We start from the raw sequence: 71,400 nt of genomic DNA on the forward strand, positions 1-71,400 counted from the left end.
GTTTTTGGGAACTCACGAGCAACTTTCCAGTGGGTCACCCATCATGGGATTGCTCTAGCCCCCTTCTCGCTTAACTTCGGAGTTCCAACGGAACCCGAAGCCAATGAGCTCCCAAAAGGCCTCATGTTAGGTAGGGATGGTAATATACATTTAAGGATCACTCCCCTGGACGATGTGGGATGTCACAGTAAGTCTCATTTCACAATGGGCTAGCAATAATGTGGTTTAAATTTGCCTTTGGTGAAAATTGAAGCTAAGACCTCTCATTCACAAATGAAGAAGAATACCACTATACTGTAATACTAAATGGCTACACAAATAGAAATTGACGTTACATCATCCAAGTTCTTGAGGTAATCGTTCCTTTTGTCTCCATCATCTGTCAGCCATTCTAATAATCCTAAGTTAAAATCATAAAATATACCCATACGTATTGTGATTGAAGCATCATTTTCCTGCTCCATACCAAAAATTGGTACATTGTTCTTGCTGGTAACGTTTTTTGTATATGATGATTTTGTAGCTCCGTCGTGCGTTTATTTACTATCTATATGGATATATCTTATATATGTTTTATAACTCTTTTGTATGCAAATCAGTACATCATATAATGTAGGACAGATTGTGATTGTGTGAGAGGCCGGCCGGTGTTGCATACGTGGAGTGTTTGGTAAAGTAATTTCTAATTAATCGGTAATATAATTGGATGTTTAATTGTTTCGAATTAACTTTGAAGAAACCAATGGAGCTTTTAGGAATTTGGTTTCTTCCCCCATTTTTACAATAAAAAGACGCTCAACATACCAAACAAAGAGCATCACAGATTGTGAGAGGCTGTGAAAAATAGGGAGGTAAAACAATGAGGCAAAGAGAGATGCTGGAATTTAGGACACCCCAACACCCATCGTCAATGGGTTCAGGGACAAACACTTGGGGTGGTGCTTCTCCTTTGTTGGCAAGAAACATACCCAAAGAGTCACTTGAACAGAAGTATCTCAGGCTCAACACGATTCGAACGCGCGATGAGATCTTCCCGGCTAAGGATGATGAGTTTGACAACCTGCCTAAGACTCCTCCGCGTAAACAAGAGTGTCCTCCCACGCCGAGCAGAAGCAGAAAACAATATATAATGAAGCTTTTGTTCGCACCAAAGAGGAATAAGAGAACTACTACGAGGACGATGGATACTGCTACACTGGGTTGGAATTCGAAGAAGTCGTGGTTTCCTCGAATGGATCCGAAAAAGAGGTGGCCTCAAGGTTGGTGTTGATTCCATCTTTGTCGTGCATGGCAAAGTTTGGAAGAGAAAATTGGAGAGCGGAGGCAAAGCATGCTTTCGATTGGTCGGATTTACTTAAATTCTTGGTTGAGAGATTCTTGTGCTTACTAGACAGGTTATTGAATTTGATTTGCATTAAACCTATATATTTTGGTCCATATGATAGGTGCATAGATGTATCAAATAAATCAATGACATAAGTACCAAGTAACATATAAATGATGAACTGTATATCTTTTATTTGGCACATTTGGATGACTAAACGATTTCTATTTCGAATAATTTTTTGTAAAGATGATCTTTAAATGAAGTTTAAGCATTTGAATGGTTCCGATTATCAAATTTCTATAATGAATAAACGTTATCTATAAGTAGGGCAATGAGCTCATCCCCAAGACGGAATGCAAATATTATTCGTTTTGAAAAACAATCTAGAAGATGTTTTTAAAAGCTGCTAAAGTTATTGCAAAGTTCATATCTTCGATAATGTGACTATTTTTTGTTACATTAGAAGCAATCGAATGCGTAATAGATGTTAATCTTAACCAATGTGATTCCAAATCCATTATCGAAGATGAACTGTACTTGCCGCCCGTACAGCGCTCAACAATGTGATTTTTTTAAATTAATTACCTAACTATATAACATGCAGATAGCGAGGATTCCAAATCTATGTTCCAACAATGAATTAGTATTATACTAGATCTGAACGTATTTAAGTTGGCTAAAATATGTTACTTCTAAGTATCGAGTAACTTCTAAATATTGATTTTTTTGATTGTTACTCCCGTAATTTATTATTGAGAAATAACCAGAAATATGATATTTTCTTAGTCTTGAGATAGAAATAGGATAAACCGACTATGCACAAACCATGCACACTATGCACGAAATCGAAATTACTAAAATACCCATATATAAATACTAAAAATCATTAGCCCATTGCATCACTTTTCTCATTTGGAAGATATGGATGTGGAGAGAGCTTTGTGAGCTTTGGGTTTTTGGGTTGAACTTAGATTTGAAGAGAGGGAAGTCCACAGAAAGGTGAGAAGAGTGAGTTGGATTTTTGGTTGACCTCATACCTCTGATTTCGAACAAAGGGATGCGAGAGCGAGGTGAGAGGAATGAGCTGGGTTTTGTACCATATTTTTTGTTTTGGTTGGAAAGTTTCATTTTTTCCGACGACTAAAACTTCAACAGTCATAGTAAGGTAGGGTGTTTAGTTCCAAGTTTCTACATCAATGATTTATGGAATAAATGGGTTGTTTGCAAGATGAGTTAATACTTAGAAGTTAAATTAAGGTTTGTGTTTCATGTTGGGGCCTATGGGTTGTGGAATAAACTTTACTTTTTGACGTGCTACAATACAGGGATGGAACAATTACTGATTCAAGTGTTTAATTGCATAAATTTGTGAAATTTTTCAATAATGTGCATGTTGTGTGTATATGGAGTACATGACTATAACTTCATATGAGAAGCGGGGAATGTTCACTAGTTATAAGCACGTATGTTGGGCCCTAGAATTTAGCGAGTATGACCATAACCTAGTTGGCCTTGGCGAAAAATAAAATTAAGAAAAAACTTAGAAGACGTTAAATGTCATGTGTGTCCATGAAATAATGACAACGAGTATCATGTTTTCCATGTGCATGGTTAAGGGGTGGTTTATATACGTAACAAGGCTTTTCAAATTGCCAAGGTAACCTTATACACGTAACAATTATGTTTTAATTATATCCACTATACCAATAAATGCCGTTAAAGTTTCTTATTAATGCAAAAGTAGCTCGTTGCTCGATCTTCAATTCTATGCATATCATGCGCATGTACTGTACATACGATGTGTATGTGGTGTGCATATAGTGTATATGGTGGTGACGCACAAGTGATGACGTTATTTTTCTAATTTCGAAAAGAGATCTATAAGCTCTGGGTTTTTGGGTTGGCTTAGATGTATGAGCATATCATGTGCATGTCATGTTCATGTCACTGGAAATAGATGATTTTTAATGGAATTTCCAAAATCTAGGTTCAGGTCAAAGGTTTGTAAACTACAGATCTCTAAAGGATTTCCGGATAGGCCCCCACATATCCCCAAATGTCGTTAATTGCACGATGGATGTCTACAACTAAACTGACGTCGTTGCACATATTGATACATATAACAAATACAAGATTTTCTTCAAACTTAGAGGGAGAAGGCGTTTATTGATGGAAGAGAGAGAGATTGTAGCAGAAAAATGGTGTCTTTAGTTTTTCATAATGGATTTTCTTCGACATCTAAAAAATTTTTCGACTACAGATTGGTTTTGACCTAGAAAGGTTTTGAATGGGATTTCGAATTTGGGGAAGAAGATGATGATTTGAGGAAGAAATCCCCAATCTATAACTGCAAGCACATAATGTGTTCATTTCCCAAAAGGGCCAATCAGCAAATACAAACAATCTCCAACTAAATCAAATCTTCCAACTGGGTCCTCGAGTTAGGGGAAGAAGATGATGATTTGAGGAAGAAATCCCCAATCTGTAACTGCAAGCACATAAATGTGTTCATTTTCCAAAAGGGCCAATCAACAAACACAAGCAATCCCCAAATAAATAAAATCTTCCAACTAGATTTTCCATTATCTTTTACTGATCTAAGAACATCCAATAAATATCAATTTTAGAGAGAGGAAGGAAGATAGGGTAGAAAGAGTAGAGAGAGAAATAAAAAAAATAAGAGGAAATAACCCATTTATATACGAGGACAATTTGGTCATTTCAAGGTGTAGAAAAAATTATATTTCTGTCTGATTGTTGTGCGTGTGCATGCCGTGTGCATATTCAAAAAATCCTATTTATGTCCCAAGATTAAGAAAATGTTGTTTTTTTTTTGTATCTCTCTTTATTTAGGGTAGTATAATCAAAATGTCACTCAAATAAAAAGTAATAATAACTTTGCTTAAATAATCAAAACTCTTCAACAAAATGTTTTAAGATGGTTCCCCTTAAGATTAGATTTGTTCTTATCTGAGCATCGTTGTTCTTGTTTTTTATGCATCTACAACCCCAATTAGTAAAATAAAAAACTTCATTTTAATACTTGGTAAAGATGATTTTTTGATTAAAATCATGAGTAAGATCAAAATCTAATTTTAGTCCCTTGATACATTAATAACCTCATTTATTAATTATATTTTGATTTTTTAATTATTTCTCTTTTTCTTCCTAATTTTTAATGTATTAATTTTATTTCATTATAATTTTCATTTTCATTTCATTTATTGTAATATATTTTGTTGTAAACATTTAGATAAATTAGTTTTTGTTATACAATATATTTCGATGTACTTTGTCTTCTTCATTTAGGTACATTAAATTCATTATAATACATTTTGGTACATACATTTACGTACACATATTTCCGTACATACATTTTGATACAAACATTTAGGTACATTAATTCAATATAGTACATTTCAGTACTAACATTTCGGTGCATATATTTCGGTACACACATTTAGGTACATTAATTTAATATAATACATTTTGGTACTAACATTTAAATACATTAGTTCAATATAATACATTTCAATACACACATTTCGGTACTAATATTTAGGTACATTAATTGAGTCTTTCAAGTTTGAAGAATGTTAAATAAAATTAATAAATTAAAAAAATCTTTTTGGATAAAAAAATAAAGTAAAATTTGTATATTAATAAATTTAATAATGGAAGACATTGAATAAAATGCACATTAATTATTTTGAATTAAGGACACATCAAGGGATTATAATCAATGTGTAATCTAACACCAAATTTATTTTAAATTTCAATATTCTTAAAGGATTAAAGTTAAAAAAACCCCTTAATAAAAAGCCAAAGGAAGAACAGATTAATTAACATATTAGTAAACATGATCTAACCTTATATATAGCATTTTCTGTTCACCCAAATTTCATTGCAATGACTTTGCTTATGCATGCTCCCACAACACAACATGAAAAAAAGAATATGCTTTTGGGAAAAGCACTTTTAATTTTGTCTTCCTTCCCATGCTCTTGAAAAGCCACGAACCTTTTTTATGTTTATTTCAATTTTGAATAAATTCGCTTATTTGGATGAATAAATTCATTTATTTTGAAGAATAAAATGGAGAAGCTCATCTCAAACATAAGTGACTTGCAATATGCACCTGAATCTTACATATTAGGTCATCATCGAGGGCTGGCCAGAGGGCTCATTTTAACCCTCTGGCCCTTCAAGAAATTAATATTTTAATGAACAGTACAAGGTCATATTTACCTCCGTCTCCAACCGAGGGCCACAGAGCCATAGGGCTTGTTTTAGCCCTGTCACAAAAAACCGTCTCCAGCCGAGGGCCAAACATAATTTATTTTTTAAAAACTACAATTTAAATTCAAATCCAACGGCTAAGTGACGTCAGCTAGCCGTTGGTAGCTGACATCATGCTGACGTCAGTTAGCCGTTGGATTTGAAATTTTCTTTTACTATAAATAAGGTAGATATTGGCCTATAATTGGCCTATAATTCACACAACTTTGAATTCAATATATTTCAATTCAATCTCTTTCAATTCAATCTTTTTCAATTCAAGTTTGCAATGAATTCCAACTTTGGATCTTCTTCGAATTCCAACTGGGGGTCCTCATCCAATTCCAAATTGGAAGCAAAATAGGCACAAATGAGACAAGAAGATGAGGAGTCTGATGAAGAAGTTCAAGTAAGGTGCAACAAATAAAACAGAGTAGCAGCCATGGCTGCGGCTATGGTGTGTCAACCAACCGAGGAACAACCTCAATGGGGTGGCTCTATTGCTGGTTGCTCTTACAAACCACGAAACTAAGCGATGTCACATGCCAATCTGATGAACAACTACTTCAACCCTAACTCAGTGTACACAGAAGAGGATTTCAGACTTCACTTCCGAATGAGGCGTCATGTCTTCCAGCGTTTACTTCGTGATGTCCAGCAGGTTAATCCATACTTTCAACAGAAGCAGGACAGAACAGGCCGCCCTGCTTTCTCACTTCATCAGAAGGTTACTGTTACACTCTGAATGATGGCCTATGGCTCCCTAGCTGATTCGATGGATGAAACCCATGGTATGTCTAAGTCTACATGTCTTGATACTCTTGAACAATTCTGTGCACAATTGTTCAGGTTTACAAAGACGAGTACCTCTGCGAGCCAAATCAAGAAGATCTGAATTGGCTCATTCGCAAAGTTAAAGACCGTGGGTTTCCGAGCATGATAGTGTCATTAGACTGCATGCATTGGGATTGGAAAAACTGTCCCACCGGATGGCAAAGAGGCTTTAACGGAAGGTCGAGAAAGCCAACTGTTGTGTTAGAGGCGGTTGCCTCATATAACACATGGATCTAGCATGCTTTTTTTGGAGTCTCTGGATCCCAAAATGACATTACAGTTCTAGGGTATTCACCCCTCTTCAATAACTTGACGGAAGGTAAAGCACCTCAACTTGACTATTGCATCAACAACCGTCAATACAATATGGGGTATTACTTGGCAGATGACATCTACCCAAAGTGGGCGACATTTATCCAAGCAATTCCAAACCCAAGGAATGACGCATAAAAATTGTTTACCTTACACCAAGAGGCATACCGGAAAGATGTTGAGAGAGCTTTTGGTATTCTACAAGTACAGTGGAAGATCATTAGCGAACCGGCAAGAAGGTGGAGTCGAGAAAATTTAGACTCCATCATGATGTCTTGCATCATATTACACAATATGATAGTGGAGGATGAGCGAGATGGGTATATTGATGGAGAGTCCGATGACGACCGAGAAAATCCAAATAGGTCAATAAGGGCTTGTGCAAAACTATATGATGGGCCTAATTTTCCTTTCAATCCAAGAACTGGTAGTATCTCTATAAATGAGTACACGAGGCGCTATAGAATGATTCGTTCTCGTGCCACAAACAAGTACCTACAACAGGATCTTGTTGCACATCTTTGGGCCAAAAGAAGCATGGAATAGGCATTTAAGTTTTATGTTGTTAAATGTTTTTAAAAATATTGTTTAAGTTTCATGTTGTTAAATGTTTTTTTTATGTTGTATAATTTGTATGTTGGTTAATGTTATTTAATGTTAATGTTTTTTTTATCCGCACCGGGAATCTGAGCAGTGTTGACCACAGAGTTGTGACGGACAACAAGGTTTCAAGGACAACGATTGGAAGCTCCATACATCCTTCTAGCACCTGCCATTTTGAACATGAAAAAGCACTTGTTAAGTACACAAGTAATGTTAGGTAAATTAAATTTGAAATTAAATAATGTGTTTTTAATAAATAAAAAAAAATAAGCACGTTCGTCAACACTTAATAATCTACTATCAATTTTCATGTCATTTAGTTTACAAAATTTAGTCTAGACATTTAGGTAGCCTCCCTAGCATTACCCGACATGACAGTTCTCGGCTCCACATAGGTTTTATATATATAATGATTTTGGTCGCACCTACCGTTGCTTGACCATTATAAGCTCCAACCTTAAAGCAACCAACGTCCATTTAGACCTGATTTGGTATTGAGGTGATTCTGAAAAAAGCTGCTATAAAAAAAAGCTGGGAGCTGTTTTTGTGTTTGGTAAACACTCAGCTTTAGTTTTTTTTCACAGTTTTGGATGAAAAAAAGCCAAAAACAAGAAGCTGCAAAACCCAGCTTTGAAAAATCGGCTTTTTTTTCACATCTGTTTTACATAAAAGTTTACCAAACACTCTAATACTGCTTTTTCTTTTCTTTTCAAAAGCACTTTTACAAGAAAGTTTACCAAACACTCTGCTGCTTTATTTCATAGCTGCTTATTCTCACACCACAGCAGAATCAGCTTTTTTTTCAAAGCATAGCAATACCAAACTAGCCCTTAGTCTAGTGTCATCTAGTTTTTAGTTTGTTGACAAAGGTCTTTGGGTTGAAATCTTATGGACGAGAGTTTGTTATGTTGACTAAGGTTGAAGTGTGATATGGTTACAATGTATTGTAGGTGGTTAAGCACTTTTTTCTGATCTTGCCTCAATACTAATGTCATTATTTTATGCTTAATGCATCACAACAGTAGAATCTCAATGTAAAAATAAATACTCTATAAAATCTTGTTGCAAAGAAACGTTCTTAACCACCTACAATACAAGTCCCTTGCAAACTTTAAGCCTTAATGAATGACAAATGGCACTAAATCCACCTTATCTTTCAAGTTTCTAAGTGCACAAGTTGGAAAGTTGGATATATCTTTCAAGTCCTAATCTTACCAAAATTTGCTTGTGGTTTGAAGCATTTTGTACCTTCCTTTGGTGGGTGGGAGTTACTTTTTGAGCACGTAACTAATTTTATTTTATTTTATACAAATCGTGTTTGACTTTCCCATGTCCTAGTATGCTTTAGAATTGCATGATGCTGAGATATGCAACTGGTCAATACCTCTATGCTCTTATAATTGCATTTTGAAATATATCATTGTCATTATATTCTTTGAAAGTAACTTTTCCAAATACTATATCTTTGGGTTTGGAGTCTACCAATTATGCTAATTATTTCATTTAATTGTTTACTTTTTTATGTTTATGAATGAGGATCCTCATTGGATCCTTTTTGTAAGGATCTTGGGGATTCTCAAATTTTGTCAATTCATCGTACATCGTGTGACTATAAATCATTTTAAATACTTTTATTTAAAATTAAATATAAATAATACCTGACGAAAACTGGCCGCACAATGTATAATGATGAACAGACACGATTTGAGGATCTTCAAAATCCTCACAAAGAAAATTCGAAGAGGATATTCATGCTATGTTTATAATCATTCAAATATATACATAACAAAACTTCATAATTTTTCAGTAGCCAAAACAATATATATATATATATATATGCTTTTCAAAGTATGGGCTGTTATGTTCAGTAATAAAAAAGAAATATATGACATATAAAAGAAATTAAAAGTGAATAGAAAAATAAATATTGATATTTTTTTTCATAGGTGTTTAGATTTATTTAGCATGCATGGTGCTGTTTTTTTTTTCCTTAATTGTTTGGCTTTTAAAAAGTTCAATTGATCTATGTAATTATGAATATCCCATTAAAACTATAAAAATTTGATTAATAATAAAAAAAAAAAAAATCGTAATCATCATTGGATTCTCAATCACTTGATTTGTTTGGTCCACAATGGGTCCTTTGGGAGTTTGGCAAGTTGACAAGCCTCCAATAAAATAGAAAAAGGTAAACACACATTTTTTTTTCATCTTGTTGCTCTTGCTTTTATATTTTTGGCAAATTAAACATATAAATTATATAAAAAAAATCATCCAAGGGCTCTCCTTTCTTTGAACTTGGGATTAATTATATTCATGTAATGGCCACTAGTGTCACATATCCATAATGTAAACATTGGATTCAAATGGATGTACCACATTCGCCGTCGATATTGACTGGAAGGGGAGAGGGAAAAGATCTCAAACTAGTACTCATGACAAGGGAGAGGCTCCTTGTTAAGATTACATTTTATTAAAAAGTTAAGCTACAAGATCTACTTGGGATGACCTTGGCTCCCAACTATGTCAAGTGAGATAAAGAAAGCAATGAAAAGGTCGCTTTTGGAATCTACAATATGTATGCAATTTGAAACTTCTAAATCAATCTATTTTTTATAATGTCGTGTTTACTTATTAGAAATAAGAAAAGTAGAAAATTAAAGAATTTAAAAATATGGAAGCTAATGAATGATAATCGAATCAACTGCTCCTCCTAATTAATCCCATTCCTGATTTTGCACGTATTTAATTACTGATTTTAAGGTGGAATTTGCTTCTTCTTTTTATTATTTTTTATTATTTATTATTATTATTTTTTTTTATTCCTTAGGTGCTAGTAAAAGGAGGGGAAAGTTAGGGTTAATTTGGAATCGTTTCCTTTCTCATACTCTTTCCATTCTGGGTAAGAAAACATAGTGCCAATTTCATTGTAACTTGTTCGGTTTATAATCCAATTGAGCAAGTTTTAAGTTCGATTAACAAGATTGTACACGAGCTCTTGGGCACCCTTCCTTATTAGTTGGTCTCTAAGGCAATGTACACATGAATTCATGGTATCATAATGATTTGCACCGGAACACTTACGATAGACCCACCGGTAACACATTCACCACTGGGCATTGACATCTTAATGCGTTGTATACTGAAAATTGATCGATCTTTATGCTTCCCAGCAGCTATACAATCTGAATCGTTTACTAGTACCTATAAAAATATCAGGAAAAGTATTGATGATAAAAATATCAGGGAAATAAAATTTGACTAGGAATATCCAATTGGTGAAAGCGGAAAGACAACATCTTATATAGCTTGGTTTCACCACGCAACTATGTCTGAGTTTTGATGAAGCTCCGACCTATGTGATGAATTAGGATGATGAAGAAAAAAAGATAGAAGTCGAACTTTGACTTAAACGTGAATGTAAATACATTTGACTATAAGAACTACCGAGATCCCCTCAAATTACAATGGGTGGATAAGAGTGTGTAACATCAAATATTCTATGGGATGAGAAAGCAAATAATCATTCTCCTTTGTCTCTTTGTACTCATGATTCCACTCATTCCTTTCACTATTCTTTATACATGGGAAAATGATATATCATTTGCATCACTAACTGCGCTCATTCATGCATAAGCTAGCTTAATTAGCTGGTTGACTTGATAATTCATTGAGTAGCAATTAGGGGTTGACACTTGGAACTCAAAATCAAAATTGAGATACGAACCAAACCGGATCGCACTGAACGGTATAATTTTTGTGATTTTGAAATGATTTCGGTTTGAAAGTGAACCGAAAACTAAAATAATTGTTTGGTTCGGTTCTTAATATTTAGAATTGAATCGAACCGAACTGCATAACATAAAAATAAAAAAAAATTTAATTTAATTAGCAAACTATTTGGTGAAGCCCATACATGGATTTGGATACCTGAATTTTAGCATAGTGGCTATTGATCGAGCAACATTTTTAATTTTTAATTTTTTGGGAGAACGGAATATAACATAGACCGGGCAAAGATGCCAAAATATTACAGAAGGCCTACCCTGAGGCAAGCAGTCAACACAAACTACTGGGAAAAAGTACTGTAAGGAGGTACATGGAATCATGACGCCGCATCTAATGCTAAAAGAGTCCCTCCTTACACTACCTACTCATCTAGGTGGGACAGGGAAGGCTGTCATTACACAAAATATCTACTAGGGAAGATGGTGGTCTGTCGACCCAAATGAGGTCCGCAGCCAAGTTGGCCAATCTTGGAACTCAAGACTTTGAAACAAACCCAAAAGAGATTTCCTTGAATTTTAGTATGGTGGTTATCAATTTTAGTATTACTTATTGTAAACTGTTCTCTCACGTTTGGGGCCAAAACAAATTGAACAAACTATAAAAATAAAATTAAAAAAAAAAAAAAGTTGAGAACCCCAATTTGAAATAGGCTTGTAAGGTTAGACAAATTTTTTAATGAGCCTATAAGTTAGGCCCAAACCGAAATCAAAACAGTTTAAAACTAAACCGAACCAAAACCGAATGGTTTGGTTTCACTTCGATTTATGTTTCACCCTAAAACCGAGTCGCATCAAACCGTGACGATCTCTAGCTAGTAGCAACAAGCCTTCACACGCATCAATTCCTTGAAGAAATTAATTAATTCATAATACTTTAACTAAAAACAAAATTTAAATAAGTTAAAAAACCATGATCAATGGCCATTATATTGCTAGTGAATTAGGTCGGTAAAAACCCCTTTGGATAACCACCGATAACATAAACCCATTGGATTAAAGCGATAAAAGGATAATCTGATTTGATTAGGGGATGGAAAAAAAAAAAATTCAATTGTTAATGATTGATTAAGCAAAAAAAGGAAAAGACCAAGGGAATCATTTTGCCCCTCTGTTTTGTTTGGTTTGTTTCTCTTCATGACTAGTAAATACAAAGTAATTAAATATAAATCAAAGCAAATATATATAGAAATACATAAATAAAAATTGAGAGAATGATTATAAATCGATGACAACAATAATCACTGAAGATCGTACTGTTAAAACACAAATCATGGGATTCGAAAATGATGTCTTGCTGGTGCAATGCAAGAAAGGTTACTTCATAAATATGTCATGAAAACCAAGGAGCTAGCCAACACTTGGTCACACCTCCTTAAATCGAAATAAATCGTTCTATCTCTAGATTTATGGAAGCATTATCATCATCATGCTTAAATGGCACTCGATGAGCATCAAACGGCAATATTTTATTTTATTTTTATGTTTTCATTAATTACTCATGTCGCAAAATCATTTATGCAATCAATATTCGAGACGAAAAATCAAGCTTAAGACGTCGAGTGCATGAAATATATTGTTAACCACTTGAGCTCTAAACTTTTGATATCATACAAATCTTCTTTATGATCGAATAAGAAACTTTCATTTTGGTTACTAAATAAAAGAGTTGATTATGAGTTTTCGGAGGTATGCAACGGAAAGTAAACACAGTAATTTTGCATATACTCGTTTCACCTGAAATAAAGATCAATTTTTTATTGTCTCTACATTGTTTTTACCTTCAAGATAGTACGTCTATATGTGTGTCTATATAGAATTCACAATTCACACATTTGATGAAGCTCAAATTTATATGTGGATTTCTTATAAAGTTTGAAATGAAGCTCAAATTCACACGCCAGAATTTGTGTATGATAAGAAGTGTGGAACAAGAAACGAGTAGAAGAAGTCAATTTTTTTCTGTGGTAGATTACGAAGAAAGTTATTAGAAAGTTTATATTTTCACCATATTGGCATACAAACTACAAATTAATGTGACGTGTACATGAAATGTCAAATAATAATTTGATTTCATTAAATTTTTGTAAAATGTAAATTTTGTTATTTTATTTGTAATTGTCAATAAATTGGGTCTCATGCAAGTACGTGTTAGGGCAGTTGGCAACAATAATATGTACCTTTTTTGAGTCCAGTTAGTTATTTGTTGGGTAAAAATGAAAATTAGACAAGACAGAACATGATGGGTTATGAATCACAATAGAGTGGGTTATCTAATTCATCTTTACAAACGGGTTACAAATCCGATCGCAAGGTTAGCAACGTTGAGTTCAATCTTCCACTCCTCCCTCTGTCGTCATCATCTCTCTTTGTCTCTCTCTGCAAGCGGCTTACTGGGTGGGTCATCGCTAACAGCGCCGTGTGCGGGTCCTAAGCAGCGTTGAGCGCGAATCGTGATCGGCGATTTTCTTAACATGGGTGCAGATCGAATTTGGATTTGACGTGGTTGCGTGGATTTGTAGCATGAGCAAGGGGTCGCGGGTTATGACGGCGTCGTGGGTAGACCTAGCATTTTGGACTTGACTCGTTAACCCGTTAATATTAGTATTGTGGATGCAAATTTCTTCCTCGTTCTTAGATAAAATTGCACCTACAAAATAAATAACACCTTAGGTCAAGGTCAAGAGCCTCACACGCGCATGATGAATTAGGGGGGGGGGGGGGGGGCTTTGGTAGAAAAATCTCTGATGCCAAAGTTAGAATTTTGAGGGACAAGTGTTTGGAGAATTTAGAGAGTTTTGCAAGAGTGTAAAACATAGGTTTTGGAGAAAATGAGGGTGTTTATATAGGGGTGTGGGCGGCCCCTTTAGGACGAGGAGGACCAGCCACTTGGATGAGTTTTTGGGTGAGATTCATGATTTGTTAGCTAATTAATAAATTAATTAGGTAATAAATCAATTAGTTAGCTAATTAATATAATTAGAAATGAATGATTTGGGGGTTACCTTGTGGAGAAGATTTGATGAGGATGGATGAAATAGGTTTTAAATAAATACCTATTTTGGGCACTTTTGACTTGATTGAGAGATGATTGTCCACTGCTCGCGCGTAGGAGTTCCGGTGTTCCTCAAAGGTAATTTTGTCATTTTCACCCTAAAATCCACATGTCACCTCCATATTCTTCTTGATTATTTTTGGTTCCACAAATGGCCTCACACCTGTTGGGCTGCTCGTAGGAAAGGGCAGCAAGTGTAGAGATCTTCTTGCTTTAGGAAACATAAGCTTGTTTCCTATTTGGATGTAGATTCCCTCTTTAATAGGAAATTAGATCCTTCTAGGAAAGGGAAATAAATTTCTCCCAAAGCCTATTTAATTCCACCTTAAGCGGATTATTAAATCAACTTTGGAGAGCAATTTATTTTACCCTACAAGAGAGAGAGAGAGAGAGAGAGAGAGAGAGAGCTTAGAGGATATTTGTTCCCTCTCCTCTAGCAATTTTCTACATCTTGTTCGTGCAAAATATCGTCTTTCGTTGCTTTCTTCGTCTTCTCCGCGTTGCACAAAGGTAAAAAAAATTTAACTTTCCTTATCTTCTTCTTGGATAGTGCTGTCATGGGGCAGCCGTCGGGATAATGTAGCAGGTCGGCTGGCAGGGGCCAAGAGTCGGCTCGACATGGGCCGATGAGGTGTTGTGGCAAGGACCACTGCTTGGGCTACTCGGCTTGGCTAGAGCTAAGGGCAGTTTGTGTGGCTAGGGCCGCGGATTGAGGCATTGGGGCGCAGTACTAGGCGAGCCACATGGCTCATGTTCTTTAGGCTATTGGACCTAATGAGGTCAGCTCGGTGATTGAGAAAAATGAGGAGGTTGCGGAGCTCATCAGTTGTTGGAATGCTGGGTATGCAGGCCTCCTGCCTGCTGGTCCAAGAGAAAAAAATTGAGGGAAAAGCCAATATGGGTTGAGCTCCCCTGCTGAGTACCGTAAATGGCATTGGTTGCTTAATCCTCTTCGTCAGGAGAAATGTGGTCTGCTCTCTAGAGATGAGATAAAGAGGATCAGGGCAGATACATTGGCTCTTTTGATCGCTGTCGTGGAGCCTATTATGAATGAAAGTGGAAAGAAAAAATCTTCCCCAAATGTTCAAGAGATGTCGGTTGAGAAAAAACTGAAGACTTCCTCTGCTGTTCATGAGGGTTCGCCTGCTGCCGAAAGGCTTGTGATTGACATGATTTCTTTCAATGGGAAGAAAAATGAGGTTGCTATATCTGAGTCTGTGGCACCTGCCATGTCATGAATGGCTAATATGATTGCTGATAGGATTGCTCAGTGTAGAAGTCCTGTCATGCCACTAGTGCCAAAGTCTATACCAAGATGTCCGTTGGAAGTTAAGTCCGATTCACCTTTGGAGATGCTTGCTATTATGAAGAACGATAAGGTGAACTCTGCTGCTAAAGTGGTGCTAAGGCCCACTCCCCCTGCTGCTGAGACTAATTCGCCTACTAGGAAGGAAGAGACTGCTCGCGCGGGCAGTTGTGAAAAATCCATTAAGCTTGCTTTTAGGGAGGTTGTTGAGATCTGTGTGTTTTTGAAACCATATCTATTTGAAGACATGGATTCTTGTGCCAAGTTTATCGATGGCGTTAGAGAGGTTGTTTGCCCAAGTTTCTTTACGAAGCATACGATCGAGTATAGGAAGATTGCCCTAAGAGTGGGCAAACGGGTCTAAGACCCGTAAATCGAGGTAGGTAGTCACGATTCGGGATGGGGTAGTGGTATTTCCAAGATGGGCTACATCTAAATTTTTAAAGGCACAGGGCCTTGAACCGGCCTGTTCGTAAAATGGAATATGAATGGATGAGATTTGCTTCCCGTATTCTTAGCCTTCTATCCCCTTCAAACTTATCATTTTCCCTAATTTCCTATCTTTCCTCGATGACGTTACCGAACCTATACCATCACCGATTCACCACCATCGTCACCCCATCACCGCCGTCGCGACCACAACTCAGCCATCCCTCTCAAATCTTGATCGTTTATCTTAGACTCAGTGACTCTTTTCCCTCTCTATTCTCAGACTCCCTCTTGAATCTTGATAGCTGAGCTTCCTTCTTCAGCTCATATGAAGTCGACTCAGACCACCACCATCAGCTTCTCTCAATTCCAACACCACTTAACAGTACTTGTCGACGCCAAATCTTCAAACAAAAGGTATTCAATTTTAGGGATTTAGGAAGAGTAACTTAGGGTTTTCTAGATTTTAGGATTTTGGGTTATTGATTTGCTACTAGTGTATGAGTTCTAAATATTTAGCTTTTGTGCTATTCATGAAGATGTGATAGAGTTTTCATTTCAATTATGGAGAAGAAAATGGTTGGAGATGCATAGAGAAGTGTGCAGATTATGTATTGGTTTTAGATTCAATAGACGGGACAGAGAGCAAAGAAAGTATGGGTTGCAGATTGTGTGTGGAGATGCAAAGAAAGTCTATCACTGGAAAATTTGTGTTTGTTTCTTTCCATCTAATTCAATTCAAGGTTATTTATTTATTGTGTTGGATTAAAGATTCATGTTCTAACCAAAAAATTAATTTTTCCATATCATTCAGTTCAAGTTAAATTTTACATCTACTTCTTTGTTGGATCAAAGGTTCATGTTCTCACTCGGCAAAGAGATAATAGATAGATATAGTAATTTATTCCAAAGAATTCGTGGACCCGGCTCAAACTGGCCCGTTTGAAACGGGCTGGGTAAGGTTCGGTTCCAAATTGAGAAATTCCATTACCCATCTTGGCCCGCCCCGTGCCTACCCCTATATTGCCTTACTTGCCATAATGCAGAAGATAACTATTCTGCCAGTCGAGTCTATACTTCTTGACCAAAATGATACCAAGGTTGCCAAGGAGGTGGCAAGGGTTGTGGCAGCCGAAGCCTATTATTATGCTAAGAAGATTAAGAGGTTAGAATCTGAGCTCGTTGCTTTGAAGGGGTCTACTATCTCTACCCCCACTTCTCTACAGCTTGAGACCACTCACCAAGATAGCGTTGACTTGAAGACTAGGCTTAACATGATCCAACTTAAGTATGAAAGTGTAGAGAAGGAGATCGAGTGTAACATACCTGCCCGCCTCGTTGTATTTTTAAACAGGTCAGGTCCGGTTGTTGTGAATTTGGGCCCGGCCGGCTCTGTGCCCACCCCTAGATTGCCCTACTTGCCATGATGCATAAGACAAATATTCTGGCAGGTGAGTCTATACTCCTTGACCAAAATGATACCAAGATTGCCAAGGAGGTGGCAAGGGCCGTGGCACCCGAAGCTTATTCTTCTGCCGAGAAGAACAAAAGATTGGAATCTGAGCTTGTCGTTTTGAAGGGGTCTAATATCTCTGCCCTCACTTTTCTACAGCTTGAGATCGGTCGCCAAGAGATTGTTGACTTGAAGACTAAGCTTGACGCAATCCACCTTAAGTATGAAAGTGCAGAGAAGGAGATCGGGTGTCACATACCTCAGATTCAAGATCTTGAGCGTGTCGTTTCTGAGCTTCGTTCTGCTACTTATGCAAAGGATGAAGAGTTAATTGTTGTTTATAACTAAGTGATCCACTTCAAGAAGGTCGTTTATAGGCTTGAAGATCAACGAAAGTTTGAACAAAGAAATGGATGAGTTGCAGCGCATCCGTGTTCGTCTGCTTGAGGAGATCAGGCAACTGAAAGGTGAAAAGGCTTGGCTCGAGGCTTTACTTGTTCAAAGTCAGGTCAGGTTATGTAGATCATCTTTTTGGTAGGCCGTCTAACTTTGAGTTTGTTAGGAGAGACTTTGAAACCTTATCTATTTCTTTGGAAGACTTACTTGCCCTTTACTTTTAAGGTTTCTATTGGTGAAGTAGTCAGAGATGTTGGTTCCTAAGCTGGAGCAATCGGGGGTGAAGTGCATGATGATGCTGCTGTTGAGAATGTTACGGCTATTGAAGGTGTGGTGACTGAGTAGTCATGGAGTGTCCAAGCTGCTGAAGAGTAGTCTTCTAGGTAGTCATTAGGATTTTCTTTGTTTCCCTCGTTGCTTTTTTCTTTGCTTGAACTTCTTCGGTCTTTGCTAGTTGTTTATCAATTTTGCTAGAAAATTTAATAAACTTGATTCCTTCACTTTTCTCCATCTTCGTTTCTTTTGTTCATGCCCTAACCTTTAGACTTTATAGACCAGTGGCAAATGTGCTGCTTTTCTATAAGTAGACAGGCCTGTGTAGTCGACGCAGCCATAAGTTTTAGTGTATAACTTTGCAAAGTTGTTAGTCATAGGGTCGGCAGCTGGACACCTTACTTACAGAAACAGACAAGTCTGCATGACCACTAGGCTATTAACCTTAGCTTTCTCCAATTTCGTAGGTTGCGTAGCAAGTATCACAACACTTTAGGACATGGTGTATGTCGTTCCACGCTTGGTAGAGGTGAAGTTTATCGATTACGTAGCATGTCGGCATTGAATAAAGCTTTGTATATGCACTCTAGCTTGTTTAACCTTTCACAAGAATGTGCGGTTGTATAAGTCTAGCATGGCTTTACTGCTTAAATGGCAAGTTGTAGGAGTCTTTTGGAAACCGTAGGCTACCTTAGTACACTCAGTAACAACTTTAGGGTTCCAGGGGCAGCCATCTGTAGGGCGTATTGCATAATGTGCTCTATCTATCTCTGGGGCCCGGTTCCCCATGGATTAGGCCAAGAGACCCAAAATTCTTCAGCTAGCTAAGCCTTGAAAAAGGCCATTGTGGCTACTTCTAGGAATCCTGGTGTAAGCTATCGTGCACTTAGTTATACTAGGGCATCCCGACTCATCTACGTCTGGATATTCGAAGTGTAAAGTTTATCTTCCTGCCTTGGAGAGCAAACCCATATGGGTGTCGGGGAATTGGTTTACCCTCTTGCATTGAAGAACAATTAGTTTATCCTATCATACTAGAGAACAAACCCAGTTGGATGTCGGGGAATTGGTTTACCCCTTTCGCACTGGAGAGCATGGTTGGTCCTTCGGGAGGGGTACAATTCCTGCGATGAGTCTTTAAGAAGGGCGCTGTCTTCTTTTAAAGTGCATGAGTGATCAGTTGTTGTAAGCATGCAGCCGAGCCAATTTGTAGATTACTTCTGAATTCCTTATTGAAAAACGAGTGAAACGAACGAGAACTTAGTTATAAGGTAGGAATTGCATAACAACTGGATTATTATTGGCTTGTGAGGTGGTGCCCATCAAGCTGCTCAAGTCTTCGGGCTTTGATGTAGCGGAAGGTCACACATAGTACTTCCTCAGATTGTAGGCGTTCTACTTCTTTTCGATCTCTTTGTCGTTCATGGTGACGAAGGTGTAATTTCCTTTGTTGCTTACCCTGTTGATCTTGTACGGACCTTTCTAGATGAGATTCATCTTTTTAGAGCTTTCTCTGTTAGCATTAATGAAGGTTTTCCTTAAGATTAGATCTCCGGGCCGGAACTGCCGGATCTTGGCCCTTTTGTTGAAGCTGGAGATGAGTTGCTGTTGGTAGGCTGCGATGCGGGTGATGGTCTGCTTGCGTTTCTTCTCTGCCAGATCTAAGCTTGTGGTCATCTCCTTACTGTTCTACTCGATGCTTGGCAGTTGAATGCTAATACTTGGCACGATGACATTGGGATGAACGATTGTTTTTGAACCAAATTCCTAAGAGAGAGGAGTCTCACCGGTGGTTCTTCGTCTGGTGGTGTGATACACCTATAAACATTCGGGAAGTTCGTATGGTCATTTTCTCTTCTTGTCGGATAAGGACTTCTTGAGGCAATCGAGGATCGTCTTATGGGATGCTTCGGTTTACCCATTGCCTTGAGGATATCTCGGCGTGGACATATGCTGCTTGATGCCATACTTTTGGAAGAACTTCGCCAAATCTTTGCCTACGAATTGCAGGGCGTTGTTTGTGACGATGGATTGAGGGATGCCAAATCAACAAATGATGTTCCTTCATATTAAGCGCTTTATGTATGTCTGTGTCATGGTAGTCATGGGCTCTGTTTCTACCTATTTGGTGAAGTAATTGGTTGTCACGATCCTCATACCTTTGCCCTTAGTAGCGAGCGGTATTGGCCTAACCAGGTTAATTGCTCACTACATGAATGGCCAATGACTTATCTGTGGGTGTAAAATTTGCTGATAGGCAGTGCTAGTATCGGCTTGTAGCGTTGGCAGCAGTCGTACTTTTGTACTAACTCATTAGCGTCTTGGTGTATGGTAAGCCAGTAATAGCTTACGTTTAGAACCTTCTATGCTAAGAATTGGCCTCCAGAGTGATTTCCATAAATGCCTTTGTGGATTGAGCTTAGAACCTTTGGGTCGTTGGGAAGCGCTAGGCAGCGGAGATGTGGTTCAGTGTAGGATCTTCGAATGAGAATGTCGTTCCACATGTAGTAGTGTGCTGCCTTTATTTGGAGCTTTCTAGACTCTAATATTTCCATAGGGAATGTGTTATTGACCATGTAGTCTATAATGGAAACTTGCTAGTTTGGAGTTGTAATAACCTATGACACCTCGATTGCTGGCTCTGCCTCTATGCTTGGCTTGTCTAGATACTCCACTGGAATAGAGCGTTTGAGTTGGTGGTCGAGGGCGGAGCCTAGGACGATTAGTGCATCCACGTGAGCGTTGTCTGCCAGTGGAACTTGAGTGAGGGTGTAAGTCTGAAACACCTAAAGTAGTCTGGCTAGTGATTAGCTAGGAATCAGGATAAATTGTGAGCTTTTTCACCGCCAAGTCTTTTTCCATTCGAAGGCTTGCAAGTAGGGCCTTATATTCTGCTTCGTTATTGGATGCTTTGAAGTCTAGAGTGATTGCCTGCTCATGCATTGAGCCGTTTGGGGGTGACAAATACCACGCATGCTCCTAAACATTTGTAGTTGGATGGGCTGTCGACATGCAAATGCCAAAAGTCTCCATTGGGTGGAGTAGGCACGACTAGGGCGTGTTCGACTACCTCCGGGACGTCGTTAGGCTGCTCTATTAAGTCACCTAGGCTAGGTGTGAAGGTGCAGTAGAAAGCCATGGAGCCGTCGTTAGGTCACCCTGTTGCGTTGTGAATGCATGGTAGGGAGCCATAGAGCTGGGGCTATGTTACATGCAGCAAGAGATGCTCAACTGCTGGTATTGGGCCACTCTAAGGTTGAATTATGGAGTAAGGTTCGGTTAGGTCGTGTGACACGTAATAGGAGGTGGTGTTCAACTGCTGACACATGTTGCTCTTATGTAGAATCTTTTGGGGTGATGAGGATAAAACTTGCTTTCGAGTGTGTCCTTATAATGTTCGTTTGCCCTTAGTGCACCTTTGGCCCTAGTTGTTGCGTTCGTTAGAAAATTTTGCATCCGCTAGTATCTATACCTTTATCGTCACGAGTCTGGATTGGGCGGAATAGTGCATCATGAGGATGACTGCGTGCGTCTGAAAGTAAAACTTGAGCTTCCGAGTTGCAACAACTATCGCCAAAATTAGCTTTTGAATTTCTGGTAGCATCAAGGAGAACTTTTGAACTGTGGAATACAGATAGTCAAGCCCCTAGCTTTTTTTGTATGATGGTAAAGCTTATTGCTGCTTCAAATATCGTCAAACATGCGAATAGGTCCTCCGCTACTTCCAGTTTAGATAGTAGAGAGGTGATGTCATGTTCTCTTTCCAAATGCATGCTTCTTTGTCAGAACAAAATAGTCTACCAGAGTTAGATCTTTTTTCATAATCAATTTTCGAACAGTGGGTGGTCTGCTGGAAGTCATTTTTGGAATACTGCTCTAGCTATCGAGTCATTGCATTAAATTATCTTTGCCTTCTCTGCTTTGAACCTCTTCATATAGTCGTGAAACGACTCATTTGGGTTTTTTTTGATGTTGAACAAGTGGTCGGACTTTGTTTTGATCGAGTGATAGGATGAATATTCTTTGGTAAAAACCAAAGAAAATTCGTTGAAACTCCAAATGGATTGTGGTGGCAGGCTGTAAAACCAATTTTTGCCTCGCCTTGTAAAGTGGTGGTGAATATCTTGCATATGAGATCGTCGTTGTTTCAATGGAGGATCATTACGCTTCGGTATTGTTTTAGGTGTCTCTCTGGGTCTCCATCCCTTTTGAAGGATGTGAAATGTGGCATGCTAAACTTGCATGGAGGCTTTGCCTGCTCGATCTTATCCGTGAAAGGTGACCTGCTTATGTTGGTCATGTTCCATCGTAGTGCCTCGTTAATGACCTTGTTACGTTGGAAATTACGTAATCGCTTGGTTAAGAGTATTTCTACTTCTTCCTGAATTTGCCTTTGTTGAGGTAATAAAGCTCTCGGCTGCCCTTGGTCGTGACTTACTGGTCTAGGATACTTTTCTACATGCTCGACTTGTCTATGTCGCGGCTGCGATGCATGTGGTTTGTTCTTAGCAGGCGAGGAAATTATTCGTAGAATGCTAATTGAGCTTGAGCCGGACTGAGTGACTACTTTTTTCCTTCTTTCGTGCTACCTGCTCTGATGTAAGGTGGAAGATGCTCATTACGGGCTTAGCCACGAATGAACACTTCGCTTGGATGGTTGCTCATGTTGACTATCATAGTGTGGCCCTAACCGTGAATGTATGCTTGTCTGTGGCCCTAGTTGAGAGTGCACGCTAAGATAGGAGTATATGCTATCTCGAGGGCCCAATCAGGAGTGTACACTGCTCGAACGCTTGGTTCGTGGTTGGTTAAGTGGCTGCTTGCCTGGATGCTACTGGAAATGTTCTTCGTCTGCCCTTTCCTTACTTCAGGACACCTCGTCTAAGGCATGTTGCAAAAGCTGATTCACCAAGGTCGTCTGCTGTACGATGACGCTCATCAATTCTATGACTTGTCAAGACAAGTGTTGTTCTCCATTTGGGGTTAGAAGAGCTTGGAATGAATGCATCTCCTTGAGCAGTGGAAGTGTGGTAGACTCCGAGCGCAAGATTTGAGTTGGGACATTTAAATATGTGGAGAAATATGGTGAAAATGCCCCCGGTTTGATCGTAGGCCCATAAATTTGAAGTCGGGACGGTTGAACTAATCTTAGACCGATTTAGGCTGCTTGGAAGGTCACAGAAGCAGGCTGGACCATGGAAGTGGGCTGCTCGGTGTGTAGCCTATGCGGGTGCGAGGCTTAGGTTCGGCTTGGCAACGCATTGGGTTTGGACGGCATGGGTCGGCTCGGCTAAGGCTTGGGCTCTTGAAGGTTGAAGTGGCATGGCTTGAGCCATGAGTTTTGCCAAAGGTGACTGCCGTGGTGGTTGCCATGGTGGTGCCTCGTGGGGGTGCCGCTTTGCTCACTGCTATGTTGAGCCTTGTAAATCACCATGATCCTAGTCCTTGAACGTTGGAATTTCCGTTTGTCGAAGTTTCTGAATCCCTTGCCATTGTACTTTTCTTTTACGTTTTATCAAAGAATTTTTAGAAATAAAAATTCTAAGAATAAGAACGTACAAAAAATCTACAAATAAACAAAGAAACGGAAAACCTTATATGCGAGACTCTTTTATGAGCGTGTGACTCAACTCTCAATGAAAACATCAATTTGTGGATGCAAATTTCTTCCTCCTTGTTCTTGGACAAAATTGCACCTACAGAACAAATAACACCTAAGGTCAAGGCTAAGAGCCTTACACGCCCATGATGAATGGGAGGGGCTTTGGCTAAAGAACCTCTGATGCCAAAGTTAGAATTTTGAGGGAAAAATGTTTGGAGAATTTAGAGAATTTTGTGAGAGTGTAGAACTTAGGTTTTGGAGAAAATAAGGGTGTTTATATAGGGAGTGTGGCCGGCCCCTTTGGGAGGAGGAGGACCGGCCACTTGGATGGTTTTTTAAGTGAGATTCATGATTTGTTAGCTAATTAATAAATTAATTAGGTAATAAATCAATTAGCTAATTAATATAATTAGAAAGGAATGATTTGGGGGTTACCTTGTGGAGAAGATTTGATGAGGATGGATGAAATAAGTTTTCAATAAATACCTATTTTGGGCACTTTTGACTTGATTGAGGGATGATTGTTCACTGCTCGCGCGAATGAGTTCTAGTGTTCCTCGGAGTAATTTTGTCATTTTTACCCAAAAATCCATGTGTCACCTCCATATTCTTCTTGATTATTTTTGGCTCTACAAGTATTGAGGTGGATGCTTAACGGGTTGGGTCGCTAACGGGTGAACCTGTTAAATAATAGGCCACTTTAGTTCAACCCGCTAGACCCGTTAACATCCATTAGTTGAGGATGTTTGAGTAATTTCAATAAAGTCTTAACAACAAAAAATAAACTCTACGCTGGCTCGTTTTGCACTATGCCACTCGTTCTCAGCTTTTGGTTCTCTACCTTCTCGTCCCTTTATTTCTGGGTCTCTGGCTCTTTCTCGCTCTTTAGTCTCTCTCGAATCTTCTATTTTTTCTCCATTTTGAAGTTTTTTTTTGCTATACCATTTATGTGAATGAAATTTAGACTTAATTAATATTCTTTCTTTCTAAACTGTAAGTAATATAAACTGAAATATAAACTTCTGCTTGTTGAGTTGCATTCAGCCTTATGCCTCTGCTTATTCTGCATGCTTCTCATTTAATGCTTTACTCTTGCTTAAACAGTACTACAAGTCTACAATCTCTGCATCTATACTTGATTAACAAAGACATGATTAGTTGCTTTACATGTTCATCCAAATTATCTTCCTGTAGAAATTTTGTACTTATAATCTCATTTATCCTTGTAGGTTTACATATCCAAGTCAACACCCTTTTAGATATGCACACCTTTTACTATATATTCAAGTCAGTACTTTTTTCACTAGATATCCAAGTCAGCACCCTTTTATACATCCTTGTAGTTAATATGTGTAATTGTATTGGAATGCACAAAAAAAAAATGTTAACGGGTGATCTATTAGATTAACAAGTTGGGTTTAGATGACCCGTTAGCTTAAAGGGTTGGGTTTGGATGACCTGTTAGCTTAACGGGTTGGATTGAACCTCAACCCAAATCTGATTAACTCAACTTGTTTACAGGTCTAGTCGTGGGTAATGGGTCGTGACAACATCGTGGATTGTAGGTGATTAAGTCAGGTGGATCATTGGTTTGCTAGGTCAGTGGTGGTTAAGATTGTTTTCAATCCAATCCTAACAAGTTGAGTTTGTCTACACCAAACAACAGAAGAAAAGTCCAACCCACCGAATCCAATCTTAACCTAACTAGTCCAAAATATGAAATCCCATCTCGTTCGGCTCACCAAACGTGCCCTTAGTGTAAATATATCTTGGTATATAAGAAATATTGTATTGTAAAAAATTAATAAATTAGACTTCTCAAATGAATTTGAAGGAAGTTAAAGTTCCACTATAAAATCAATTGGCAATATATGGAGGAGCCTAACTACTTATATGCATATGCAAGGTCCGTCATTTTTCTCGATGTGGGTTTCACCCTCAACATGCACTCTCATGTATGGCGAATATTCAAACCTAACACATAAATAACGTAGATCGAGTGACAAGGAGCACGAGTGGTGGTTGTTGGGCTTCACATAGGACAACCTGCTCTGATACCATGATAAAAGTTGAAGTTCCACTATAAAACCAATTGGCAATATAGGAAATAGTTCAACTACTTTTAAGCATATGCTAATGTCTAAAATTGAATATCTTTAAAAGCAAAAGGATTAAGTCATTGAGTCACTTGGTTTGTTAGGCCCTAAGTTATCGCCCAACTTATCGTGTGCTAAGGTTGGGCATGCTAAAACACATTCGGTCGCTATATTTTTCACATAACTTTTTATTAACAATTTTATGGGTGCAATTTATGGCTAAGTCATGCAGCCAAACGGTAGGATAACCATAATTAAATACTGAAGGCGTGATTTATGTAAGTAGAACTTAAAACATTCAACTTACAAATGAAGATGAATACTAGCAAACTGTAAGCTTATTGACTTTTCTCAAAAAGTTAGAAAGAATATCGAATTGGAATCTCTGATTGATCGAAAAAAAGTATTACGAAGCAACTTTGACTGCTAAACTAGTAAATGTAAGAAGAGAAATGCTGAGGAGACTCTTTATAGACTCTCCACCACCTTATGTTTTTGGCATAATATTTTATAATAATGATACGGGAATTGTGCCAAAAACATGAGATGTTAGAGAGAGTCCGGAGAGTCCCATTTATGAGAGTCAACATCTCTCATGTAAGAAAGGGAACATTGGAAAATGAGGGCGGTGTAATATGTCCCAACTTTGGGGCAATAAAATCATTGTGAAAAATGAGTAGGGAGAGAGGGATAAGTGCATTGGATTTTGTTGTTTGGTTTGGGAAAGAGGTGGGGATTGTACCCTTGATAATTGAGGGCAAGATAAGGATCAATTTCCTCACATGGACATCATGTTGTTTGCCATCAAAGGACACTACCTAGAAAGTGTACTCATAGCCCCCAAATTTGAAGATTTAATTTGATCTCAATATATATAAATAAACTCCCCAATTCCTCAGCACTCTTCTCTCCTTCCTAGGCCTTGAGCCACTATTTTCTCTTAACATTTCCCATCTTTTCACTCTCAAAACGCAAAAGTGGTACGTGCTAAAGTGCGCAGGATGCGCAGAGTAGGAACACGAAAGGGTTTTTAGTGGCGACCGGTCAGTGAGCACCCAGGGATGCGTGCTGTAGATAATCCGGCGCACTATATACAAACGACGGTGCACGTTTAGGGAAGAAAAGCTAAAATGAACAGCGTGCGAAGGTAAACACCTTATATTAAACAAGTCGCAATTCACACCAAAAGTGCCTTCTTTTCTCATTGTCTCTCTGAAAGAAAAGAAAGCCATTGAAGCTTCCCCCTCTCTCTCTCTCTCTCTCTCTCTCTCTCTACTTTTTCACTCTCTAGAAAAAGCGAAAAAGCTGCATTGTCGTTAAAAATGGCTGCCAATTCAGCTCAAAGCTTTGAAATTTGCTACACTTGATACATTTCGCAGCTAAAGCTTCCTGCTTTCGGAGCTACTCCTATCTCTCTCTCTCTCTCTCTCTCTCTCTCTCTCTCTTTTTTCAGCGAGGTGCTGCTGAACTCTCAGAGATCTTCATCTGAAACTTTCTGTGTACAAATCCGAACGGTTCATCCGAACAATTCCTTCTCTTTTCAGCGAGCTGCTGCTGAACTCTCAGATCTTCATCTGAAACTTTCTGTGTGAACAAATCCGAACAGTTCATCCGAACAATTCCCAGAAATTATATTTTCAAAATTTCGCACCTTTTTTGTTGTTGCTGTGAGAGATCCATGTCGTCGGATATACGCTAGGGTTCAAATCGATCGCGTTTCGAGTTAAAAGTTTCGTCAGGAAGCTGCGGGGGGAGTTTTCAATTTCTCTAATTTTTTTTGTTCGATTTTATTTTGTAGCACTTTCGATGTTTCCGTACAAGTTCATGGCTGATTGCAGAGACTGCAACGATACCTCTGACTCTGTAGTTATAGGGTTTGGGATTGCGAGTCTGTAAGGGGAATTGAGGAAAGCGTGGTGTATTGGCCGCGGAGCGCGGAGGTTACGGTTAAAGAGTTAGGGGGATGGGACCGGATCGGTTGCTGTTAGCGGCGGTAGGACCTCCGTTAAAGCGGCGAGCGGGCTTACGGAGGAAGCAGGCGGGTAGAGGGTCGTATAGGGGAAGTTAGAGCACCAAGTTAGGCGCCACAATTGAAATTTTGGGTTGGGGATTTGTTTGTTTGGGTGTTTGTTGTTTAGAGGGTGATTAGGAAAACAAAAATAAAGCTTTGGGGGAGGAGATGGGGACTGACTTGCACAATATTCTGAGAAGCCTCTGCTTCAATACGGAGTGGAACTACGCCGTTTCCTGGAAACTCAAGCACCGAGCTCGAATGTGAGTTTTTGTACTTGTTTTCCTGTTACTGATGTACTTTTATTTCACGTGTAATTGTTTGTGTGTGTTAGTATGTGTTATATGGTTCTTGAATTAAACCCCTTTTGCCTCTGTTCTTTTTGGTTGAGAGTAAGTGAATTTATCTCAACCCGAAAGGCGAAAACAAAAAATAGTAGTGAAAGAAAGTAATGTTGGAGGAGAAGTAGTACCCAAGTCATTATTTTCTCTCATATCTGGTCTTCAGTATAGAAGAGTACGAATCTCGCTATTCATTTCGGCATGTAATAATCGAATTAGAATTGTGGGTACTGAGAAAATTTCCCTTTTAATGAATTATACACGCAGTTGTGCATCCCTCGTAATATTTTGACATGGGGTGTGCTGCATTATGCAGGGTGCTGACTTGTGAGGATGCTTACTTTGACAACTGTGAGCAACATGATTCTTCCGAGATTAGGTGCTTCAGTAAGACTCTGGATAAATTGCATGATAGCCATTATTCACACGATCCCCTCGGGCTAGCTGTGGCAAAAATGTCGTGCCACGTATATAATCTGGGGGAAGGGTAATTACTCTTGTCACTTTCTAGTTATCATAATGCTTATTCTCAGAGTTTTGGTTGAAGAACTGTAAATTCAATAACTGTTGCCAGTATTTTTGTAAAACTTATTTAGTCTCACCTTTTGTCTTTCCTGTTAACATCTATCTAATTATGGTAGCTGATAGCCTGGGAGCATGGAAAAAACAAAAGGAAAAGAATAAAAACTTTTTAGTTTGCATTAATTCTTTCCTTTATTCTTTACCTTCAGGATTGTTGGACAGGTGGCGGTTACTGGGGAGCATCAATGGATTTATGCTGATGATCTTGTTAAGAATAACTGTTCACCATTGCAGGTAAATGGTTTAATACTTTGCAGTAATAGTACTGATTAGCATAGTTTTACTTTGAAAGGTGTTATCGATTCATCGTTGCAGCCATTTATTGTTATCAATTTTATGTTTTGGGTGTTTTCAGTACTGTGATGGGTGGCAAAGTCAATTTTCAGCTGGCATAAGGGTATGCCGTTCTCTGTCCGTCTCTCTCTCATCTCTCTGTTTGATTTTGTTTGAAGTTGTGATAACTGATGAGATACTACACTTGTTAATTAATGTTATTTCTTCAGGGCCTATTCATAATAAGAGAAAATGTGGAAATTATGTCATTGCCTGCAATATGTTTTATTTGCTTATTAGTTTGACATAGGTATCTGTTTACTCTCATAGAAACATTTTTCTCCGTCCATTGACCAGAATGATAATATTCATAAGTAGTACATTTTGCGCCAAACTTACTTTTTGCTAGTCCTCAAGCAAAAGGTTTTTTTTGTTTTTTTTTTTTTTGGGTTAGGTAAGAAATGGAATTTAAATTTCCATAACTGTACAGGACCGGTAGCTGATGGCTGGTTAGATGTGAATGCAAGTTTGTTTGGGTTTTTGACACTCTCACTAACAAGTTTTTTTTCTCTTATATAAGCATTATACTTTAATATGATTATGATTTCTAAGATATTTTGGATGTCATGCTAATTTAAACTATTTACAATTTCCTGTAGACCATTGTTGTTGTGGCTGTTGTTCCGCATGGAGTTATACAGCTTGGTTCTTTGAATAAAGTAAGTTCTTTAATTTTGGTGAATAACTTAGCCGTTCTAGTCCACGGGATAGCATGTGCTTATTTCTTGATTCTGTTGAGTGTTATAGCTATGAAGATGTTACGATTCTAGTCCATGCAACTCTGTTATTTAATTCTGTGGTGACTATACAAATACGGGATTTATGCTTTCAAGTTATATATATTTCAAATGTATACTCATTTTCCCTTACCTTTGTTTGAGAGGTTCAGGTAGCTGAAAATGTGAAGCTGATATCTCAAATCACAGATGCTTTTAAGACTCTTCAAGATTTCCCAATAGACCATATCCCTAATCCAAAGCAATATAGCATATACAGTTCAGTATGCTCGGTAACTCTCTCTCTCTCTCTCTCTCTCTCTCTCTCTCTCTCTCTCTCTCTCTCTGTGTCTCTGTGCGCATGTGGCGACCTGTGGTTTATATGTGTATATAAGTGAAGCACTTTATTTTTAAATTTTCTTGTGAAACAGATAGATAAGGTCACTGATACCTGGTATTCTTTTTTTTCTTTTTTGCCTCAGACAAATATATCTCTGGAACGTTTGGCTTCAGGGGTTCTTCCTGATTGCGTAAATAATTTAGATACAGCCACAAACAGAGAAAGCTCCGATATTTGGTCGTCCATTTTCCCACATATTGGGAAAGATAATGATAGTTCTTACATTTCTTCACTGACCGAAAATTGTCTGAAAGAGGAAGTTGAACTGTTTAATAAGCATGGAGGACTTGAGTCATCCAACTTCAGGTGTGTTGAGATTGGCAAACTGCCTCAGTCAAAATCAAGCGCTCTCAGTATGGAGCATCGCAAACTAGTAGGTGTAGAATTACTTGATAGCAGGAAGTGTAAAGGGGAGAGTAGTGGCTGCAAAGATACTGGAATGGCCTCGATGATCTATGCCCATCCATTATCACATGATCCTGTTAAAGACATTGTAAATTTATGTGATTTTGCAGACTTAACTACAACATTTCTCGACTCTACTGCACATGAAAGGATTAATGCGGCCAGGGTAGATCTTCACCAGAATGAGGTATTGCATGTAAGTGAACCCTCAGTTGTTAAGTTTCAGAAGGGCCTGGAAAACCTGGAGTTTCAAACTGAATCAGGTCACATGGACACATCTAGTACATCAATGGCCTTCCCTGCTGGCTGTGAGCTGCATGAAGCACTTGGACCAGCTTTTCTGAATCAGGGTAACTATTTTGATTGGGTAGCGGGGAAGAATGGAGATAGAATTACTCCTGAGATACCTGAGGGGATGAACACTAGCCAGTTGACATCCGATTCTTGTCAAGAGCATCTTCTTGAAGCAGTAGTGGCTAATGTTTGCCAAAGTGGCAGTCTTGTTAAAAATGAAAAATCATTCTGTAAATCAATGCAGTCCCTTTTGACAACTGAAAAATATCCAGAGCCTTCTGGCCGTATTACCCATACAATTGATTCTGAAAATTTTTCTATTGATCAGCCTTCTCTTACTGGAGAGGACATGCAGCAATGCTTGAGCTCATCAGGGGTTTGCGGGGTGATATCTCCAAAATGGTTTTCATCACCTTGTCCTAGTGCTTGTAGTGAGCAGCCGGAGAGGTCTTCTGGACTGTCCAAAAATAGCAAGAAGAGGGCAAGACCTGGTGAAAGTTCTAGACCTAGGCCAAGAGACCGGCAATTGATCCAAGATCGTATTAAGGAACTGCGGGAGCTAATACCTACTGGAGCAAAGGTGGCTTTCCAAACTGTTTTCTAGTTTTGGGCCTTGTAAAAGAAGTTTGTTATTCATTCTATATGTGCTAAAAGTTTCATGTTAACTGTACAGTGCAGTATTGATTCACTGCTGGAGCGCACAATCAAGCACATGCTCTTTCTACAAAGCGTCACTAAGCATGCTGACAAACTAAATAAATGTGCTGATGCAAAGGTAAATGTTTTGGTTGTAAGTATATTATGGCCTGGGATTATTTGTCAAATTTCAACCTTCATTTTTAGTTTACCAAGCATCACCAAGAATATATAATGTTTATTGAGATAGTTTATTATCTACTTAATCATAATGCTTAATTCACAGTTGTGTCCGAAGGAAGCAAGCATGCTAGGATCCTCCAATTATGAACGTGGATCAAGCTGGGCAGTGGAGGTGGGTGGCAATCTGAAAGTTTGTTCAATAATAGTGGAGAATCTCAACAAGAATGGACAGATGGTTGTAGAGGTATAAATACTTCTTAGCGAGTGTTTCTGTCCTTATTATACATGAACTTCGGAGATGTGCTTGATCGTGTCTAGTTCAGTCTGATGATGAAGCTTATTGATTTGTATCATTTTCCGATATGATTTTGTTTGTCTTTACCGAATTCTCAGTACTAAAAGAATTCTTCCCCATGCAGCTGATGTGTGAAGAATGCAGTCATTTTCTAGAGATCGCTGAGGCTATCAGGTGCTCAGGTCTGACAATCTTAAAAGGTGTGACGGAAGCCCGTGGTGACAAGACATGGATATATTTTGTGGTTGAGGTAAGATCCGTATGGAATAACGCTTAAAATGTTTGACATTTCTAAAATGGATTTCCTTATTGACTTATCTATGAAAACAAGCATTTGCTAAACTTGCTAGTATCCATCCCTGTGGGACCTGCATGTTGAGCGTAGAATTTAAGAGCTAGTCTGCTTGCGTCTGGTGTTTTTTGTCAGGAGACTCATGACCTAATTTTGAATTCCAAATTACTCCAGGGGCAAAACAACAGAAGCATACACAGAATGGATATCTTATGGTCTCTTGTTCAGATATTACAGCCCAAGAATCCTACGCAACAGCTGTAACCTTGTCTCGCTCGTGGAGTGTCTCTGTAGGTTATTTTGTAAATTATTGTGAGTTATTTGTGATTTCCGATTGGAATTTACGGTTTGCTTCTCTTCATTTTGTTTGAACACACCTTTTAATTGAAAAGAACAAGAGTGAATAGCCCTGGGAGCAATTTCCCTCCTTTACTTTGTAGCGTGTGAAGGTGCCATTTATTATTTTCCCTCTCTTCTGTTGCAACTGCTGTGTCACTTGTACCACTTTGAATTTAAAGATGAATACATTCATTTCTACTTTTGGATTCGATTTTTGGCAATTGTTATTACAACTCCAAAAAGTCAGGAATTTTGTAAAATATTTTTTTTGTTTTTTGGAACGTCAATAGCAACTTCCAATCTAATAGAGTGGATTAACCGAGTTAAACTAAAATGATCTAAACTTGCAAGCCCAGATTATAGATTTCGTTCACTACTACTAGCTCCATTCCACATGAAACGAGCCCTAAACAACCCGGTCCAACCCCCATAGGCGTCCTTATAAGCTACTGGTGACCTTGGGTGGCAGGAAATGGTTTTTGGGGCAGTACATTGGGTTTTCAGAGTACTATGGCCGCTGTATGGTTGGCATGCACATACGGAACGGCTATATGGTTGGCAAACACGGAGCAACTGTGTTAAGTTTGATGAATGTTTGCAGGATGGTGGTGATAAAGAGGATACTCCTCATACAACTCATAGAACCTCTTCAAAGTTCAAAAAAATCAGACGATGCTGCAAGCATTCATTTTTGTTTCGTCACCCATGAACTTGTGTAGACGTAACAAAATGAGACGATCCTGCAAACATTCAATTTTGTTTTATCACCCATGAACTTGCGTAAACGTAACAGATAACTCTCCATCATGGAAGAGACGAAGAATCTTTAATATTTGATTGAAGTTATTGGAGCCTTATCCTTTGCCAATGCTTTTCCTTATATAGTGCTCCACCAAACCCTAGCTATTCACTCATCCTTTCCAAAATCTTCATTTTGCGGTTACAATGACAAAGCTCTCACATCCACATGATTTTCACGTGACCAATATACCCATAGTTATGCTCAAGCATTTTGCGCTGCAAATCAATATGGGCTATCTCCTAACTTAATTGGGGCACACATTTTTTGACATACATTTTTACACACATTTTGTAGAGTTCACTTCGTAATGCACTTCAATGATTCAACCATCTATAGTGCATGCTAGAGAGATTGGTCCGCATGTCCTGATGAACTGCTAGAAATGTACCCGCGGCCGTGCTGTGATATGGATTAAAACTATTACAGCATGCAATACCCCTGGTAAGTTGTAAGTTGTGTTCTGGTAGGGAGTCTTGTAGGGGCTGTGTCCATTGGGTAGTTGGAAGTTGGATCACGTGATAACTCAAGATTCAAGAATAAACGTCTGTGTGTGTATGTCTTTTATGGTTGTTGCTCACACTTAGTCATCAAATGTTGTTTTATGCTCGAAATGGTTGTCATCTCTCTTGTATATTTCGCTCGCTATTCTGCTTTATTGATCTTCTACTTTGTGCCTAGGGTTATTATAATTGACATATATGTGGGAATTTCCGCAAATGCCACCTGTTTTAGTTGGCACTCGGGATTGAGATTTTCCTCGTTAAATGTTCACAATTTTTTTGTTCTCGTAGGATTTCCTAATCTCTTGGTTTGATTGCCTAACAAGAGATTTTATCTCTGAAATTATAAAATTTTGATTTTTTAACGAAAAAAACAGTATTGTTGCGGTTTTGATTGTGTCTCTTTTAGGACTTTGCTTGCGTGGATGATTCCATACCATTGTGTTTTTCTCTGTTCATTTGAATGTAGTTTAGTATCGTGGCACAATGTCATTTCAATGATTCAGAATTTTCATCAACTTTTGGCCAAAAGGCATTCAATATCCAATTCAATCAGCCCAAAGAAATTTACGTAGTATCAATGAACAGTTACTCTTTCGTGCACCTCTACCATGGAAAAGCTTTTCAGATTTCAAGTAGGAATAAAGACATGGATATGTTTTGTGGTTTGAGGTAAGATCCATTCGAAACGACACTTGACACATATGAAATGGACTGGCTTTTCGATTTATCTATAAAAACAAGCAAGTATGCTAGCCAGTGTCTGGTGTTTACTGTCATGAACTAAATAATTTCGAATTACCGCAGGGGCAAAACAACAGAGGCATGCACAGAATGAATATTTTGTGGTCCCTTATTCAGATATTGGAGCTCAAGAATCTTACGCAACAGCTATAGCCTTGTCGCGCTCTCGGAATGCTTCTGTAGGTTATTGGTAAATTATTGAGTCGTCGGTAACTTTCGATTGGAATTTACGGTGTTCATTTACTTTCTTTTTGGTTTGAACACCCCCTTTAATTGTAAAGAACAAGATAGACAAGGCCATGGAGCAATTCCGGACCCCCCCTCTCTATTTGTAGTGTGCGAAGTGAAGGTGCCATTTGTTATTTTACCTCTCTTCTGTTGAGGTGTGATATCCACACACCATTTTTTACTTTTTACACACTTTTTTTTATTTTCGGACGTAGGATCAAATGAATTGAAGAAGGTCAAGGATAAAAATCAACAAGGAATGGTTCGTGTAAGTCCTGAATGCCGGGAGTTCCTTTTGCGCATTTTTTGGGTGGAGAAATAACGTGACACGAAAGCCCCTGCCTAACAATCTCTCCTTATATTGGGAGTCATTTTGGATTTGATTTGCTAAAAAGAGATATTAAGATTGGGGTTGACTAAAGATTCACTCTTCTGTCAATCAACATAATGAAAAATATAGTTTTTTTTTTTTTTTTTTTTTTTTTTTTTTTTTAACATACGATATTATCTACATTAAGGAGAGGGCGCCGCGGGGTGCCGGGGGGAGGGGGAGTTTGATGAAAATCGAACCTAAGATCTCTCACTTATAAGTGAAGAGGAATACCAACCACACTAAAAATGCTAAAACCCATAAAGATAAACTCCTTAAAACTGTAATCATAGGGACTAAAGTGAATAAAAATATCAATTTGCACTCCAAACTATTTATGATTAAAAAAATATATATAGAGTGTATTTTTGGAATGCTAATAACAGTTCTCTATTTGAATTAAGCTAATTTAAAATGAGAAAGGGCAGATTTACCATCTAACCCCTTTGATCTGTAATAAGCAAGATACTCCGCAAAGTGTGTTTCCCTGTATATCGGTAGGTTGTCCGAGAGAAACTCCTTGATGGGGCCATAGGGTTTGAATCTTTGCGTAGCACTTGGATAGAAAAAACATGCAGCTGATATCCTGGGCCCCACTCTTCTAGCCAGTACTCTATGCTCTACGCTTCTGAACTTGTCATTGGTGATAAGCTGCACATAATTTGAATGAAGATAACTGAGTTCTCATGCAAGTTCATAATGATGATAAGATCACAAGAAAGACGGAGATATATAGGAGGTGTATGAGATCGTGACACAAGTTTTTTTCTTGAGGAATTCGGATTATGAACAAGAACATGTGTTTCTGTCTTTCTCGTCACATGATTTTGACTTACTTTGACGGACATAGGAGGTGTGTGACAGCAAAAGTGTTATTTTAGAGGAATTAGGATGAAAAGCTTACTTGCATAAGATCACCGACATTCGCCACAAGAGCTCCAGTAGTTGGAGGAACATCAACCCAGTGACCTTGATGGAGGACTTGCAGGCCGCCGAGATCATCCTGCAAGAGTACAGTTAAAGAGGAAGGATCCGAATGCTTGGTTGTGCCAAGGGTCAGCTCCGGTTCTGGACAGCTCGGGTAATAATGGCACACCAGATTTTCAGTCTTCATGCACTCTATGTTTTCCAGGTAGTCAGTGCTGAGCCCCAAGGCCTCGGACAACAAACCTGATAGCATCTCCCTCAAGTTCTTTAAGTGTTCAATGTACTCCTGCACTGCCTCTCTGCGAATCAAACCAGTCTCTCGTTAGATTATCCGGTATGTTATGTTGTTAGACATGTTAATGTATTAGTACTTTGAACAGTTTGTATAGAAAAGGACCTGCAAACGAAGGGAAATGTCTCGGGGTCCAATGGACCGTCCTGGAAATCAAACCCTATCGTGTCTCTCCAATTCGCTGTTTTCGACACCAACAGATCTCCATTGCAGTAGTATCTCACTCTATGTTTCGAGTCACGAGAATACCACTCCATCTTCACCTCCTTCGGCTGCTCATGAAACCCTCGAATCCCTTCCAACATATTCTCAATCACTCTCTCTGGAACTCCATGATTAACCATTTGAAAGAACCCCCACGTTTCGGATGCTTCACAAATCTCCTTCACAATCTGTGCTCGCTGGAAATCTTGATCAAAGCCGTCAAAGTCTATGACAGGAACCTTAAAGTTTACATTTGTTGTTTTTGAATTTGAAAGGCTATGTGGTGGATGAATGAGGAACTTGGGAACTTTTGTGATCCCTGAGTCCACAAGGCCTTTAACTCCGGCTTTCGTTTCATCGAACACCTTCACTTCCTTGGTTCTGTCGTAATACGAGGACTCGTCTTCCATCTTCGCTGCGAAGGGAATGATGTCACTGAAGTATTCCTCACTCTGCAAGATGTAACTAAAAGTAGATGTATGAGGAGGCCATTTGAAAGAAAAAAAAAGAAGCAAAGAGATGCCTACCAATTTTAAAATCGTTTTTGGGTTTAAGAAAAGGCCAAAGAAAATGAGAGATGTTCTCGTCACCAATTTCACTAAGTGGTTGGTGTCTAGTGAACGGATGCACTTTTTCAATGCATGGTAGGCTTTTATAGGCAGATAGCGTCACTGATTCTCTAAATTGTAAATATCTATTAAACGGGTACACTTTTTAAATATATGACAAATATTTATAAAAAAAATGATGCTACCAGAATATATCTTGATTGCTAAAGAGAATAACTCCAAGAAAGTGAGATATTGAGCCTTGGTTTTTTTGTGATATCACAATCTTGAGACGTTAACAATGCAGTAAGAGAAAAATGTCTTTTTCCTTGGTTGTTTTTGGTCTTATACATGACCGTATCACAGAAAAGGAAAGTTTTGGCATCACACGTTTGGCTTTTTCTGGAACAGCACTTAAAAAAAAAAAGAAAAAAAAAAAGCAATTTATTCAGTGGAGTGGGTTTCAGATCAGATGAGGTGGCATGTATTCCACGTGAAAAGTCGAAATGCAAATTTGATTCCTTACGCAAAGTTTCTTTCGTTTTTTTAACTTGGAGTCAAATGCAAATTTGATTCCAATTCTTTTTTCTTGCTGTGTGTGAATATTTTAACTTGGTGGATTCTAACCAAGGTAAGAAAAGACGCTATTTTGAAGGATGAGCCGACGGTAAAGTCAGTAATGGTGTCAACGACGTTCCTAACGAAGAGCAAGAGAACTTAATCCGATTGTCGAAAGTGTGAGAGCATATGCAAGTGCACAGCTGTTACTGTCTATTGCTTTTGCCTTGAAAGTATGAGACACACTTACATGTCACTGGTGTATATCAACCCCTCTCTATATCTCTTGTGTTCCATTGGACGTCAAGAAATGCTAGCAAGAGCGAGAGGCGGCTGATATTAGCTGATCCATGAAAATTATTTTTTGATTAATTTGGAAGGATTATGTGACACATATAAGGGTGAGATTCCAGTCTAAACAGGACTGTTGAGAGCATGCAATATCTTCTGAGCGGCTGCGTTATCCATTGAAAAACCAAAACTGTTCATCAATAAAATCAACTGCAGACTTGATTTAGGTTAGTTGAGAAAATCGTATTGGCAGAAAGAAAATAAATTAAAACCAGCCACTTCTAGGGAAATAGATCCAATTAGCAATCAAGTCAGGGGTGAAAGTGTATACGACAGCGCTCAAAATAAAATGTGGCCCATCAGTTTAAGGTACAAGTTTACATAAACCACAAAATTTGAACCCAATTGCTGAGGCTCATTTCCTTCCAAAACAGTTTTCGTTTTCTGAACCTTCTTGGTTTGTCTTCGAGGAATCGAGTTCTTCACCCCAACAAAAAACAGCAATGCTCCGAAAAGAGCCAATTCTGCAGAGGGGAAAAAGATTTATGAACATGTATGTTGGTAAACACTTATGAACACCATTTACAATGCGATTGGTGATAATTTAATGTCAGTATTTGAAAGACTAAAACATGTGTGAATTTGATGAAGAGCTGTTTAAATTCTTTATCCTTGTTATCATAGTTGTAGAAGTCGTATAAACAGGAGTGACAATCATCTGATGCAGAAGCTGCACCGAAAAAAGATAATACATGAAATAACAAAACTGAGCACATAGCAAACTGCAAAAGTTCTGAACTAGAATATGCAGAGCAACAAACAAGAAAACAAAAAAAACCAAGAGATAGGCACGGAGAGAACTTCCAAAGATAAAGAGGGTGCCCCCGTTGCCCTTGAGTGCTATGGTGGCCACAACTAAGTGCACAATCTGTGCACGAAAAAAAAATCAGAATCCAACTAACAATATACCAGATATGAAGTTTGATACTAATACTTTTTCTTCAAACATTATATGTGCAAGATTCCGTTTGCCTACCACTTTGAATAATAAAAGGAAACCTTTGGAGGCCTTTCTGCAATACATCTAACTAACCAGCCCGTTTCAAGACATCATTTTCTTCTTCACATGTTTAATCTGCCAACAAAGAATTGTGCTATGTCTTAGAGTGTGCGTGTGTGTGTTAGAGAGAGAGAGAGATCCTCACTTCGATTTCTGGCAATTCTATGCCAAAGCGAGCGTGGACACAGTTTGTAAAGACATCAGATTTTGGTCCGAGAGCCTTTGCTGCTGGTCCCCCATCCAAGTCATATTCATTGTACCTATAAAGCAGTACGCATCACAATGCATGGAAGATGGATGGCTGAAGAGTGAGGCCATCTCCAACCAAAGTGGCTATGTTTAGCTGCCGTTTAGATTATACTCTTGTAAGAAATTATTTTTTTAATGAAGAGTGCCATGCTATATTTATATACATATCCAACTAAAGGGGACTATTTTTTAGCCCCCTCAATAATTATTACTTTAAGTTTGTTCTTTAATTTTATTGGTTAATTGAATTAAACTATCATATTAAAATAAGATTTCCGGACATATTTTAAGCGCCACTTGAAGATATGGCCATTTGAAAATTATTGAAAAAATTAAAGAAAAAATTATTGAAGGAGGTAAGAGAGGGGTGTGTATGAAAAGAGTGTTTGAAGTGAATAGAATGTCAAGAATTGAAATAAAATAGGTAAGATAGTATGCAAGGGTGAAAAGGATGTAAGAAATGGTGTAGAAATGTCTTAGGTATTTATTGTTGGAATCCCACATCGGTGGGTGCAAAAGAAAACAATGGGTTTAAATATGATTACTCCACTCTAACTAATACCGAGGCCTTTTGTGGTAAAACCCCACACCTGACGGATTGGGTAGGTGGGAAATTTGGGGACAGTATTGGTGTTGTTAGAGTGGGGCCCCCTAGGCTCGTCGATCTAAAAAAAAAATTCCAATATGGTATCAGAGCCAAGGTTCAGGCCCGTGCAAGCCAACGAGCTTGTCACCAAGAAGGAAACAAGTCAAGACTCTTGATAGAGAGCCGACCTCTGAGTTCATTGAAAACAAGTTTGGATTCTTAACATAGAGCTGATCTTTGAGTTTCAATAGCCGATGTGTGGATCTCCACATGTGAACCACTAAATGGGGTTACACGTGAGGGGGAGTGTTAGAATCCCACATCGGTGGGTGCAAAAGAAAACAATGGGTTTAAATATGATTACCCCACTCTAAGTAATACTGAGGCCCTTTGTGGTAAAACCTCACACCTGATGGATTGAGCAAGTGGTAAAGTTGGGAAAAGTATTGGTGTCGTTAAAGTGGGGCCCCTGGGCCTGTCGATCTAAAAAAAATTCCAACACTTATAAGAATTTATTTTTTATTTGTTTTTAAATTTTGTCTTAAAAAAAAATCCAACTAGGCCCAACTAAACGGGCTAGCTGGCAAGCTAAGGATGGCCAGCCTGCTGGCCATATGGTTGGATTTTGGCCCGATGGGTCCCAAGGTTTTTTTGGCCCAGACCTCTATTGGAGATGGGTTTTGTGTCAAAAAGAGCTATCATTTGGCCTATGGCCCTATGACCGGCCTGGTTGGATAATGGCTTGATAAACGTTAATAAACAAGTAAAAGGCATAGGAGTGCTTCAAAACAATCCGATACAACATGATCCTGTAAACTTTATGTGGTTATATAATTAAAACACAAATGAAGGAGTTGGCTTACCTGACCATGAAACGATAGCCATTGGAGATCAAGAAGAAAGGGTGAAGGCTACGACAACAAAGCACCTAGCCGGATACAACTACTTTATGGAAAACATTTGTTGTATCTCTAGGGTTTGCATGGACCTTAGTATTTATACTGGCTAAGGCATTAAGATTTTGTCCAAAAAGAAATCCCAAATCCCACTTTTTTAGCCTATCAGTTAAGTATCATAATCACATATAATCAAGGACTTTGTCAATCTTACTTGTATTACAAGACACCTAATATAAGATTGATATCTTTAGGAGATCAAATCACAATATCTACATTAATCTCCAATATTACATTCCTACTATATGTTGTAGACCATTTAAGGTTGATTTACATTGGAATAAATCCAACATTCTCCTACTGGTCTACAAATATAATATTTAAGTTTACACTTGAGATTGAAAATTAATGTCACTTTAATGGCCATGTAGTTGTGATAACATCCTATCCTTAATACAAGTTTCTGTTAAATAAGTCTTTTAACATAGAACTAACAAGATTGTAGGGTTGACGCAACCCAGAACCTTCATAATCACACATGCTAAAATCCTCATTTACATGAAAAACTGTCAAATTATGATTACAGAGACAAACTTTAATTACTGGAATGTGTCTCAACTTTTATCATCTCAGGTCCTCTTTAATGCAAACTTCTTCTGCAATTGCAAACAAAACTTCATAAATCATAATTAATTCAACACCTACGAGCAAGATGAATTAACATGTTTTTGACACTGGTTTACATACCATATCAGTTACTTTTGTGAGAAATTTTCAACACTTGTGAGCAAGATTAAAAAAAAAAAAAAAAACCCTCACAACTAATACACCATATAAATCATGTCATGCCATTTTAAGTCGAACCAAAAAAATTAATCCACACCTACGAGCAAGATGATTAACTGGATATCAGATATATCGTCATCTGATAATTGACCAACACATAAACATGTGACTTAATGAATCCAACTGGAAATTAAACTGAATAAAGGGATTCAAAAAACCATACATACCTTATAGGTCATTTGCAAATGTAAGGCATTACTAACATGAAACTCAAGCTCTCACTGATGTGCAACATCGTCACTTCATTTGCAAATCAATACTCAAATCATACTTTTGAAATATGCTTTTGGGAACACCCTTACTTAGCCAATGAATGCATATCACCACAAAATTGTCTTTTTTTTTTTTAACCTTTCCTTAACACATTAAATAGCATAATCTCAATGAAAGGTAAATTAAGACATTCACCGCTGTTTATACAAAATCATGCATCCAACAACCATCTTATTTGTATTAATAATTCCATATTGTGCTAAGTCCTCATGAGCCTCAAAATTCTTTATAAGGATTAACAAATAATCAGTCAAGGCATCCAAACGATTGCAACTAAAAATATACACATACACCAAGTACTCATTCATGCAACTTAAACATATTATTGTCATTCGAGTCATGGTGTACTTCTAATTTTATCAACCAAAGCACATATTCATGGAAGATAGAATAACGCTTTAACAAATTCATGCAAGTCCACTTAGGGGGTGTTTGTTGCACCAGACTATCTCGGATTGGACTAGCTTTAAGGACTAAGCTGGATTGCCTTAGAATAGACTAAGCTAGACTAACTTAGTGAAGCGTTTAATGCAGTGTCGGACTAAGAAGCAGGATAATTAATAAATTTTAATATTATATTAATTTATCTATATCTCTATTAATATTTTATTCTTACTTCTCTCATTTTTTCTGAAAACTCTTCCTCTTCTTCGAAACCCAGTTCCATACTTTGAGATCAAATCAAAATCCAATTCCATACTTTGAGATCAAATCAAAAATAACTTCATACAATTGCATATCAGAGGAATTAGACGACGGCAAAAGTGGGACCTTCCTCAGAGGTTTGCAGCACAAAAGTCATTGTTGGAGCTCTATGCAGCTGCAATTTGGTCAGGTCGCCGAGAATATCATCGTAGTTCTCTCGGATTTGAGACGAGGGAATGGTCTCCCATAACCACTGCCGCTACGACCTCAACACTGGGTGCCAGTACTTCGTCCAGGACCTCCTCCTCGTTGACTCCGAGTACCTCCGCCGCACCGGCAACTTCCATCCCCCACCCAACGTCTCCGAGTCCTGCTGGGCACCTCCGCCTGCAACCAATTTTTCAAAAATGGATGCCCTGCGCCCTTTGCACCACCAGAATGACCTTGCAAAGGTCGCTCTTGACCGACGAATCCGTCGGAGATGTCTCCACCTGCACGGCGTACCCGTCTTGGTGTGGTGCTGTGATCTCGTTGGAGAGAGGATGCAATGCAGACGAAGCAAGGTCTTCGCAGAGGGAGGACGTCAAGCGACGCAAAGGAGACGAAGCAGGTCTTAGCAGTGCCGTGGTTTTCGGGGGGTTTCGCTAAGACGACCTAGCGAAGGAGATAGTCCACACGAGTCTGGGCTAGTCTCATTTAAGTTAGTCCCCAAGCTTACCAAACATGGGACAATAATCCTAGCCAATCCAATCCCACTTAAGAAGGTGAAACAAACGCCCCCTTATTGCTATAAACTTTATAACAACTCCCACTAAGCTTTTAAAGTTTATAGACTTACTGCAAATAAGTTAACGAGTGTGAAGCCCAATTTTCCTTCACTAATTCTCCCACTTGAGCAAACACTCATTAGTATTTAATGTACATTATTTCAAAGATATACCAAAATAAAAGTGCTTCATATTTTAGACATAATAAAATAGACATCACAACCAACATAAAGTTATCAAACAGAATTTTAGGAATGAGTTACACTTACTTTAGAATTTATCATAATTAATTTATAAGCTTAATTTCTATCAATATTATACATATCAAAATAGACATACTAATCTTCATAAAATAAAAATATAGAGCCGTTTTAGGTCAAAATAATAGTCTAAAGTGACGTCTCAAAAGATAAAAACAATCTGCCAGCAAAATTGTCTGTACGAGCATGAGTTACTAGTAAATTCATGGCAAAAAATTTGCAGACACATAGTAGACATATATATGTTGAACATATAAAAAAATTCAAGTCATCTGGTGACCATTAGACGTGTCTTTCACCCGATTTAAATCAAGACAAGCGATCTGCCACAAAAATTATGTGCATCTATCATGAATTTATGCATCCATAACAAATTCAATTTCATATCATTTCAATTTCGATGTCCAAAGGAAACTCTAGTGGTCAAATTTCATCCTCTAAACCGACACCATAGTTCAAATTGAAAAGATTTACAAGCATAATACTAAAACAATGCGTACCTTAGCAATCCGTGATTAACCTTCATGGGTCCAATACTTTGCATCAACAAGTCTCATGAAGAGACACAAAATACATTATGATGCAACCGATTTCCATGCCTTAAAACCACAACCTATAATGGGGCTCATTGTGGAAATATTTGTCACTGGAGGCATGGAACTTCATCCCCAATAAAACTTCACGAAACTAGGTTAATAATTTAAACCTACGGGCAAGCAAATTAATTAGTTTCTAGTACTGGATTATATGCCACAAAAGTTACCTTCATGAAAAAACTTCAACACCTACGGGCAAGATGAAGCTTTCACAAACTCGTGTGAAATAAAACTCATACTATGCCATCTTAATTAAAACAAAAGAAACTATCCACACCTACGGGCAAGAAGATTATCCCTTTTATTCTAATTAAGATGCGACGTTGATCAAAGTAACTTAAAACCACAGTCCCAACATCAACTAAGCTGATACAGCTTGCTTAGTTGACAAGACATTTATCAACTCCAGCCTGAAACAATACAAACATCACATGGATTAAGTAGCTGTAAGTGACAAAATTATGATAACCTGATTCAAGCTTCGAGTCTTGCCAACAAATGGCATTAACTTAATAATCTCCTTCTTGACTCCCTTCGATATTCAATTAATCTCAAGAACCTGACAACATACTTGAAAGAGATTAATCACATATAGAACAAGTTGTATAAGAATTGTAATATCACACTTCCACCATAAGAATGTCAAAGACTTATCATTATGGAGCCAATTGCTTAAAAATACTTTATGTAATGCGAAAGAACAATACATTCCTTTAATTTAAAAGCTAATTTGTGAAATCGTTCAAATGCTTTCTTACGTCACACAGGTTCCTTTCCTTCTGTACCATTCCTTCCGTAGTACAAAATTGCTAAGTCACATACTTTGAATGAATTACATACCTCATGCCTTCATATGTCACATACATTGAATGAATTACATACCTCATGCCTTCATATGTTTGAAATTCATGTTTATCAATTAGGTCACATACTTTTAATGAATTACATACCTCATGCCTCCATATGTTCCCCACTTCTTTATAAACATATATAATCACAGTCATAATTCTCATATAAGAATAGATAAAATACAAATGACAATAGTCACATAATTACTGCAAACCTCTTCATTTGTATAGTGCTCTTGTCCTTGCCACTGCATACTTTTTCTGTCATCTCAGTCAGTCAAGAAGTTATGCACCAATTCTTCATAATTAGCTAGTCAAGTATAATTGAATGACTACTGAGATAATAAAGCAAAATTGTAGACAAACCCGATTAGTTAGTCATGCAGATTTCTTGTGCTATTAATGGCATAAAACTTCATTCACATCTTGTGAAAATTGTTAGAAACCAAAAACTACAATTCACTATAGTCCAAAACCACGGCAGTATTAAAAATATGTCATCTCACACATGCTTGAACCAAATTAGCCATACAAGTAACACTATACACGCCATTTGCTTAACAAATGTTGCCAAAATATGTATTGACTTACTTTCATGTATAGGAATTATATTAAAATTCATTGACACGCATGTATATAGTTCATCTGCAAAAAAATACTTTGCATATGCATCCCTAAAATGCAATTTTACTATATTTTATCACAATCATATATATAGGCACAACTTATATACCAACTAGCCTTCATGCACGTGCTTATGCATGTGCAGAAGACATTTTTTGAATCATAGCGTGCTACGCGCGACTTACACGTTTTAAATGTATTTATATGCATCAATAGACAAAAGGAAAGTCAAATATTGGAAGTAAATGAATAATCTTAAATCATGTTAGAAGAAACCCCTTAGTGTAGATAATATTGTTTGTTCAAAAAAAAAAAAAACAATCATTTGACAACTAATTTAATCACATTATTATGCATGTGCAAAATACCTTTTTGTAACCGGCATTACACACCTATCAAGATGTTTTGAACGTGTTTAAAAATGGAGAAAATAATATTTAATGAACAACTGATGCAATCACATTATTGGTAGCCTATTGTGAGATACTAATTAAAATACAATAAAAAACTGTACAAAAAAATTAATTATTAAAAAACACTGTTAAAATGGCAAAAATACCCCTGCCACATTTGATGCATTATTTTGAGTTGCTTTTGAAGTTTTTTGTTTGAGGGGGATTTTTGTCCAATTATTTTTGGTGAAGCTTGTGACACCAAAAAACACTATCCATGGGCTCTTGTTGGCTTTATATATACTAGACTTCATGCATGCGTTCACGCGCGTGCAGAAGGCATTTTTTTAATCACGGCGTGTTACACTCGATTTACACGTTTTAAATGTATTTATATGCGTAAATTGACAAAAGGGAAGTCAAATATTTGAAGTAAATGAATAATCAATTAAAGCAGCTGAATCCACATAAAAAAATCGGTCTATATTGGATTTACATTAAGAATAGAGAAAATAATATTTAATAAACAACTGATTTCAATTATTGCTAGTTCATTGTGAGGTTAAGCTCACCCCTCTTCCTTAGTGTAGATAATCTTGTTTGTCAAAAAAAAAAATCATTTTAATGAACAACTGATTGAATCACATTATTGCTAGTCTATTGTGAGGTACTAATTATAAAAATAAATGAATAAATAAATAAATAAACTGTACAAAAAAATTAATTATTAAAAAACACTGTTAAAATAACAAAAATACCCTTGCCACATTTAATGCATTATTTTGGGTTGCTTTTGAACTTTTTTTGTTTTGGGGGCATTTTTGTCCACTTATTTTTGGTGAAGCTTGTGACCCCAAAATTACTATTCACATTTAAGCTTGGCTTTATATATATAGAGATATATACAGAGAGAGAGAGAGAGAGAGATACATACATATATATATATAGGGAATTGTTATTAACACTCCAAAAATCTCATTTGGCACTCCACACTTTCCATAATTGGAAAGAAAAATACAATTATGAGGAATGTAGAATGAGATTTTTAGAGTGCTAATAACAATTCCCTATATATATATATATATATATAAACAATCTAAAAGTGAACCAATTCCGTCTCCTGCATTTAGAAAGATATCAAGCAGCATTCGAAATCTCATGCCCATCTCTTAATTGTAATAATTAGGTAATTGGATTTGAACATAATTAATTTACATTTCAAACGCGAAGCCATGGGCAACTTATACGCTCTTGCACTAGTGTCAGAATACCCAAACTATTTTGACAAAACAGTCTCAAACGAGTACAATAATCTATATGCATATATATATATATATATGCTTCTTGGTATGCCTTCTTTATGCATACAATTTGAATACTGGTGTTATGATAAAATTTACACATGCAATGCAAGCTCTATATGCATAATTGGCTTTGGAAAATTACATGTACTTGATCAAAATGTTAGCAACCTCCAAACTTCGGTGGTTCGACCAAGACATATTACACGCAATAAAATGCATGCATAAACCATATTATATGCAATTATAATAGGTATAGTTTGGAAAACTGTTGGGATTGGAGGCTTATTCCGCATTTGGATCATGACCATTATTTAAATTTTATACTTCAATATGTTCAATCATATACCATGGTTGCAATATTCATGGACGATGAAGAAATTTGCTTGCTTAGATCATTAATCAATGGTTCTTGAATCCAACACAACCATTTTTGTATATAATTGAACGTGAAGACCAAAAGAAAATATCATTACCAAGATCTCATATGCCGATGAACTTCCCCATTGAGCTTGTTGATGTACAGAGATTTCAAAATTTTCTCCAATACAAGGTTAGAACAAATGTAAGTATATACACAACTTAAAATTATAATTGTATATTAGCCATACTTTTGCAGAAACAACCAACTGGCCCAGTCTTCGATTTTATCCGTACTTTTTATATTCAACTGGGTAAATATACAGAATAACGTGGGCTTGTGACCCAAATGTGCGGCATTAAAAATGGTGTGGAAGATAAGTGCATTAAGTCGATCTCATTCTCTCCTCGGGAAGGTGCCTTCCTATGTATACGTACACAGCGGAGCCAGCCATATGGGCCTCTTTACTGGAACGGCAGTACCGCCACACCAACAACCTCTTAACCGCGCGGCCTCCATCTTTGATTTTTTTTTATATTTAACTAACACGTTCAATTTATAGGATCAAAGAAAATAATAGCAAAACACCTTTACATAATAGCACGATATACACATATATGATAGATAGATAGATAGATATATATATATATATATATATATCCTTCTCCAAATTCCTATATAATTATAGGATTGATCCACGATTTGCTGCTATTCTTGATAAAGCTTCCCCAGATTCATGCCATAAGATTATTAAAAGATATTCTTGATTAAAACAGAATGGTTATACAACCTATTAATAATCCTCAAATTCCACTGATTAATCCAACACGGTGGTGTTTCCGTGTACATGCCATTATATGCAGGAAACGTTATGCAGTTTTCATGGAGGTTCGGCGTGGTGGTGTTGCCGAGTGCAATCACAATTTCAATGTAAGATCAAAATAGCAGTTCATGAAAATATTATATAATCAAACTTCAAACTTAATAGGTCTTAATCATATATAACTAGGGGCTCTGATACCACATGTAAATTTTATGTGGTTATATAATTAAAACATAAATGAAGGAGTTGGCTTACCTGACCATGAAGCGATAGCCATTGGAGACCAAGCGGAGAGGATGAAGGTTGCGGCAACTCCAAAGTCTTCTACAAAGCACCTAGCTGGATACAACCACTTTATGGGAAACGTTTGTTGTATCTCTAGGTTTGCAGAGACCTTAGTATATATACTAGCTAAGGCATTAAGGTTCTGTCCATAAAGAAATCCCAAATTTCACTTTTTTAGCCTATCAGTTAAGTATCATAATCACTTATAATCAGCTATAATGCCTCAGCATACTGAGTTGAATTGGACTACAAAGTGCCATAAGTTTCCTAACATTGTGAACCAATAAACCAACCTTGACAATAACTAAATAAGCTTCACGGGTAACAAAACAATTAAATTAAGGGAGTTTTAACGAAAAACCCGCGGTACTGTTCACTTTAACGAAAAACCACATTTTTACACTAAAAAAGTTAATCCTGGTACTATTCACTTTACCCTTTATTTTGTCCTTATCGTTAAAACTTAAAGTTTTCAAGCCATTTTTATTAATTTTCCTTTAAATTAAATGTCATGCACTTATCATGCTTATCTAAGTATAGATTCGATTGGAATATCACTTATCATGCATATCTAAGTATAGATTAGATTCGATTGGAATATCACTTATGAAGCCATTTTTCCAGTATTTAAGAATAGATTAGATTAGAATATCGCTCATATAAAACTAATGTGTAAAGGTACAAACTTTTCGATGCATATTCGTTAATAGTTACTTCAAGCACTTGAAAAAATAAATACATCAGAAATTTCACAAATTGAAATTACAAATGGGAATTAATATTAGCACTCCAAAAAATTTCATTCTACATTCCTCACAAGTGTATTTATCTTTCTAATTATAGAAAATTTGAAGTGCTAAATAAAATTTTTAGAGTGCTAATAACAATTCTCTTACAAATATGCAGAATATGCTTCACTCAAAGAAGATGAAACAAGCGTCATATTGGGAAGAAAATGAAGCAAAGCCAAAAACGTTTCCGATCAACACCATCGTGAAGTGCTTAAGGATCCAACACACTACAAAATACTGGTGGGCCGTCCAATATATCTTACAGTCACCCAACCTGACATTGTTTATTTTGCGAGAAAGGTTGCTCAAGGCTAACCAACTTCCCTATATTGCGACAAAGTTGTCATACACGTTGTAGTGAACCCTGTCGTCTTTCATGAATGCACAAAGCATATTGAGATCAACTGTCACATTGCTCGAGAAATTACAAGCTGGACTAATTGCTCATTAATTTCCTTTACGACTACAATTAGTAGACATTTTTACGAAGTCTTTGGAAAGAGAGAATTTTAGTTCTTTCAAGAGCAAGTTGGGATTTCATGACGCTCACTCTCGATCTTGAAAGAGAGTGATGGAGATTAACAATCAAATCTCATGATACTAGTCAACAAAATCAAATGCCATGATTCTCAAGCTGATTCAACCAAGTTGATAATTTTAAGGGCCAGGGCCAGTCAGACTCGATCCTCCACTACTCTTGCATGGTCTTGCCAGGATTGAGAATCGATTGGTCACCAAACAAGTTTTAATTTTCAATTTCAAATAAAAAATTAAAATAAAATAATCCTCCACTACTCTTGCGTGGTCTTGCCAAGATCGAGAATCGATTGGTCACCAAACAAGTTTTAATTTCAATTTCAAATAAAAAATAAAAATAAAATAAGGAGTAAGGATTTGTTAAGGATTTGCAAATCAGCCAGTAAGTAGATGCTCTGTTTGGACAAGGAATATAGAAAGAGGCAAGCTGTTTGTTTGTTTGTGTGTTTTTTTTTTTTTTTTTTTTGATAAAAAATAAGCGTTTAGTTTCGGCCGATGCGGTGAAGTACCATCTGCAAGGAGCCAAGCCGTTTAATTAGTATTATTCTAGAAGGGAGACTTTTCTCTCCATATTATATATGAATTTTAGATTGTTGAAATGCTTTGACTTCGGATTATAGATTGAAATGCTTTGACTTCGGATTATAGATTGTTGAATCCTGGGAGATGGACGCCTACCGAACTACAAGCACAAGAGTAGGGGCGAAATTCTATCTTTAGGATATTGCATTTATGCAAGCCTCAATCTCCAAGTTTGTCAGTTATTCTAACTTTCTCTCTAGTTGTTTATATTGATCTCATATATAATTGATGTTGTGAATTTCTTTATGATTATTATCATTGGAATTATATAGTTATTTTTCATATTTTCTATTATTGCTCCAACATACTATACCTTTATCAAATTCATGACTTTCTGTGTTGCAGAAATGAAGTGAGTGAGTACGTCAAAAACTTGATTAAACTGCAGGATGTGCTATATCTGAAATACTGTCAGAAGCGTTAGGGCTCACCACGGATCACCTAGCGCAGATGGGGTGCTTGAAATCTTTCTCGTTATCATGCCACTACTACCCTGTTTGCCCGGAGCCCGATTTGACTCTTGGCACAGTCAAACACTCAGACCCCTCCTTTCTCACCTTACTCCTGCAAGACAAGATTGGGGGCCTCCAAGTTCTCCATAAAAACCAATGGGTCGATGTGCCGCCGGTGGATGGAGCTTTAGTAGCAAACCTTGGTGACTTTATGCAGGCATGATAATCTGTTGTTAAACATTTTCTTCAATACCTTCTTATCTTATAAGACAAAGAAAAAGATACAGATCTCTCCTATTTCATGTGATTGTATGTATCTGCAGCTCGTTACTAATGACAAGTTCAAGAGTGTGGAGCACAGAGTACTCGCCACCCCACTTGTCAAGCCTCGAATATCAGTTGCATCTTTTCTCGTTCCTAGTGCCAAGGACAAACTCAACCCCTACAAGCCAATCAAGGAGCTTCTGTCTGAAACCAATCCACCCAAATACAGAGATACGCTTCACGGAGAATATACTGCGTACTACAGAGTCAATGGACAAAATGGTGGCTCTGCCCTGCCTCATTTTCAACTGCATTGAGTTGAGCCTAGTGACCGTGCAGAGGAAAACACGCCGTTCTGTTCCAAATATCACTTTTGGAATTATGAAAAATGGAACTCCTACAATACAATGCACCAATTACCAAGTTAATAACATGTAATTCTAGCTGCAATGTTCGCCGGAAGAGCATTTTACTCTCATTTCCTACTGAAGTTTAATGTTCAAACAATGTGTACGTGTGACTTAATAAAGATTTGAAATTGAAATAAAAAAAGATGAAAAGGATCCGAGTATTACGTATTTGAATTCCCATATTTTCCTTTGGATGTCAATTTCGTCAGAAGCTGAATGAGATTCATTCCAACTGGACCCAGGACATCCCTTTTCAACTCCAAGTTCCTTCATGGTTGCTCGAATATCCGCAACTTCTCCCCATCGTTTCGCATCCACACACATGTTCACCGAAAGGTTGAAACACCCACTATTACTTGGCTCCAACAACATCAATTCCTTGACACAAACTTGAGCCATCTCCAAGTTTTTACGAAGCTCGCAGCCACCTACCAATGCACCCCATATACCAGAGTTCGGTTCAAACTCCATGCTTCTTATCAACCCTAGGGCATTTTCAAGCAGGCCGGCTTTGCTCAACAGATCCACCATGCATCCGTAGTGCTCAACTTCGGGGCGGATGGAATAGTCCTGGATCATGCTTGAAAATCTCTTGCGGCCTTCTTCTACAAATCCTGCATGAGTGCAGGCACTTAAAACACTTTCTAAAGTAACCCCATTTGGCTTGATCTTCTCTCTCTCTCCATCTTGCAGAACATTGCTGGTGCTTCATTTGCATATCCGTGAACTCCGAGCCCTTCCATTGCTGCATTCCAGCAGAAAAGGTTCTTATCCCGCAATTTTAAGAAAACCAAAAGAGGCCTCTCCAATGTGCCACACTTAGCATACATGTCAAGCAGTGCGGATCCAATATAAACATCGAGATCAAATCTGTTCTCCATTGCGTAAAGATGCCTCTCTTTTCCCAATCCCAAGTCAAGAGCTCCAACATGGCCACAAGCCGAAATAACAGTTGACATGGCGTAGATGAAGAAGTGCAGGCCTGATCATTGAGAGGTGCAGGCCTTGATCAACGGCGAAAACGTGTAACTGCTAGGCACAACCATGATATTAATGTAACAATTCAAAGCCTGAAATGGGTGGTTGGAATGAACAAAGCCTCTGATCATCACTTTGAAGACGAAAACGTTCAGATTTTCCATTTGGCTGAAGGCTAAAACTGCATAATCTAGGCGGGACAATGTCGAAAAGGCGGTGATGAGTTGGTTCGTAAAGAAAGAATCTTGGATGGCATTGGTTCTGATCATTGAGGCACATACACTTTCTAGCTCTGTTGGAGTCGAACATTGCTTCAAATTTTCAACTACGGATGGTAACATGTGAGAGGCTATTATGCGGGTAACCCAACGAAGGGAGAGACTATTATGTGGGGAAGCCGGAATAGCAAAATGTGAGGGGTGTGGACCAGTCGTCCCATTTTTGGACCACAGAAAATCTCTAACAAAGGGGAAATTTTGGGGTCTGACAACAGGATCACCTGTTCGTGCGGATTCAGACACAAAAAATTTCCTATCCCGTCCCTTGATTTGTCATGACAACTCGAACCTAATGTTTGACAGCCCCACCCCCAACCAACCCCCCCCCCCCCCCCCCAAAAAAAAAAGGCAAAAACCCCTCCTCACTCTTAGATTGTAACCCTTCCCCCTTCCCCTCTCTTCGCTCTTAGATTGCAAAATGCTATTTATCTATAGTACTATGACATCATATTAGAGCCAAATTTTAAACATAAAATTTGAATTTGACAGCTTATGTAGTATTTTGACATCTTTCAAAATTTTGCTCTCCATCCAATTTGTCAAATTAAATATTATTTTATTACACTATTTTCTTTTCTTTTTATTTTATTAAACTATTATTTTCGGGGTCTCAACCTTTGAAGGCTAATCAGCCACCACTTATGGCCATAAACGAAATGGGAATGTTTTGAACTGAAAAAATTGATGGGTTCTTGTCTTCATCCTTCACAGATCGTGGTCTTTTCCTCTTAGGTGCTGCAGATTCAAACCAAGACACTAAATTTTCATCACACCGTAAAAACACAAAGAAACCAGCTCTGTTTGCTCACCGAAAAATTGATTCAATCCCTTTTTTCAGTCTCTCAGCAACCAAACGAAGCATTTGGGGTACCCAGAAAGAAATGAACAAAATCGAGAGCTCAGTGAGCTTATAGCACCACCGGCGGCGGACATGGAAGTGACGGAGGAGCAAGAATTCTGAGGGAAAGGCAATGTCAGCTGAGGAACCACACAAGGCGAGTTCGAGATCGGCGACGAAACTCTCGATTTGGCATCGCTGGTAAATTTGTTGTTGGTTTCTCTGGATTCGAACTTAATCGAATCGGTGGCTGTAATTTCTTGCTTTGTCGACCCTTGCAGCTGCCTCTTCATCCCGTACAACACCTCCGCGACCTCTATTTCTACCTCGTCCTGATTAGAAGACGCAAATTAATTTGATAAAAAAATTAATAAAAAAATATTTGACAACAGGGAGATCTGCTATTCCATATCATGCCACATTAGATTTGGCTTCTCGGTTGAAAAATATTGCAAATATCTTTTTTGTACTGTTATTGCTGATTTGGATATTTTGACATCTCTTGTGGAGATGCTCTTAAGGTTGAAATATTACTAGTTATCCAAAGGGGTGTGATATCCACACATCCCATTTTACTTCTTACACACCTTTTGAATTTCCAGCCGTCGGATCGGATGAATTGAAGAATATCAACAGACATAAATTATCAAAGAGTGTGTAAAAAGTAAAATGAGGTGTGTGGAGAGCACACCCCTTATCCAAATCCTGCATGTGGGGGAATAAATTCGTTGGTTGACCGTTGAATCCTCGCCCCAAAACGGACCCACACTTGTCTTCCGTTGTCTTAGGCTGACCTCTAAACTGCTAATGCGCCACTAATCATAGCAATTACATGAAATTCTTGCTCTTAATGGATAATCACCTAACTTCCGATGACCAGAGTCACTTGTCAGCCAATCGATTTTACTCTTTTACCCCTCCAGTTAACGAGAAAAACTTAGAGCATCCCCAATGTTTATTCACGAGGCGTCTATATTTTAAACCTTAGTGAGAAATTTCATCTCCAATCTAAGCTGGAAAATGAGGCTAAATCTACTACTTGGACTAGCAACTTCTTTTCTTTGGTATCATAAAATTGGGCTACATCTAGCCCCATAAAACAGTGAATCCCACGAGAAAAGTAGCAACCTATTTGAGCCAAATTCTATCATTCTCCATCTACTTGCGAATACACTTATACTCTTATTTTATTTTATTTTATTTTATTTTCTTACATATTTTGTTCCAAAGATCCTCCTACATTTTATTTGTATGTTTAATGCTTAAGACATAAAATGAAATAAGTTACGCTACTAAAAAAGCTCACTTTTTTTAATCTAAAAACATTTAGATTTTCCCCTTAAAACTTTAACACATCATATATATTTTTTCCTGACTTAAACCCGTTTATTGGGTTTTAACATAGAAAATTTCATTAAATTTGCTTTATGACTTGGATTACAAAATTTTATAGTCCTAAAATGCCTCTTACTATGTGATGAAATATTTGGTTGTGTTTGTAATTTATTGCAATTTGGCTAATTGATTATTTTAAATTCCATAAAAAATTAAAATTTCAAATTGATTTAACGTTCATGAGAATTGGTGGGTGAAATTTTCAAATAAAATTTTTAAAATTGTATGATACTAATTTACCAATTGGTGCTAGGCAAATTGTTGTGTTGTACATGAAAATCAAATTATTTCAAAGAGCAACGGATGAGATTGAGATAAGAGAATCTAATTTTACGAACGGTTCATAAGTGATAAAATCTAACTTTATCACAATTTGAACTTTTTTAGGTTGAAAGGTTCATAAAGAAAATTTAAGAAAACACATCCAAAAATCAACTTAAGAAAAGTTTACACAAAAAATTTATCGCATAATCAAATTACTACATAAATAAATATATATAGCCCCATATAGAGCTCAAAAGAAATAGTCTCTCATTGGAAGAGATCCTTTTATAAAGCCCAAAGATTCATCGGAGCTCTAAAATGGACTATATCCATCACTTTTTCATCCCCATATAGAACCCCTCATTGTGGATGCTCTTATGATGTAGGATTGTGCGATCCACACACACCTTTTTTTACCTTTAACATACATCTCTTAACTTTCGATTGTCGGATCGAGTGAATAAAAGTATATCAAAGATAAAATTAACCATGGGTGTGTAGCAGGTAAAAATAAGTGTGTGGATAGCACCACCCATGATGGAATCTGAAAGTTGGCAATTTTGTAATCTTCCAAATGTGTTTTCAAATTCAGCTTGCGGAATCTGGAAATGTGAAAATGTTGAAATAATTGTATCAAAAGTCTTCACAATATTGCCCACCAAAGAGAAAGAAGCAGTACTAGTCACTTTCACTTTTGATTTCCTATATAAACCCCATAACCCTCTCATGTTTCTCATCACCTTCCCACACATTCAAGTTTATATACCTTTCATAAGAACATTACTGAAGGTGTAACAATGGCTTTGAGTTCTAATACACAAGGGTTCATCCTCCTCCTTGCTGCAGCCTCTCTATTGGCAGTGAGTGAGGGCAGAACCATCGTCGTTGGAGGGTCTGAAGGCTGGCGTTTCGGGTTCAACTACACTGATTGGGCTCTCAAAAACAACCCCTTTTACATAAATGACGAATTAGGTCAGCACTCTCTAACAACTTATGTGCATCAGGACTCTTTCTGCATGAGATGCATGCATTCTTTCATTACAATAGTCAGTACACATGCATACTGTATCGATAATGTGTCAGTTTCAACGTATTATCCATGGCATATCCACAATCAGTTTCTTAAGTAAAGAACAGACGTACATACATCATAGCTCCATTAGTACGTACATGCATGTGTCAATTGTTGTTGTTTATTTTGCAGTGTTCAAGTATGATCCACCGAGCGAGGGAAACTCCGGCTACAGCGTATACCAACAACCGAACCTGTGGAGCTACATAACCTGCGGCTTCAGCAAAGCCAAACTGCTGGCGAGTCCGACACAGGGAGGTGGCGACGGCTTCAAGGTCGCGCTAACTCAGTGGAGGCCTTACTACTTTGCCAGTGGTGAAAACGATGGCAAGAACTGCAAGGATGGGATGATGAAGTTTTTTGCTATCCCACTGCCACGTTGGAATAATTAAAAAGCGTCTGAAAACACACAAATAAAAACGTCCGGGAAGAAGAAACGGTATACAAATTCATATATGCACACATACACCAGATTGGTTATGTATTTTTAATAATTTGAAGGGTTTTGAGTCAAATAATTTCCCATGACACTGTACAAGTTACAGGGGAAATGTGTGTAAATAATTTGTCTTTGTTTCTTGATTTTCACATACATAATAAAGATGATTTTATTATAAGTTTGAAATTTCTTTTAAATTCCAGTAAAAGAAACCAAAAAAGAAGTTTGGCTCACGAAGAAACAAAGATTGTATGAATAATTTAGAATGTTTGTATTGTGAGACTGTAAATCTGGATCATTGATCAGCTATAGGTTGTTTAATTCTTATATGAACGGTTAGTTCATATCCAATATAAATTTAGTAATAAAACATGAAATTCTTGATTCAGCTATGTTATTTGTACTTTAACCTTCTAATTAAGGAGAAAAAAAAAATTGCCCAGTGTTCCTTGACATAATTTTTCCGTTAGTAACAGTATAAATAGCCACCATGTATTGCTATCTTTTATGGTGTCTTGATCCCGAATCAATCGTTTCTACTTTTTTTGGTGAGGATAATTAATGGTTTAGCAATCCCCGAATGACTTGCAACAACTGACCTCGCAGTACTGTAAGCTGTCTTCTCACCACTACTAAATACTTCAACAAACTTCAAGAATCAAAGGTTACTCAAAACTTTAAAAGGGTAAAATAATAGAAAACAAAAACATGGTTGAATTTCGATTACTAAATACGTATTTAAATCTTTTCAAATATTTAAATAGTTATATAGAAAGCATTTGCATCCTGTGATACTCTATACTATATCTCCAAAAACAAACATGGGAAATAATATTAAACTCGGAATTTCGGATGTAGAAGTACATGTTCTTGGTAGTACTTGTCTATAATGTACAATATGTGGCCCTCTATTACAATTGAGAGAGGAAGTGATCAGAAGATCATCCATACCGAACTTCAGAAAAACGCAAATTACAATATTACTACTACCATAACACTTCCAAGTTTCATGACATAACTGGCATCGTCTCATAGCAACTCTCAAGTGAGGAAGCACAAAGTTACCATCTTATCCCTTCAGACCTATAGTTTTAACATTTCACGCATTCTCCAAAAAGGACTTCTTCGTAAATTGGCGGATTGTCGGATATATGCCCCTTTAACGTCCCGTATGGTTTTTGGAGGTCGCCTGTGCCAATGAAACATCCAATTGATGTAAGGGGCTCCAGTGTCGGTGTCATCAGTACTCTGTGCTCTGCACTCTTGAACTTACCATTAGTAATGATCTGCACAGTAAAATTTCGAGGGATTGATTAGGAACTTAGTACTCTATCACTTACACAGACTATATGCTACATGATGAACCAAAAGCGCTTTACCGTGTGTAAAAAGATATGGTGAAAGTTAAAATTAGCTTAACCATATGAGTTACAGTACCTGCAGCATGTCAGATATATTGGCAAGCAAAGCTCCCTTCACCGGGTGAACATCAATCCAAAAATTTTGATGAAGTATTGTAGGCCTTCCCTAAGCAAGGTGATGAAGCCCCGAGGTCGGAGTGCTTGTGTCTGCCAAGAGTCAAATGGGGCTCCGTATATGAAGTAAATGTTATTTGACAAGCAAGCACAACCGATACACTCTAATATAAATGGGTTTACATATAACGATAGTTTTCATCCCTATTAGGTAGTGTGTCGGTAAGTGTGTTAGTTCAATAATTTTATAACCGGAAGAAGCCTAAATATATTCTATTATAGGACTAAGAAAATTAATCCTAATAAGTTGATTAATTAAACATATCTTGTACCATGTTCAGCCGATATGGGATTTGTGTACCTCTCTCGAACTATTAATAGTTGATGAACCACGACTAAGTACCACGACTAAGTAGGTGGCATGTTGGTTATGGCAGTACACACACTAGGTAGGAGTTACGTTATCCAATTTTCTAACAATAATATTTGTCTACATTATCACTTTTTCAATCAAAGAAAAAAGAAAGGAGATTCAAACTTGAAATTTTAGAGGTAGAAGTAAAACGTTGATCTTGTTAATGTCACATAATTTAGGAAAAGATTAGAAGATCATACACCAAACTTCATACAAGGAGAATTACAATACTATTAGAGCAGTTCCAGCGTGTACTGGAGCCCGAGGGACAGGTGAGTGAACAGGGCCAGAGAGCCCGAGCAATCAAGTCCAACGTGTGCTGGCAAGAGAGCCCGAGCAGCCCCGAGCGAGAGGCCGGTTGAGAGTTGCCAACCCGAGAGCCCGGAATGGGTTTGATGCAAGGCTGACGTCGTCCTGACGTCAGCCATGCTTTTTCTTCTGTTTTGCCTCGGCGTTCGTTGGATCTCAACCCACAAACTTGCCAGAGTTTGCTCCGAGGACGTGACCAAAAGCTAGGCAATGTTTCAGAGAAATTGCAGGGGGTTAAATCTCTGGTTTCAAACTGGAAAAACACCACAAATCTTGTCCCAAGCAACAAGACATAATGAAACAAGATTTGCATAGAGAACCTCACCTGGGTTCGAGTTTCAGATCTTGAAGCTCTCGACTTCAATGGTGGTTTACACCGTGATGATTCAATGACGCATGCAATGGTATAACAAGGATCCTTTAGTCCCAGAGATTAAGGTTTCCTAGTTTTGGAGTTTGATTTGTTTAATTTTCGAAGAGGAAATTGGGTGAGAGCTCTCGGAGCTCTAGAGAGAGTAAGAGTGTAGAGAGAGAGGAACTTCAGAGAAAAATGGAGAGAAGTGAGAAAAATGAGTGGAAAGAGAGAGAGTAGGGAGTGGAGAGGTGCACGGGAAATTCCAAACAATTGCAAAAAATATTATTATTTTATTTACATGTTGTCAGGGCTATTCAAATGTAGGGGTAGAGATGCAAAAGGCAATTACTGTTCATTAAAAGCAATTACTCTTCATTAGATGGATTAAATAGTGGATAGCCTGGGGGGCCTTTCCCACGGTGGAACTGCTCTTAAGAACCAAAGTGAATACCAGCATAGCAACATAATTATAACTCTTCCAAGTTGCTCTGTGCAACTTTGAGATGTGGAAGCCCGATGTTACCATATCTCTTCTCCCTTCAAAGTTCAAACCTACAGTTTGAAACGGTGCATGTATTCTCCAAAACAGACTTCTTCGTGCTTTGGCGGATTGTTTTCGTATATAAGCTCTTTCAGCAGCCCGTATGGTTTTTGGAGGTAGTTAGTGCAAATAAAACATGCAATTGACATGCGGGGGCTCGACGGTCAATGGCAATACTCTATGCTCAACACTCTTAAATTTTCCATTAGTAGGAATCTATATATATAGTGAATATACCGTGTTATAATTTGAATCAACTGATTGTTTAGTCACATGCATGGATATATGTAACATGATCAAAGCACTTTAATAAAAGTGTAAAAAGATAGGGTAAAAGTTAAAACTAGCTAGTAGTTACTGCACGTGCAACATATCAGCAAGATTGATAATCAGATATCCTTCCACTGGGGTCAAATGGGGTTCATGGCAAACCAGGTAATAGTGGCATGCCAATGACCAAGATTCGAAGCGCCTTAGGTCTTCAAGGTAATCACTGGTAAAGCCTAAAGATGTTGGGGAAAAACTTAAAGTACACAACTCTAACATAAGTGTTGGAGAGTCAACACAAGTAAACAAATCACTTGTATTACACTCACAAAAGATTACAACACACAAACTATCAAGGACACACTTGAAAAGCTATGATACTCACTCTTTCAATAGACACACTCTAGATCACTCACACTCCTACAAGACTATTCTTGCTTCTTACTCTCACTTGGTTGCCTTAATTAATACAAATGGTGTGGATGCTTTCTCCTTTTATAGGCATAGATGGAACCTTCGAGAAACATGGAAACATCATGCTAGAGATATCTAGATACTTCCACTAACTTCCTAAGCTAGAATTATCTACACTAATCTTGCATGTTGGTCGAAACTTCACCATTCTTCTAGACTCGTCCACCAACTTGAACTTTGCTAGAATTCTCTAGCAGGTGTATGGATCTTTCTTTGTCCATGGGCTGGATCCATCTTGGGCTAAGATTACACTTCAACACAAACACCAATTAATCTGGTGTTAATCTTCAACAGTCCCCCTCAACACCAGCTCATTATTTCCTTCATGCCGAGTTGACGATGAAGCTTTTCTTGCACACCCATTTTCATGATATGGGTTTCACATCTCTTCGTTTTGGCACTAGATTCCAAGCTTGATTTAGCTCCGTTGCAGTGATCTCTTCTCCCAACTTTGTGTTGGAAATGTGCCCTAAAACCAATCATATGATGATACTTTATGGACATTTCACATGTTAAACTAATCTAGTTTAATGTAAAGGGCAAAGATTATTGTTTGAGCCGTCTCATATAAATGTTATATGCTTAAACGATAAGTCCAAGGAATATGTGATTGGAAGAATGCGATCTAAAGAAGTTAGATTCATGAGACCATTCTTTCGTTGACACATCCTAAACGTTCCTGATCATAGGATTGTCAATTGGGCATTGACAGTCCGTTAAGATCAGTACGTGCTATGTCTTCTCTCAGGGAGAGTGACTAGTCTCGAGTCATTGGTGTGTGTGACATCAAGACAAGTACGTAGGTGCTTAATAGAGAATGAGTTCACTGAACACGATCAACGAAGAGTTCTCATATTCATGTCACATGAGAACTCATGGTTGGGATAATGCAAATTAGTCTTTTGACCTGAGGCATCACAGTTGTCTTGTGGTTAGGTCCTTAATCTTTGATTATGTCAAAGTCACTCCATCAAGAGGGTGTCCACGGCATCGTTGGGGTTAAGCCACTTAGCCATGGAGACAAGTGAATGCGCAACAAGGGATCTCTAACCTTCAAACTGTTTGAGGGAGAATACTCTATGATATGATTTAGAATCTCTGGCCAGAGTATGAATGAGATTTAGGAATGTGTTCCAAATCATATTCAAGGTAATCATATAAGCACAAGACTCACATTGGATAGTAGACATGAATAAACTATCAAACCAAACAATGTGGTCAAGAGTATTGTATTAGAGAAAGACCGTATTGCATTTGTAATCCTAAAACTGAATAGGTTCTCCACCTCTTCTGATTAGCTTGGGTAACCATGACATGCTGCTAGGCGTCAACCATGGTTTGTGGAAGCCCTAAAAGTGTATTATCACTAACGGGAGAATTGAAAGTAAGTTTCAATTCACAATCGATTTGAAAGAGTTTGAATCGCCCACTGCCTCGCTAAAAGGAACCTAATGGATCGTACACCGTGTAAGGTAGAGATTGAAGATTCAACGGAGATGAGTAAGAATAATTAAATGGTTTAATTATTTATGGTAAGGATTAATTAATATGATTATTAATCAAACGAATAAGTTCGTTAAAAGACCACGGGATAGTTTTGGACCTTAAGGCCCAATGGGCTTCGAACGTCAAGTCCATTGACTTAAGTTGTGTGACAACTTAATGAATAATGATTCACAAAGGCCCAAATAGCCCAATAAATCCCATGTTAAAGAAGGAGTGGTTTTGGACTTATTTACAAGTTTACCACTCAAATGAATTAAGGAATAAGTATGACTTTATAGCCAAAATTCATTAAGGGTAATTTTTGGGGAAAGGATGAGAACACAAGCTCTCATTTCTCTCTAAAATTTCAGCCACCTTGGAGGGATCATCTAGCAATCAAACTCCTCCAAGGTCACTCATTTCTTCTACAATATGCCTTGGTGTGGAGACTTAGAGGTTTTCAATTTTGGGAACTTGGAGAAACCTTTTCATCCATCCAAATCCATGGATCTAAGATGCAAGGAATGAAGGCCCTCTCTTTGGGTGATTAGCCTTTGCTTATGCAAAGAGGAATCTACAAAGGTATTGATTTCTCAACTCACTTTGTTTTGAGTTGAGTCTTGGTTCACCTATCTACTAGGCTTTGAAGTTCATGGGTTAAGTTTTGTTTTTGAGTGCATATAAACATGATTCCGCCTTTTAATTGTTAATTGCATGTTGTTGATGTTGCTCAAATGAACTTGTTTTTCACAAATTTTCCTTCACTTTGAGCCACTCAAGTTCAGCTACTTCTTCTTTTATGGCTACGTTGGCGTATTTAAGATTTTGCTTCCTGATTCTTGTTGACCTCCTTAGTTGTGATTGTGGAGTTGATACTTCTACTTCACTAGGTGTATCTTCTTTTGGTTGTTGATATACGCCAGCTTGCCAAAGGTTTTGGGGCACTACTTGCTCAACACCATCACCATCAAGTGAATCCTCAAACTCATCTAGTCTCGACTGGATTCGAACAGTTTGCTCCCCCATCTTTTGTTGCAGCATATCTTCAATCTCTCTCAAATCAGGCAATGCCTTTTTTTCTGAAGACCACCAAGAAGATGCTTCATCAAACACCACATCTCGTGATGTGTAACACCTTCCAGTTATAGGATCACAACATTTCCACCTTTTTCTTTGGTTGGCGTATCCCACAAAGATACATCGGACTGTCCTTTTTATCAAACTTGCTATGTAGGTGACTTGGAACAAATACGTAGCACACATAGCCAAATACTCGAAAGTAACTAACTGTAGGTTTCATATCCCATAGTTTTTCAAAGGGTGAGATAAATTTTAACCTTGGTTGAAGGAGCCTGTTGATCAAATGAGTTGCAGTTCTCATAGCTTCGGCCCAAAACCTTCTTGGTGCATTCTTGGCATGGAGTATACTTTGACATATTTATGCAAGATGCCAATTCTTTTTTTCCGTTATGTCATTCTGTTGTGGCGTGTTGGCACATGTGAACTGGTGACATATTCTACAATCTCGTAGATACTGGGAAAACTCATTCGAGGTATATTCTCCTCCATTATTCGTTGGTATGCAACGTATCTTCTTTCCCACTTCTCCTTCAACTATCTCCTTAAACTCTTTAAATTTTGAAAATGTTTCAGATTTTTCTTTCTTAAAGAAAACCCACACATACCTGAAGAAATCATCAATGAACGTCACCATGTACCACATCCCACTTATCGATGATTGCTTGACAGGCCTGAACACATCGGAATGAACCAACTCCAACTGCTTTTTCGCTTTAAACTTCGACTCTTCGTATGGTAGTTGATGTGCTTTACCATATTGGCATCCTGCATAAACTAAGTCTATTCTCACATCAAGCTGAGATAGCCCTTTAAGCATTGACTTTTGCATCATCACATTTAGCTTGTGATAGCTAACGTGACCCAATCTCATGTGCCATAAATCTGTTGTCTCGTTCTTCCTTGTCTTGTCTACGTATGCAGTTTCTACTGACATTACATAGACTGACTGCAATCGCCGTCCCTCCATTGTTGGTGTCCCTAAGATCTTAAGGTGTCGATACACTTTGACATCTCGTGGACCAAACAAGACATAATTTCTTAATGACGTTAGTTGCGGCACTGAAAGCAGATTTTTCTTCATACCTGGAACATGGTAGACATCTTGAAGCGGCACATGGTTAGTGTTGTACTGGGGCTCAATTACAATCTTACCGAAGTAAGCAATCAGTAGCCTCGAGTCGTTGGCCGTCACCACCAAGCGGCCTCCTTTGTACTCAGTCAGACTTTGTAACTTTTTCTCATCACCTGTCATATGATTTGAGCAGCCTGAATCCACGATCCAATCATTATGGTAATCAATCGTCTCCGAACTTGCTGCTGTGAGAACTGACTCTTGCTTCTCCATAGCAATGGATGCTTCTCCATCCCATTCTTCCTCCAGGGCTAGAGAAGCAATGACGTCCCAATCATCTTCAATTTTCTTCTCTGAGTTAGCAACGTTACTTTCTGCATGCCTTTTGAACCAGCAATCTTTCGCCATGTGGCCCTTCTTTCCACAATTATAGCACTTGCCCTCAAATCTTTTATTATTCTAGGACTAACTTGCCGTGATACTTTGGAGCTCCCCCTGGTCGAGAACTCCCTCCTCCTTGATGACCTTTTTCCTTGTCACCATATCTTTTAGATCCACCACTAGCACGCTACTTAAAGCTGCCTTGACTTTTGGTGTAAAGTGCTTCATCCTCACCTTTTAACGATACCCCTCCCATTTGCTTTGCCAAAGCTTCTTGATCGGCAAGCAAATTCTCAAACTCAACAAGTGATGGTTGGGTTGGCCATCCATGTATAGCGGCAAATAAGCCTCGATATTCGAGTCTCAATCCATGGATAATTACTCTTTTTTATCATGGATTCTATAATGGTAGCACTAGGATCTAACTCAGAAATTTCACGGCAAGTAGACTTTACCTTGTGGAAATATTCGGTAATCGTCATGTCTCGTTGGGCCACCGATAACAACTCGTTCTCGAGAAGCTGCAATCTTGTATCGTTCCTCTTTGAAAATAGTGTGACGAAGGTGTCCCACGCTTCTTTTGGTGTCTTGGCCTTACATATGTGCTCTAACATGTTATCTTCAACTGTAGTTTTTAAGGCAAACATAGCCTTACCTGCCTTGATCTTCCACTTCCTCAAAGTGCCGCTGGTGTCATCTTCCGACTGCATAACTTCATTATCGCCAACGACATCCCAAAGATATTGGTCTTGTAGGTAAGACTCTATACACATTGACCCACATGTTGTAATTTTTGTTGTTCAGCTTCTTGATTCCTCCAACAACTTGAAGATCTCTCATTGCGTCAGTAGAACTTCGATACACCGAACAAGATTAGCCAACAATCTTGTGAAGTACTAAACTTCTCACGATTCTCGAAAGCTTCACTAAAGACGGTCCCCGATCGTACCGCTCTGATACCAATTGTTGGGGAAAAACTTAGAGTACACAACTCTAACACAAATGTTGGAGAGACAACACAAGTAAACAAATTACTTGTATTACACTCACAAATGATTACAACACACAAACTATCAAGGACACACTTGAGAAGCTATGATACTCACTCTTTCTAGAGACACACTCTAGATCACTCACACTCCTACAAGACTATTCTTGCTTCTCACTGTCACTTGGTTGCCTTAATTGATACAAATGGTGTGGATGCCTTCTCCTTTTATAGGCATGGATGGAACCTTGGAGAAACATGGAAACATCATGCTAAAGATATCTAAATAATTCCACTAACTTCCTAAGCTAAAATTATCTACACTAATCTTGCATGTTGGTGGAAACCTCACCATTCTTCTAAACTCTTCCACCAACTTGAACTTTGCTAGAATTCTCTAGCATGTGTATGGATCTTTCTTTGTCCATGGGTTGGATCCATCTTGGGCCAAGATTACACTTCAATACAAACACCAATTGGGCTGGTGTTGATCTTCAACAAAAGCTTCTGAAAATAATTTGAATAGCTTCTCCTTCTCCTTCTCCTTCTCCTTCTCCTTCTCCTTCTCCTTCTCCTTCACTTGAATGATATGTTTCATATACTAGCATATTTCTGCTCTACTAAGCGTTTAAATGACTTTCAAAGTGAGCTCGAGTTTGAATTATTAAAAAAAAGAATAACATTAGAATTCAACGTACAAAATTCTGGTAAACAAATTTGGTGAGTGTAGCATTACTCGTTTACTTGTAAACTTCAGGGATTTCTTCAAAGTTACCCTCATATTCGAGGGCCTTGCATGACAAAGTATCGCTCCAATCACCCGGAATATTTTGTTCTCCATTGCTGAAGAAGTTGGCCTTCTTTGTGAAATCATGCGAATACCACTTCTCCTTGGCTTCCTGGGGCTACTCATGAAACCGCCGTACACCTTTCAGTACATCATGCATGACATCGTGTGGAATTGGATGGTTGACAATCTGAAAGAAACCCCATTCTTCAGATGCTTTTCGGAGGTCATTGATGATTTCACTTCGCCTTTCGCTGTTCTCGACATCTTTGAGATCAATGACAGGAACTTGCGGGTCGTGAATGCCGTTGTTTTGGATTGGGGATGGTAGACAAAGACGATTAGTTTTGATTAAACGAAGACAATTAGTTTTGATTAATTCGAATCTTTACAGGTAAAAGAAATTAAGGAAAACAAGTAATACTACAAACAGAAAAGAAGGCATAAAAAAGCATTGTTCGGCCGACTACTTCAGCTGACTATAGAGGTGTCTAGCTAGCTGCTCTCATGTTAAATACGTGGATTCAATAATTAATATTTATCTATCTTATGTAGTGAGTTCATTACAATTAAGTTATCAATTATGTCTTCCACACCTATATTTATAACAGGTGATTAATTAGTAATATAAAGTTACAATATGAGAGTCACTCTAAAAATTCGCAATAAGTAATTATAATACATGAATTAATAATACTATATGTTGGTGTACCCGCCGTACTAAAAACTTTTTCAATCAAATACTTATATTACAAGTGTGATTAGTAACATCTGCACATAGAAATGTGACCGTTGGTCTTGAAAACTTCTCAATTAAAGAGGATTCTATTTCATATGGTTTCCTTTTCAATTCAAATACCTTATGGTTTCCTTTTCATATTGATGAAGGGTTGGTGATGACAAGTTATCATTACAAATTAATATGACCCCGCCCATTGGTGCAGAAGCCATCGGAAAACTCACATCATTAGCCTCTCTGGTGGATTGTAGATCAGATGGAGAGAGGAGAGCGAAAGGGAACAAACTCGGAGAGACGGGGAAGTTAAAGTTATGTTTGCGTGAGGGATGCTATGTCCCAAGGTATTGCCAATTAATTAATATTGGATGGATCACAAAATGTGAGATATTATGGATCACCGAAGATGAAGGTCACTTCGAAGAAATTTATGAAATCTACATGATGAGCCATAACTTCTGAAGGTCACTTCCAAGAAATCACAGAACATGGGATTTGTGTACCTTAAGAAAGAAGTTCTACCATAAAACCAATTGACTATATGAGAGTAGCCTAACTTACTCATAAGTCCATGCAAAATTCCATCTCCCATCAATATGAGATTCATTCTCCTCAATCGGACTATTAATACTGATGAATGTTCGTGTACAACCAAATTAGAGGTAGGTGATGACACATTGAGGTGAAAAGCTTGATGTTAAGCCATAGCCATGATACTAAGTATGAAAATAGCTAATTTAGTGCATATTTTGGTATGAAACATTCCTGTTGACTTGCTGTTCTAACTCTACGAAGTCGAACGTTCCTGCAATTTTATCAACTATGGATGATGTATGGGATTCTGATGAATGTTTTTGTTGAAGAAGATTTGGGTTTGAAAAACGGTTAAAGTTGGTCGAAAATTCCATAGATGTCCCTTTGAAAAATAATCGTCCCCATAGTAGAAAATATCCAGCTCCCTAGTGATTAGGTAACCAACTAAAGGGTTTAAGCCAGTTGAGGTTTTGTCCAACTTTTGAGAATTTAAAAATGCCTAGGTTAGTTGATCATGGCAGTTTGGGACCTGGCTTTTCTGCCCTCCCAGTTCCCATACTCTCATCCCCTTCTATTTATGCGATCACGGTTAATCCACGTTAGTATTTTATATTGATTTTTTTTATAGAGATAATAAGATAAAAAGCAATATATGGAAGTGTATAAGAACTTGGAGGGGAGAGAAGCCGAGTCCGGCAGTTTGTCTATTCCCTTACACCCTATGACGGGAGTTAGGTTATTTTACTTTTAGCCGAACTCTTGATTAAGTGTTTTCCTAGATGATCGCACGTCACTACAAAAAATATGAGCACTGCACAACACAATAAATTATCTGAGCCCTTAGAGGCCGAAAAGCACCAACAATTATGCCCATAGACCAATAGCAACAGTGCAGCAACCATATTTCTATCTGTGCCCTCTATGGGCGTTACCTTTGATCATTGGGCACATAATGGTCTTTGACGCCCAAAAAGCTCAGCACAAATAGGGGTTCTTTTGTGTCTCAGTTCTGACAGTTCTGACAATACTGACTTTTTCCAAGCCATGTTAGGACAGTTTTGTTTTGTGCCCAATACGTTAAATATTAAAAAACAAACCAAATTCAAATATTACAAACAAGCTTTTACAATTTAGTTCTACAAACAATCAATTCATACGAAATTTAGTTCCCATCTTCATGTTCCACAAATAAATTAATCAGCCGGTCTATATAGAATCTGGGCCTCTTCCTGCCAAGGTTATGAATAAAAACCTCAAAGATAAAGAAACCACACAACTTACAAGAACAACGAAACTGAAAGGAAAATACATGAATATCAAAATAGATGTATTTTCTCTAAAATGATTTGAATACGTTCACAATATCACCGGCAATTTTGAAAACTCATTCTTAACAATTGTATTCATGATATCAGTAGGTAGAATGTTAAATCTAGAGTCATGTGATTTAAGTATAGTCGTCAGACACCAGAATAAATACACCATAAATTCAAACCACTTTCACATTCCATCTCAAATTACACACAAACGAATACAAAAATTAAAATCAATACCTATTTGGATTCGAAACAGAAGCAGATCAGCATTAAATCTGAACCACTTGCCAAAATGAAGTTGGGATTAAGAGGAGTTTGATTTTACCAAAATCGACCCCAAGGGATGGCTAGAGGTGGCCGGAAATTGGCCTGAAAGCCCAGTTTAGCTCTCTACGAATCCCTGACAGATTCGAGCATGTAAAGCTCGAATCTTGTCCCTGGGATTATGGGGAGTTCGTTTGTGGTGTCAATCTCATCCAAGACGACGAGATTTGGTAGGAAAATCTCGGGAAACCGGCAACTCGCCAGAACAGTAGAGAACGTTTGCTCTCCGTTCAATCTCGCAAACGTAAAAGAAATTTCACATGCAAGGATAGAAAACAACTTAGAACGTCGAAAGGAATTAAACGGAGGTAGTTACAGACCTTACCTCGGTAGGGAAAGCGATGAACTCGCCGGAACTCTCGGATTCGAGACGGAGCTCTGGTTCTCCAATTTCAGGTTCGAGTCTAAGTTCTGGGACTCTGGGTTCTAGTTCCGTGTTTAGTGTGCGGTTGGGACGAGGATGGTGGTGATTTGGCGTTCGAAGTCGCCGGAGAACGTGGTGGCTGTGTTGCTCAGGGAGAAGCGAGCCAAGAGACAGAAGAGAAGGATGAGGGACAGAGGGAGAAGGGAGAAGAGGAACCGAGGTAGAAGAGAGACAGGTGTGGGGATGGCAGAAAGAAGAGGGGAAAGTGAGGGGGTTTGCACGGGGAAGAGAGACCCACACGTGGGTAGGTCCCACGGCATACCACTCGAGCATAAATAATATTAAAATAATTCAAATGCACAAATCCATAATTGTGCCAACATGAGAGATGCAGAGTTTCAGCGTGGGGCATGGGGATGGCAGAAAGAGAGGGAGGGGAAAATAAGGGGGTTTGCACGGCGAAGAGGGAGTCACACGTGGGTGGGTCCCACGGCACACCACTCAAACATGAACAATATTAAAATAGTTCAAATGCACAAATTCATAATTGTGCCAATATATTCACACATTCTTTTTTTACTTCTCACACATTTTTTTAATTTTCGGCCGTCAGATCGGATGAATTGAATAAGATTAAACGATATAAATTAATAAGAGATATGTGAGAAGTAAAAAGATGTGTGTAGATAACACATCCCTATATATGAGAAGTGCAATGATTTATTATTTATTACTATTTGCTGGACACAATTTTTAAAATTTGTGTCACAAAAAGGAAATTTATAATTATTAATATTCAATGGGCATTTATTTTCAAATTGTGTCATTTGTCTATCTGAAGATTCATACCATTATTTACCACAATTTTATCATTTATTTTATAATCTAATTTTTTGTGTGTGCTAAATGTAAACTGTAAAAACAAAAACACATAAAGTGGTGCTTACAAACAAATTTTTGTTGATTTGTAGACTCTTATTTGAATAAATTTCGACTCCGTAATTTTTTCAAGAACTGATCCAGTTGGTAAAGCCCTCTAATTTGACCGCAGAAAGTATCGAATTAGAAAATAAATTTAGAAAACATCCGCTTGATCCAAACAATGGACTTGCCAGGTGATGGTGATGAAATGTGTGTCCTTGATCAATAAAAACTAATACTAAAATATGATTTGTGTCCGAACTGGTGACACGAACATTGTGCCTACAAAATCAAATGATTTAAATATATTAAATTAGAGGGCACGAAAATGTTGATTGTGTTTTTGTAAATTAATAAAAAATTAGTATTACGGATATCCATAAATAGTGACACAAACTTTTGTGTTCAAATTCTAATAGGCACC

At 37.8% G+C, this 71,400-nt stretch overlaps 5 protein-coding genes and 3 pseudogenes across 8 annotated transcripts; 4 read left to right on the forward strand and 4 right to left on the reverse strand.

Annotated features, from left to right (window-relative positions):
• LOC137728392 (WAT1-related protein At4g08300-like) overlaps nucleotides 1-464 on the reverse strand; it is a 4,335-nt pseudogene extending 3,871 nt beyond the window's left edge.
• A 5,676-nt stretch (nucleotides 465-6,140) lies between these two features.
• Nucleotides 6,141-6,676, forward strand: LOC137728393 (uncharacterized). Its single transcript, XM_068467192.1, has 2 exons — nucleotides 6,141-6,332; nucleotides 6,455-6,676. The coding sequence occupies exons 1-2, from the start codon at nucleotides 6,141-6,143 to the stop codon at nucleotides 6,674-6,676; spliced, it is 414 nt and encodes a 137-aa protein (XP_068323293.1).
• A 19,995-nt stretch (nucleotides 6,677-26,671) lies between these two features.
• LOC137728667 (transcription factor bHLH155-like) lies at nucleotides 26,672-32,669 on the forward strand. 4 transcript variants are annotated; one of them, XM_068467395.1, is made up of 12 exons: nucleotides 26,672-26,896; nucleotides 27,548-28,023; nucleotides 28,418-28,588; nucleotides 28,833-28,917; nucleotides 29,039-29,080; nucleotides 29,616-29,675; nucleotides 29,906-30,025; nucleotides 30,215-31,411; nucleotides 31,505-31,606; nucleotides 31,754-31,894; nucleotides 32,070-32,195; nucleotides 32,373-32,669. In XM_068467395.1, the coding sequence occupies exons 2-12, from the start codon at nucleotides 27,929-27,931 to the stop codon at nucleotides 32,499-32,501; spliced, it is 2,268 nt and encodes a 755-aa protein (XP_068323496.1). In that variant the 5' UTR covers nucleotides 26,672-26,896; nucleotides 27,548-27,928; the 3' UTR covers nucleotides 32,502-32,669. The 4 variants fall into 4 exon arrangements, with proteins under 4 accessions (XP_068323496.1, XP_068323495.1, XP_068323494.1 ...); XM_068467394.1 differs by lacking the exon at nucleotides 26,672-26,896 and adding an exon at nucleotides 26,966-27,206 and having other exon boundaries at nucleotides 27,298-28,023; XM_068467393.1 differs by lacking the exon at nucleotides 26,672-26,896 and having other exon boundaries at nucleotides 26,966-28,023.
• A 2,874-nt stretch (nucleotides 32,670-35,543) lies between these two features.
• LOC137730247 (1-aminocyclopropane-1-carboxylate oxidase homolog 1-like) lies at nucleotides 35,544-37,237 on the reverse strand. The gene is made up of 3 exons (XM_068469308.1): nucleotides 36,545-37,237; nucleotides 36,125-36,446; nucleotides 35,544-35,871 (listed from the first exon to the last, which is right to left on the reverse strand). Exons 1-3 carry the CDS (start codon nucleotides 37,051-37,053, stop codon nucleotides 35,620-35,622), a joined length of 1,083 nt encoding a protein of 360 aa, XP_068325409.1. The 5' UTR covers nucleotides 37,054-37,237; the 3' UTR covers nucleotides 35,544-35,619.
• A 13,975-nt stretch (nucleotides 37,238-51,212) lies between these two features.
• On the forward strand, nucleotides 51,213-51,795 carry LOC137728395 (1-aminocyclopropane-1-carboxylate oxidase homolog 11-like). Its single transcript, XM_068467193.1, has 2 exons — nucleotides 51,213-51,431; nucleotides 51,538-51,795. Exons 1-2 carry the CDS (start codon nucleotides 51,213-51,215, stop codon nucleotides 51,793-51,795), a joined length of 477 nt encoding a protein of 158 aa, XP_068323294.1.
• Nucleotides 51,796-51,857: 62 nt separating this feature from the next.
• Nucleotides 51,858-53,044, reverse strand: LOC137728396 (pentatricopeptide repeat-containing protein At1g06143-like; annotated as a pseudogene).
• A 3,391-nt stretch (nucleotides 53,045-56,435) lies between these two features.
• On the forward strand, nucleotides 56,436-57,300 carry LOC137727642 (uncharacterized). The gene is made up of 2 exons (XM_068466465.1): nucleotides 56,436-56,613; nucleotides 56,846-57,300. The coding sequence occupies exons 1-2, from the start codon at nucleotides 56,439-56,441 to the stop codon at nucleotides 57,103-57,105; spliced, it is 435 nt and encodes a 144-aa protein (XP_068322566.1). The 5' UTR covers nucleotides 56,436-56,438; the 3' UTR covers nucleotides 57,106-57,300.
• A 943-nt stretch (nucleotides 57,301-58,243) lies between these two features.
• On the reverse strand, nucleotides 58,244-67,732 carry LOC137728397 (1-aminocyclopropane-1-carboxylate oxidase homolog 3-like; annotated as a pseudogene).
• Nucleotides 67,733-71,400: the final 3,668 nt, after the last annotated feature.

This window comes from Pyrus communis, chromosome 3 (genome assembly GCF_963583255.1).
Source record: "Pyrus communis chromosome 3, drPyrComm1.1, whole genome shotgun sequence".
In the NCBI taxonomy this organism is placed as follows: domain Eukaryota; kingdom Viridiplantae; phylum Streptophyta; class Magnoliopsida; order Rosales; family Rosaceae; genus Pyrus; species Pyrus communis.

What these genes read in the sequence shown, in the direction of transcription:
- LOC137730247 (XM_068469308.1), bottom strand. Translation starts at nt 37,053, where the DNA reads ATGGAAGACGAGTCCTCGTATTACGACAGAACCAAGGAAGTGAAGGTG. An exon ending in ACATTTCCCTTCGTTTGCAG is followed by an intron (nt 36,447 to 36,544) that starts GTCCTTTTCTAT and finishes TTTGATTCGCAG; the next exon opens with AGAGGCAGTGCAGGAGTACA. An exon ending in ATGTCGGTGATCTTATGCAA is followed by an intron (nt 35,872 to 36,124) that starts GTAAGCTTTTCA and finishes AATTATGTGCAG; the next exon opens with CTTATCACCAATGACAAGTT.
- LOC137728393 (XM_068467192.1), top strand. Translation starts at nt 6,141, where the DNA reads ATGTCACATGCCAATCTGATGAACAACTACTTCAACCCTAACTCAGTG. An exon ending in CTTTCTCACTTCATCAGAAG is followed by an intron (nt 6,333 to 6,454) that starts GTTACTGTTACA and finishes ACAATTGTTCAG; the next exon opens with GTTTACAAAGACGAGTACCT.
- LOC137727642 (XM_068466465.1), top strand. Translation starts at nt 56,439, where the DNA reads ATGGCTTTGAGTTCTAATACACAAGGGTTCATCCTCCTCCTTGCTGCA. An exon ending in TTACATAAATGACGAATTAG is followed by an intron (nt 56,614 to 56,845) that starts GTCAGCACTCTC and finishes TTTATTTTGCAG; the next exon opens with TGTTCAAGTATGATCCACCG.
- LOC137728667 (XM_068467395.1), top strand. Translation starts at nt 27,929, where the DNA reads ATGGGGACTGACTTGCACAATATTCTGAGAAGCCTCTGCTTCAATACG. An exon ending in TAATACCTACTGGAGCAAAG is followed by an intron (nt 31,412 to 31,504) that starts GTGGCTTTCCAA and finishes TTAACTGTACAG; the next exon opens with TGCAGTATTGATTCACTGCT. An exon ending in GGATATATTTTGTGGTTGAG is followed by an intron (nt 32,196 to 32,372) that starts GTAAGATCCGTA and finishes GTTTTTTGTCAG; the next exon opens with GAGACTCATGACCTAATTTT.
- LOC137728395 (XM_068467193.1), top strand. Translation starts at nt 51,213, where the DNA reads ATGGGGTGCTTGAAATCTTTCTCGTTATCATGCCACTACTACCCTGTT. An exon ending in ACCTTGGTGACTTTATGCAG is followed by an intron (nt 51,432 to 51,537) that starts GCATGATAATCT and finishes ATGTATCTGCAG; the next exon opens with CTCGTTACTAATGACAAGTT.